Consider the following 72,089-nt stretch of genomic DNA (forward strand, 5'->3'; position numbering starts at 1 on the left):
ACTTGCAATATAAAAAGCTATAACATGATTTTTTAAACTGAGTTGCGTCAAAACTTATACAGCAGCGAACACCTACAGTGCCTTCAGCGCTTTGATAATTTCCTGCAACGATATATATTCATAGGGCAAACGAACACTAACTCCGATCCTGATAAAAAAGACAGTTCCGCTCGGCTTAGAGGACTGGGGCGGTCATGTAAAATATCGAATATAATATATATTTTGTATGAACAACTGGTAGCAAGATGAGTTGCAGATAATTGGTCAGTTACCACATTTTAACTAATTCTTTTGACCTGTTAATTCTTTCCAGCTCAATTATGAAAAAGAAAAAAAAAGAAAAAAAGATCAACAGTGTTAGATGCGCATAATATCACTTTAACATTTTACAAAATTATCATCGCGCAAACATGCTAAACTATGAACACAATGTTTTATGCAAGTTTTAGGTACATATTGGTCCTCGATCACATTTGTTCATTTTTGCTAAACTAACGTTAACATAACGCGGATACTGATTGATTTGGACGATTTTTGCTGTTGAAGTTACATAAAGAACGTTAATGAAACAATGTTTAGACGAACTTCCTAGGTAACATGTGTTGTAGATGAGGGTGGAAACAGACAGCACAATATTCTCATATAAACTATAATTAGAATAATTATAAGTGAGCTTTATTAAAGACAGATTTCTTTGAATGTATACTTTTATAACTACATGTCTTATTTCTTAAAGTTTTCGGTATGATGTAAATCTAGTAAATGATATGTGTACATTTCTATTTAAGCAATATTTAATTTAACTATGAACACAAAATAAAAATAGGACTTATTAACGTTTAAAGAAACATCATAGAACTCTAGCGCAATATTGAGGCTGGTAAAGTAATACAATATTTAAGAGTCGCATCAATCAAACCGCAGTCGATGGAGGATACCCAGGAGATATTCCATGCACATTTTTGAAATTATTGAAGGACAGTAATAATAAAATGTTGCACTGTGTTACTGCAAAAGATATATTGGCCACGCTATGGGAAAACCGGGCTTAATTCATGAACTTTAAGTTTTGTCTTGGAGTAGCCTGTGCAGTCCACACAGGCTAATCAGTTAAGACACTTTCCGCTTTAAATTTTTTTTGCTTAAAGGGAGTTTTTTTCTTGACGAAGTCATGAAGGAAAGTTTCGACCTTGACCTTGATTAGCCTGTGCGGACTGTGGTATAAATTTTTATAACAATATGTGTGAGCTCGCGCCTGGTTTGACTCTCAATGTCGAACCACCACAATGTGCGAAGACGATATCATTATAAAGCTGGCATACGAATTAAACAGGATCAGATTAAATAAGTATACACACTTCGTCAAGTCCGTTCATATATATTAGTGAACTGAAATGTCCAATGCATAGTCTGTTGTGTAGGGGACTTAACCGATACACTGAAACTATCATTGTAAATGTGCCGTCACATTGTATCAAACTATTACGTTTTAACAATATCCGGAGTGTTTATGCACATTCGACAAGGTATAAGCAATATGCGATGTTGACGCGCAAGATACTACTTTCAATTTCATTCGATGTATCCACACATAGGTTAATGAACGCAAGAATCGTTTTCTTTACTGGACTTCTATGATAAAATTTCATCAAAATAAGAAGATATTAATTAACCTAGCTTAACCTTCGATCTTAAATCTAGCCACAATTAGTATTGATTAAGTATATTTGTATGTTCGTTGTTTTTGTAGTTTTTTTGTGTAGTATTATGTCAACCAATGTCACCACCATTTATCTAGTTTATGTTGTCTATGATTTGGTTTCACTTTGGGGATGTTATTTTGGTCAACTTTCCCACAATCATTAATTAATTATAATTTCATGTCCATTTTATAATTAACCCGTTTATGCCTAGTGGACTCTCCAATCCTTCTAAATTGCATCAATTTATTTCCTAAATTAGGGATGTCTAGTATATTTATTTCTATATTTAGAATATTTCTTACAGAAATTCCTATAAGCAAACAGCGCAGACCCAGATGAGACGCCGCATCATGCAAAGGCCTTTTTTAGACGCTATGCATAAAAGGGTTAACAAAGGTTTCATCACCATGTTAAATAAGCATTTATTTACAAAACTATTGCATGTCTTATGTTCGTTGTTTGGTTATGTACTGATGTATTTGCCAATAAAGTTGACTTGACTTGCCTTAACTTAAAACAATCCACCTTGCCGATCTATTGACACGAACAACACATCTACAATATGTATGTTATACCTATGGAATGTGTTTATATTCTAGATCCATAGCATGTCCAAGTGATGAGGTACATGTAGTTGATTATAGATATCTTTGATGTGGTGTACAAAGCAGGGATGCGTTCATGGGCTGTGTGGTGTGCAAAGCAGGGATGCGTTCATGGGCTGTGGTGTACAAAGCAGGAATGCGTTCATGGGCTGTGTGGTGTACAAAGCAGGGATGCGTTCATGGGCTGTGTGGTGTGCAAAGCAGGAATGCGTTCATGGGCTGTTTCCAGAGTGGGATGTGAACGAATCTAATGATGCGCGACGATACACGCGACTGAACACGTGACATGCACCTTTGATGTATAATATGAGCCGCGTTCTGAGAAAAGTGGGCTTATAGCATGTGCGTAAAGTGTCGTCCCAGATTAGCCTGTGCAGTCCGCACATGCTAATCAGGGACGACATTTTCCGCTTTTATGGTATTTTAAGTTTCAAGGAAGTCCCTCCTTACCGAAAATCAATTTTAGGCGGAAAATGTCGTCCCTAATTAGCCTGTGCGGACTGCACAGGCTAAACTTGGATGAAACTTTACGCACCTGCATGAAGCCCAGTTATCTCAGAACAAGGCTCATGTATTTAACAGATCATAAACCATTGGCATGGACTAATCCCATTTATACTCTAGCGCACACGTATAGCTCTCTGAGGAAAAGTAACATATAAAAGGTGAATGGTCTAAGGATAAATGTGAACCCATACATCAAGCAAAAAGCAGAACACTAATAATTGCAATATGTGGTGACAGATCATTTCAATCAAGCCACGGCGAATGTAAAATCAAGAGTTTAAGGAACTTGCAATTTTGAAGTTGTTCACCTATGTATAGTGCATGATGCATGGTTTAGAATGCTTTATAGCTCACGCATTGGTAAAAGGGTCATAAGCACCCATATAAGCCATGACATGTGAAAACGGGTCTTGTTTTCCATGCGGCTAGCGTTACTCTAGGCCAGCGTGCGCATTAAGCGCAGTCTAACCAGGAGCTACCATGCCCGCGTAAAGGCTTTGTGGTGTCTTTAGAGTTCTGTGCGGACTTCCCAGGCAGATCCGAGACAACACTTTACGACTATGTGTTAAGCCCCTTAAGCGAGGCTTACTAATTTTGTAGTTAAATTAGTTAAAAGCAAGTCAGCAACGTTATCACCGCCTCTTTTTACGCCTTTCGAGAGTGCGTGTACATGCTTTTCGTGCATGCTTTAAAGGCACTTTACCTGGTTACACAAATCAAGCAAATTGATTAAAAAAAACGCCGTGTGTAATTCACTCAGAAACTATTAGAAAATAAATTCGGTCAAAAATAATGGCAAAACAAGTTGTTGCTTGTTTTACGTTTTCTATGTTCAAATGGCATAATATCATGTATAAGGCTAAATCAAACCCTGTGACATTTCGGTGAAATGCGATGGTTTGTTTACACTTTACTAAACGTGCACGCATTATAAAGTCTCATTCAAGGTCTGTAATATATCTAGGCCCATGATGTCTTGTGTATTCGTTAACGGAATGCTTTTTTGGGGCATGCTTTGACATGCACGGTTATGAAATTCAATTTAACTGTGTGTAAACTGCCTTTCTCAAACCTACTTTATGCATAATGTTTACATCAACACTTACCATTAATAATTATGATGCTATATTACTATATATCAGTATGATGCATCTAATTGATCTGCAAACTCTATATATCAGTATGATGCATCTAATTGATCTGCAAACTCTATAGTCCATTTGCAATAGTAAACCACCAGCGAGAGAGATAGAGACATGGTGCCATGGTGGGGAGGGGGCGGACTATATTTTACATTTAACATGCATATATTTTAAATGACAAATTAGCCGCGTCGTGCAAAAGCGGACAGTATTGATTAAGTATAGACGCTTTAAAGGCACGCAAGATGTCGTGGTATCATTAGCGGCAATGAGGACTACTCATCAGATAATACGGATGTAGAGGTAAATCTGGAGCTACGCCGTTGGAATATAACATAAGACCTATTATCGCACTCTCAAATGCAGAGTGTTTTCACCCCGGCTGAATGATGTAAATGTAACATTGTCTACTTTTGAGGTTATTAAATTCGACCGTCAAAAGAACTGATCAGACATACATTTATGTATTATTTTGTGACAAGGATGTTTACATCTATTTTCAGCGTAAGGCCGGGTTTCCATGCATCCGTGTCCGCGCTCCGCGTCCGTGTTCCGTGTCCGCATTCCGTATACGGACACGGAGTATCGATTCCATGCATCCGCTTATTTGTTAGCCTTTCCGTATAAAAAGCTCATACCAAACGTGGTGGTACTTGGATTAGGATGTCGTTATTAGAAGAGCACACATTTTGTATGATGACTGCAGCGTCAGTACTGCATGTTAGTAGACGGAAACGCAGACATAGGTACTGGACACGTGCCATCATAAGAAACCGTCAAACTTACGGCACATACTACCTTCTTGTAAGAGAATTAGAGCTGAACGATGAAGAGTTCAGGACCTACTTCATTACATAAATAACATAAATAACGACTTCTTATAGCGTTATATCGTGTTTGAAATATATACTGTGTCTTTTGAAAAGCGATTATAGAGCGTACAATATGCAGACGATATACATTCGCATATTACTAATCTCACTTACCTGAAACGCCATCAATTGACATTTCGTTGGCTATTCTTTTCTAGATGTTTGATGCAATGTCTTTGTCCTTGTATTCTTTCATACGTTGGTTGTATATTTCAGGGTTATCCCTAACTAAATTTATTAATTTTTCACTAATTTCTATGCTTGAATGTCGACCTTTCATGTTGACTGCCGTCCGTTTACTGAGTCCGCGTTCGTGACAAAAGGCGGACGCGGAACGCGGATACATGGAATAGCTCCAACAGTTTTCAACCTGTTCGTTTTTTCGCGGACACAGAAAGACGGACACGGAACGCGGAAGCGGAGACATGGAAACCCGGCCTTACTGGTTTCTGTTTACATTGTTTTAGTGAATGGAACATAAGTTGAGCAACCTCCGCGCAGAGATTTGACTAGAAGCAGCAGAGCTGGATCAAATCTCTGCCTTCATAATCAACCACGTGACGATAGCCTAGCCACGTGGTACAATAATGTTACCGTTGTTATTTAACTTTTTTATAGGTGAGGTGATTTATTATTTTATTATGTACCTAAATGTATACACTATTTTCAAAACATAAAAGAAAATGATACTATTTTTCAAAATATAATATTTAAACCAACAACGTAAAATCCTAATAAATCTGGTAGGGTTTTCTTGTGATGGCAGAAATTGTATGTGAGGGCAAGAAACGACACCACTGCGTGATATTGTTAGTTTAGTTGCGCATGCTGTTACTCTACATACACCATACCACATTGGTATAAAATTTGGCCGTGCTCTGTGAAAATGGGGTTTAATGTGTGTGCGTAAAGTGTCCTCAGGCTAATCAGGGACAACACTTTCCGCTTCAATGATATTTTTCGTTTACAGAAAGTCTCTTCTTAGCGAAATTCCAGTTTAGGCGGAAAGTGTCGTCCCAGATAGGTCTGTGCGGACTACACAGGCTAATCTTGGATGACACTTACCGAACTTGCATTAAACCCCTTTTCACAGAGCACGGCCCAATTATTGGCGTCGCCCTGGAGGGCGGCGACTGGTATGTAATGCAAGTGTTTATCGCTTATGGGAGAAGAAGTTTTTTTACGGATCAATGTATATATTTTTGTTTTAAGAATATCTTGCATAGTGGTGATTTGTTGTGTAAATTAGTGCAAATAAGTACTGCATTTGTGCCTATTACATTTATTACAACATTTATTGCCAATAATGCAAAGCTGATTGTTTTAATTAATAACTGATCCACAACTGATCACAGGGGAAACATTACAGGGACTGGGCAAATACGCGAAACTTTCTGGTTTTGTATAAAAACAAATGATGTTTTGTATAAAAACAAAACATAATCAAAATACATTTATTTTGTGTGTTTTTTTCTAATTTGCTTATTTAGTGGAGAATCAATGTAGTACGATATTTGACGACCTATCGGGCAAGCAAGTATATTGGATGGCGTAGTGGTACGAAAACGTACAATGCATTAGTTTATTAATAGACATATAATAACGATCGCTATACACAACTTCACCAAATAGCAGTACATAAATGAATGTCATCCGGAATAGCTCAGTTGGGAGAGCGTTAGACTGAAGTTGTTTACGCAACAGTCATCTAAAGGCCCCTCCCCGGTTCAATCCCGCGTTCCGGCATGAACGGAACAGTTCGACGGCTGACAATTTTTCAGTCAGGTTAATAAATATAATAAAGCTTTATTAAATGTAGACATTTTAAAATCCATTTTACTACAATTGGACATTTTTATTAAAATTAATGGATGCAACGTGGTGACAACGTTAACTAAAATTTCTTACATCACTTAAATATCTTATAAAAAATACACGTGTTTTTATATTAACAAATAAATGCAAACAACACATCTATTATCCATGTATTTTTTTGGTGCCTATCAAAGGCCTATTCCTAACACATATAGAGCGCGAAGCGCGACAAGTATGATTGATTGTAACAATGAGTTGTGATAAAGGAAGCAGCCGCTTATCAAGGAGAAGCTGTGTCCCAGCAACCCGTTTCCCTAGAGTCAAGCACTCCTCGGAGTTTTTTTAATAAGAACCACATATAGAGCGCGAAGCGCGACACGTTTTACTATCCAGGTGGTATGGGCCCTTTAAGCATTATCCGACCATTAAGTCCATAGTTATCTTCCTTAGAATTTGAGAAATTTTGAATTCCTTGTTCGAAGTCCAAAATTTTCATCCGATTGTTCCCAAACGTTCACAGGTTTTTTTAATCAATGAGGACCCAACCCAAACTCTATATGAGCAATATCGGACAATAAGTCCAGAATTATGTATCTTTGAATTTAAAAATGAAAGTGAAAAATTGCTTGGTTAGGTGATTATGTCAACATTTTTCATCAGATTTTTTCCAAACTTACAGTGTCTTCATATCAATGAGCATTTTACCTCATTTAAAATGAGAAACCTCGGGACAATAAGTCCAGAATTTTTTTCTATTAAATTTGACAAAATAAACAATTTCCACTTGTTTAGAAGATTTCACAACTAACGTCTGAATCTTTCACTTGTTAAATGTTTTTTATGTCAGTATTACTCGAACCCTATTGACAATGATGAATATCGGAGCAATAAATCTATTATGATCTTTTACTGAATTTCAAAGTATTGTGAAATGCAGCTTGTTTATACAATTTACAGTTTTCATTCAATTTTTTTTCAAACTTTTACAGTGTTTTCATATCAATGAGTACTCAACCCCTATCGTAAATGAGCAACGTAAGAATAAGTTCAGAATCATCTCCTCTTGAATTTGAGAAAAATATGAAATTACGCTTACAAGATGAAGCAGATTTTTTAAAACCTACACAGTTCTGTTCCATTAATGAAAACTGCACACGGATACCAGTAAAAAAAAGGAAACCAATGTAAATAAAATGAACTATGAAATATTTGGGAGTTACAACACAAATTCATAGATAATGGTTATTTGGGGGTTATAACACAACATCATAATGGTTATTTGGGGGTTATAACACAAAATCATAGATAATGGTTATACCAGTATCTTTTTCTATTTTGTTTAAAATATTCGGCCAATATATTAATATTTACAGTAGAAAATCAATCCATGTTACTTCATTGAGTGCCTTTTACACTGACATTCCCGACGCCCTTTGATGCTTTGCATCAATACTTATCTTGTATTAATGCTGTGATGCATTTGTGTGCTCTATTGTGTATGCCTTAAAAATTACGAAGCACCCATCTTGTTTAGGCGAATCATTTAAAACAGTTTATCAGGAAAAGTTATAATTTAGGGTTATTGTGTTTCAACGCTCACAAATAATGTAGAGGCTAATTTGCAAGTCAGTCTGCGTTAAGTACGCTATGAACCGTAATCCATGACTGCCTGCGTGGATAACTGCAGTAAAATTAAGCAGACGACGAATTCTAGGAGCGTCTGCTCTAATCACCGCATCTGCCTGGTTATAGTTCCCACTGGTTCACTACATAGTGTGTATGTATTCAACAGTATTTAACAGCTTGTAAGACAACGTTGGCCAGTCTAGTGTTTATCATTGAAATACGTACATATTGGCTGCTCTCAGGGAAAACGGGGCTTAGTGCATGTCAAATAAGATTAGCCTTTGCACACTGATTAGCTGTATCAATCATTTGAAAAAACAAACACATCTCGACCTGTGCTTTAAAACACACTCTTTATAAATTTGAATGGGTTGTGGTCATTTCAAACTTGCGATATAAAAAGCTATAACTAAATTTTGAAAACTGAGTTGCGTCTAAGATGATACAACAGCGAACAAATTCAGTGCATTGAGCGCTTTGATTTTAACCTTAGTGCCTCTCGTAAGCGTGTCACTCTGAAAAACGAGCCTCGATCTGGGAAAACTGGGCACAAGCTAATCATGAACGACACTTTCATCCAATAGTGGACTTTCTCGAAGAAGATACTTGCTTGAAACGAAAAATACCTTGAAAGTGGACGGTTTGTCCCTTATTTGCCTGTGCGGTCTAAGCAGGCTAATAAGTGTCGACACTTTACGCACATTCATTAAGCCCTTTTTTCACAGAGCGCGGCACATTTCGTTATAAAATGTGCATACCTTTTCCACTAGTAGGATAAAACAGGCGGCAACGACCGCAATATTATGTTTTCTCAATAAATAAACATTTAAAGCCTAAACACACACATGCCATAGGTTTATATTATTTCATTAACTTATTTTCAATATTTTAGCCCAGGTTAAAATAGTTTTAATCCTTATATGCATGTTTGTGTTTCAGTTGAATTTATTGTCGTATTCAGTTCATTCAGCACTTTGTGACTTGTTGGAGATGTGCAAAGCATCATTATATGATTTAATGGTATCTAGTGCAATGTAAAATGTAGTTATAAGGCGAATTCCTCTGAAAAAATAAAACTAGAGACCCGGTTGATATCAATAAGGTGGGACGCCGCGAAGAATCCCCAATTAGTTTTTATTGACAGTTTATGGATGTTTAAACTACCCAATGAATTCGTCATAATTGTCTGGTTCCACTAACACTATCGGTCCTTATCTGCCGTGCGAAGAGGTTTATATCCGGTCAGAAGTCTGGTAGGCGAATTAGTTGCTGAAAGATGAATCCAACATGGCGACCAAACTAGTTCAACAGTTTTACTGCTTCAAAACGAGTTATTCTGCTACGATAAACCATTGTATCCTATACATATCGCATAGAGGCTTAGTTGAAATCCGAAAGAATTGACTATAAATTGACATTTTCTATCATATGTATGCGGCGGATAGTGGCAATGTTGTTGTGTAAGTCGGTTTAAGAGTCGGTAACAAATCATCAATGCATATTTCCATCAAGTATTAATATTAACCCACACATTTTATTCCATGAACTAATGTGTCAATTTTATTTTTCGCGCAAAGGAAACATGGATCAATACTTGTGTACTCCATACATATAGTGTCACGACATACATTGTTTAGTGCATTATTAATGGCCGCTCTATTTTATCATCTTTATAATACAAACGACCTCATAATGCGCAATTTAAATTCAAAGAAAGTGGACTCAAACGTCTTTATGGCTGTTCGTTGGGAACAGTTTACTTGTAACCTACTTAACAGTAACAGTCGCCGCAAATCTCCAATACAAAGCGGACCATTGATGAAAAGGGAAACGAAAATCACTTTAACGTGTTTGATTATTGGTAAATTCATACAAATCTACGGGTCCGATAGGCCTGCATCAAAAGTACGCGAATATTACTGCAAATACATAGTCCCTATTTGTAAACCTGCTTAGCCCCGTACCTTTCCGCAAATTTAGTTAATTAATGCGGTATTAAACTCATCCTGTTGATTTTACGTCCCAGTGGACTCATTTAGTTGTTCTGATCTGACCCGAAGCTTTCTGTAAATAAATCATTCAACTCTTCAATGTGAACAATTATTCGCGTTTCAATCACGTGTTTTTGGTTGTTCTTGATAGCGACATCCATAGGAAAGTGTATCTTGTTCATTTATTAATCGTATAGTACAGTGCGTAACGAATTATCAATTCATGTTGTACACTAAAGCGTGTATATCTGATTATGGGCGCGGGCGTTACAAGGTCGCCATCTTGACTATTACCTCTGGGATGTATTATCCTAATAATATAATAATAATAGTATAGTATATAACGATCGGTATGGTTATATGCGCCCATGGGTTTTAACAATAAGATAAGCTGCTTATGTCCAATCTCCTCGATAGTATAGTGGTAAGTATCCCCGCCTGTCACGCGGGAGACCGGGGTTCGATTCCCCGTCGGGGAGCATTTATTTTATTTGGTGTCTCGCCATGATTTGTTAAGTATCAACATATAACAACTTTATAACAATGAAGGAACTTTTGGATAGCGACATCCATAGATAAGCATATCATGTTCATATATTAACCTGGGTAAGCATAACCAACGGGACACCCTGGTTCGAAACTGGGATCTGCAGTTGTATGATGCACTACTGAGCACAATCCCCATACAATAAAAACGATACGTACAGATAATATTTTATCTTATAGCGTTTACAATGTTCTTAAACATATTGTAAAACGCGGAATACATGATTAAAACATTACATGTATATTGGTTTGCGGCGTTTGTGCCCCCTTTCTTGAGGCGTTATCTATGACGTCCAGAAAGTATACACACTCTGTGTTCAATTTTCATTTAATGTGGCATTAAATTACAAACAGTTGGAAGGTTTATAAATCTGAGTGACACTCCATTATGCTGAGAGTAAAATGCCAAGGTTTAGTTTAATCTTCTGTTTAATACCACGTGATGATTATTTTGTTGGTAAACCGAGTATTGCAATTCAACAATATTGTTTAATCTTTCGAAGGTTTTTATATGTAGCGCATAAAGTAACGATTATTTATCAGAGTTAACAACAACATAATAAATAATTCGCGAGTATAATCAGTGTATGATCTATAAAATATTCCACCCCAATGTACTTGCTATAACACAATAATATAGACAATACGTCTTCGGGCACGACGTACTAGGTACCACTGATGTTTACATGTTTCGATCAAATTACTCACGATACAAGTAGGTAAGTATATTTCACAAACTTGCGCTTTAACTTAATATAACGTTTATCACTATTTGGCGTTGTGATGTCATTCACTAAAAAAGTAGTAGTAATAATAATGAATAGAGCATTGCTATATTCGTAACATGTAGTAAATCTTGTTCGCCAATTACGGCTCAGTAGTTTTTTTATCGTTAGGCATTTCTTTGCCACCATGCAAGTTCATCATTTTTTATAAAAGTTCAGAAATAAGTAAAAAGTTTAAGCGTTATCTAAATATTGCGTGATTTATTAAAAATATTTTTTTTTATCAACCATTTGTCCGACATATTGTATACTGCCTTCTGGCATTCATAATCGCGACTTACGATAGACTTAAAAGAACCAACACTTGGTATATATTTGGAAAGATAACCAGAACGCTCCCCGAGGTGGGATCAAACCCGGACCTTTCCCGGCACGCTACCTCTATACCATTTAAAAAATAACCCGTAACCAATAAAGTTATACATTCCATTAAAGAGCGAATGAAATACCTTTAAATAGATATATAATAAAATAAGGGGACACCCGGGTTCGAACCGGGGACCTCTCGATCTGCAGTCGAATGCTCTACCACTGAGCTATATCCCCATATAGACGTCTTCGATAAAAATATATTTGAATTAATGACATTTCATTAAGATCAATATCATGCTATATACAGTGAACCTTATGTTTATTTCTCAATGTCACATTAACAATGTCGCGGTAGTATTGAGGTTTAAAATCCTCACACAAGTGTGAAAACGACACTCAATCTTCGATCTTTCCAATAATTCTTGTTTACAAATACATTTTGGTTTTGGTGTATACTCTCGCTTTCTATTAACGTTTTATTTCGAGATGATTTCAATAATATTTCTATTCGCTTTACGAAAACAAGGCCATGTTACTGATCATTTACCTACTGGTAATAAACAGTAAACATCACAGTCCCTAAGTCGCATGTCGCATGTTGGAGCACCCGCATTTTACCCGCTGAATGAGCCTCGTTCTGGGAAAACTGGGCTTAATGCACATATTAGCCTTTGTAGTCCGCACAGGCTCATCAGGGACGACACTTACGCCTTTATTAGATTTTCTCATTAAATAGGCTTCCTTTAAAACAAAATAGTATAAAAGCGTGACGAGTCGTCCCTGATGCGGACTGCACAGGCTAAGTTTGGATGGCACATTAAGCATATGAATTAAGCCCACATTAAATTTTCTCAGATCAAGGCTCATATAATATCATCCGGATGAGACATCAAACGTTCAGAAAATAAGTGTCTGCAAATGGACAGACGTGCTGGCAGATAGAACAACCTGGTAAGTTCTCTAGCACTGTCCTGACACAGTTATCATTATAATGTTATAAAATTGTGTCCAGGTTAATATGTTACTGCGCTAATACAAGCATTCAACATAACTAACGTGACAATTGATATTTCGAAAAACAAACTAGTCTGTATTGTAATAGATGTGCTTTAAGAAGTGATCAAGTTTTGCCCGTAACTCCGTGACAAATCAAATTGTGTTTTGATGTATTTTCGGTTCACTGAATGTTTTACATTTTGTCAAAACAATGAGATCATTTGAAGCAATATATTATATTTTCATCAGCACTGAGTGCACATAGTTCAGCTGGCATCACTGAAAAGGGCACCGTCCTTGTTGTAATGTTGATAAAGATGGGGTAATCACGTGACAGACATAACGGTGACGTTTATGCCGAGGAAGGTATTTTTCGTCGTTTTATACCCTTTATTACCTGTATTATTTTTTTATATTCCGCTCACTTTCCAGCCATATTAGGAAGAAAGTTACTGGCTTTCATTTCATTGTTATATTCGCTCTATATCTCGACTTTACTCGGTGCGACATTTCTTAGCAGAATGGCCTAATTAGGGCTCCACTGAGAAAATTTGCGGGGAGTAAAGTCGAGATATAAAGCGAATTTAAATTCGAAATAAACGCTAATCACCTTTTCACTGATATGGTACGTCGGTATGGACGTCGCCATATTGAATATCACGTGATTATCCCCTCTTTGACATGCGGAAATGTAGTAGTTGATCGAGTCATTGAGAATGTCTACAGCTCATCAAAGTCAGTTCGGAGATGAAATACATTTCATTTACAAAGTGCTTGTTTACTAAAATGTCATTTTGCCTAAATTTGATACTTACGCAAATAATGGAATGAACTTGTATTACTTCGATTACTGAGTTTTACAATCATATTTAGATGGAGAGTTAATGGAGGTTTCAATGAGCTTTAAATGCTTTTTCTTAAAAAGTCAGTGACATGGAAAACTGACATTGGCGCGCGATTAGTATTAATGTGCTTTCTATGAATCAAATATGGTCACATACATAAATAGGTCGCGTTCTGAGAAAACTAGGCATAATGCATGTGCGTAAAGTATCGTCCCAGATTAGCCTAGCACAGGCTAATCATGGACGACACTTTCCGCTTTAATAGTATTTTTCGTTGAAAGGAAGTCCCTTTTCACCGAAAATCTAGTTTAAGCGGAAAGTGTCGTCCCTGATTTGCCTGTGCCGACTCACAGGCTAATCTGGGACGACACTTTACGCACATGAATTATGCCAAGGTTTCTCAGAACCCGACTGCTAAATAATGGCCACTTTCTCTATCATAACGATACGTCGCTGTCAGTTATTGTGTATACCTACAATGAATATATCCGTTAAATCCTCACCCCATCACATTGGATTCGTTATTAACCTTCTGCAAAATTAAATACATGTAGTACAAAGCCCGCGTTGACATTAATGGGGATTTAAATAGCGTGTAAGACTCTTTTTGTAGATCAGACGTGCCACCTCATTAACCAGAGTTAAAGAGGGTTGATGCAGGATTAAAATGATTTGTATTATTCGCAAACATCAATTGAAAAGTCGAAGTTTAAACGTTGCTTTGACACCGTTTGCGACTTAGTTGAAACGTAGTTTTGTGTCACGCTTGCATTTTTTAGTTGTTCGCGCTAGCTAGAGGAAGTTTTGAAAGTCAGTCTGCTCTAAACTACGCTAGGAACGATAACCACCGCATCTGCCTGTTTATACTTCACCACTGGTACACTGCAGACAGCGAGTGTGTGTTTGTAATCAATATAGTTTAACAGCTTGTGCGACGACATTCGCCCGACATCGGCCAGTCTAGTGTTTAACAGCTTGTAAGACGACATTGGCCAGTTTATCAGGGAAATCTGTACATATTGGCTGATGTCAGGGAAAACAGGGCTTAATGCATGCCAAATAATATTAGCCTGTGCCCCTGATTAGCCTGTGCAATGCGCACAAGCTAATCAAGGACGACAATTTCTGATTTTATGGTGTTTTTCGTTTAAAGAGAGTCTCTTGTATTGAATTAACAATTGATGGATATGCATTTAGCCCTGTTTTCCCAAAATGAAGCTTAAATTATTTTTTTTATAAATGATTTCAAAGAAAAATAAACGTGATAATAACTTCGAAGTAACCTCGCTCACAAGGCAAATAAACCAAATAGCTTTTAAATCAATTAAACATCAAATGGGTTCTAAATTTTTACCTTGTGGCATTTGAAGTAAACATCTAATATGGACCTTTTCACAGTTAGTCATTTAATGCTTAACATTGATAAATGTAAACATTGGATCTTAACAGCTCCATTATATAAAAAAAGAAATTAAAGAAACAAAAAAAACAAAAAAAAAACGTTACCCTCAATTGGGATCGAGCCACTGACCCCTAGAATAAAGGTATATCGTTTAGACCACTCGGCATCCTTGCTCATACAATGAGAGATGTATTTAATACTCTATATGTATAAGCAATCCTCGTAGTATGAAAAAATAGAACGAAAGCAACAGAACTCTCCAAATTATTAAATCGTTCAATTTTGTCAATTTACCAAAACGTGAAAAGGTCCCTTAAATATCTTCAGACTTGCAAATTGAATGAGTTCAATACATTGTCAGATCTTACATCCTGAATAACTAGCAGGTTTAGTGGTTGCCTGTTAGCCTGGGGCCAGTAGATGTAAGCCCAGGAAACTCAATATCAAAAGTTGGTTATAGTGGGGCTAAAAAGAAGGGCAACTTGCTTTTTCAAAGCTTTAACAACTCAATCCAATTAAACATAGAATACAAATTGGCGACTGTGGATCAATTAGACCAGGCAAAATGATTCGATCCCGGCTCACACACCAAAAAAAACAAGACATGATGCATTAAAATTATGTCTTGTCGGAAAAAAATGTTGCTCAATAATTTAAAGAAAATAGATAATGTATTAGATACAAAAACACAACATGTACATGTTCTAGGCTTGTTATTCTTTAGCAAGGCAACCAAAATTCTAAAGTAGGTTGCCAGTGCAGCAACAAATTGCGAAAAAAAGGAGACATATTGTTGTTATTTTGTCAAAGTTATCTCTATAACATAAATATGAGGATAAGCAGTGCACACACATCTCGACATGTGCTTTAAATTAAAATTGTTTTGAACCCATTCTTCTCAGCATCAAACAAACCATGTAATTGAGTAAAATATTTCGTAAAGCCAACCTTTTGTAATTGATTTTGCCGTTGCGTTTGTTTATTCAGTAAACATACACAGAAATTGCGTTCGTTATTTCGTAAAGCCATTTTGTTTAGTTCCAAGTATTGAATAAGAGACAATAATTCAGTCCAAGTCAATGTAAAATCAATATCTCTGGTGTTCTCTAAATTCGTAGAATAAAACCGCGCCTTAGTTTTCTTTGTATAATAATAAACCATTAAAACTAGGTTTCGTATTCATTCCCTCGTGTGAAAGCTTTTAACACAGTTCATTTAGGACAGGTCTTCTATTAATTTTTTTCCTGTCATGAATTATTGACGAAGTCCATGTAAATGAATACCGTTTAAATATTTTATCTGAGACCTTTTAAAATAAAACAAAACACTAATTACTGTTGCATAATTATTTTTTATTGACGAAGCTTTTTATGTTCGATCGTAAAAACATTCCATTAATTTGAACTGGATTTTGTCATCAGTGCGACGTCAATCCTCTGAGTATTTACGAACCATTCAGCACGTAGATTTCTTGATTTAGTTGTGTTTATTTCCCAAAACTAAAGCGGTCTAAAATGTTTTTCAACTGAATCAATAAGATATTAATTAACGCTTTTATGAAATAACAAAACATTCAAGTAATCTACAACAATCGTTAACCGCTCTATCCTTAAATACGCGGGTGGCGATCATTTCAAACATAGCAACCGCGATACATTAACATACTCACGTGACTCCCAGAAACTTTATTTAACATTTGAGAGTTGTATTGGAGTAATGTTTTCAAAATACTTATGCTTGTGGTCTATTATATGAAACGAGGATAACATGTCGACTGGTTTTTAAATGTTAATTTCAAATAAACTGACACATGAGGAGTAATGGGTAATTAGATTGAAAGTAATTTGTAATTATCAACATTTATTACTATAAACGTTTTCTTATGTGAGAAAGGACTTAATTACCAGAATGTTATAACGTTGCTTAAAATTATCGTCAGCAAAACTTAATTAAAGCACGCGGCTTATTTACTGAAACTATATCATAAAACATCAGAATGATGAGAAAAATAGGTATTGCTGCGTTTGTATATGTAACATTTCTGTGCTGTGTTAATGGGGCGAGTTTAAATGACACAAAGACTTTGTTACGGGACTTGCTTAGCAATTACAACAAAAACTTGCGACCTGTACACAATCAGAGTGAAATTGTGAACGTCACTGTTAAGCTATTGGTCAAGTCAATTCAGGAGTTCAATGAAGTCAGCGAAGTGTTCTCCGTTGTGGCTGGTTTGAGTATAAGCTGGGAGGATGAAAGTATGACATGGAACCCAGAGAATTACGGAGGCGCGTCTCAAATTATGACTTCATATGATGACGTGTGGGTGCCAGAACTTATCCTGACGTCGCCGTCAGACGACGTCGAGAGCCTTGGGGCGGCATGGAATCGCATAAGGTATTATGCCAATGGAACCGCTAGGTGGTCCCCGGTAGCATTAGTAAAGTCCACGTGCACTGTCGACGTCGAAAGCTACCCCTTTGATACACAGACGTGCACGCTCTCATATAATGCAATGGGGTACGAGCTTGGTGAAGTATTCCTACTACCGGCGACGGAAGCACGTGAAATGACGTTATTTTCAGAGCACCCTATGTGGGACCTGGTCGACACCGCAGCAAAGTCCGAATCGTTTGGGTATAGTTGGCAAGTGAGTTTTACTTTCAAACTCAAGAGAAGACCGGCATATGTCTTAGTTAATGTGGTATTACCTATTTTGTTCCTGAGCGTCCTGAATTTGTTGGTGTTTCTTTTGGTGCCGGAGTCCGGAGAGCGGGTTTCATACTGTATAACCGTTCTCCTTTCTATCGCGGTTTTCATGACCATTGTCAGCGCTATGTTACCCAGGACCTCGAAACCCGTTCCGATCGTTTCCTACAAACTTATCATAGATATGGTTATAAGTGCGGCGATTACCGTTGTGGTCATTCTTAACCTTCGTATCTACAGCAAGGATCCAGAAATTCCCGTTCCGAACTGGCTGATTGGTATTTACCGGTTTTGGACATGCGCCGTTTGTCGAAAGCGAAAAATAGAACCTGTATGGATGAGAAAGTTATTTAGGAAAACATCAAAAGCGACCAGAATACAGACGGTGAAAACTATCTCTGAAGCTGAAAATGAGAATGATATTAAGAGACAACTGTCAGAAGCAATTGATGAAGAACAGATCACGTGGAAGAAAATAAGCTACATGGTCGACGTGGTTGCTCTCTGGTTGTTTGGTCTTGCAACACTTTGCAGTTTCGCTGTTTTCCTTGCTATTGTTACAAGTCGCGGCTAGTAAACAACAGCACATTGCCCACCTGTGTTAACGTTGTTATATAATAAGTATTTAAGAAGCAGCAAATGCTTGTAATTTTTCCTCACGGAGTTTCACGGCGTCGGTAATTAATCTGGCAACATTGTTAATCACAATATTACTTTAAAAAGAGATTTTATTTTAAAATTGCACAAATTTGGCCAGTTCGAGTACAATATTTTCGGAGATCTTGAGAGATTGAGCAAGTAAGAAATAAATTATAATCGGACAGCGTTTGCATTACATAGTCTACATATGCGTTAATATCTCATAATGTTATGTACCAGTCTCTATATCCAATTTATGGGCGCTAAGTCTAACTCTTGATAAATTCTGTATGTGATTTTTTCGTATTTATCTAAATATTTTTCATTCGCGAATTTAGTCTTAAACATTCTTTAGTATGCGATTGTCGGTAGGTTATAAATTGTATCGTGCCACAGTTGAATACGTTGGTGTTTTAATCTTTGGCTTATTTCTTTAGACTAATTAAAATGATTGAATAACATGTCGTGTCGTAGTTGTTCTTATTGTTTTTGTTTTGATGTTTGAGAGTTGTATTGAAGAAATGTTTTCAAAATACGTATGCTTGTGGTCTATTATATGAATCGAGGATAAACACGTCGGCTGGTTTTTAAAAGTTAATATCAAATAAACTGACACATGAGGAGTAATGAGTAATTAGATTGATAGTAATTTGTAATTATCAACATTTATTACAGTGAACGATTTCTTATGTGAGAAAGGACTTTATTACCAGAATGTTATAACGTTGCTTCCGTTCGTGTCGGAACCCGGGATAGAACCGGGGGGGGGGGGAGCTTTAGATGACTGTTGCGTAAACAACTTCAGTCTAACGCTCTCCCAACTGAGCTATTCCGGATGACATTCACTTATGTACTGCTATTTGGTGAAGTTGTGTATAGCGATCGTTATTATATGTCTATTAATAAACTAATGCTTTGTACGTTTTCGTACCACTACGCCATCCAATAAACTTGCTTGTGCGATAGGTCGTCAAATATCGTACTACATTGATTCTCCACTAAATAAGCAAATTAGAAAAAAACACAAAATAAATATATTTTGATTATGTTTTGTTTTTATACAAAACATCATTTGTTTTTATACAAAACCAGAAAGTTTCGCGTTTTTGCCCAGTCCCTGTGATCTTTCCCCTGTGATCAGTTGTGGATCAGTTATTAATTAAAACAATTAGCTCTGCATTATTGGCAATAAATGTTGTAATAAATGTAATAGGCACAAATGCAGTGCTTATTTACACTAATTTACACAAAAAAATCACCACTATGCAAGATATTCTGAAAACAAAAATATATACATTGATCCGTAAAATAACTTCTCCTCCCATAAGCGAAAACAAATGCATTACATACTAGTCGCCGCCCTCCAGGGCGACGCCAATGAAAATACTTTTACTACGACACTTTACGTAACGTGAACCAAAACAAAGCTCTGGTTTTATCATTTTTCCCACGGGTAATTTTAATGATCCTGAAAATATGGTAAATATAGACAATGGTAATAAGGCAGTTGAGTGGCAACATTCTCTGTTTTAATTGCCTAAGTAATCGCTTGTGTCGACTGGTTGCTCTGTTTTCTGCCAGTCTACTAACCAGTTTAAAACGTAATCAGTGTCAAAGAGATGCATTATTTCTTAACATTTTATGGTTGTGTCTGTTCATTGATTAAAATTAATGGAAATTTATACATATTTGCACGTGTTTGGAGCGTGGGTGTCGATAAAAAGTTGAAGCTAATTAATGCAGTCTGGTCATATGCCAATGGCTGTACCACGCGTTTAATATGTGAACGTACAATGTGGCTCATGGGTCTACTGTTTGTTTAATGCCCTGCTTGTTCATGTATCGTGGTATCAATACCGTATGGATAATTACTCACTATGGATGATAACCCTATGGTCAAGGGTTCCTTATGGTTTAAGTCATAACGTGTACTGCTTAAAGGGGCCTTTCACGTTTGGGTAAATTGACAAAATTGAAAAAAGTTGATTCAGATTCGCAAATTTTCGTTTTATTAGCTCCACTTGCCAAAGGCCAGCGGGGCTTATGTCATGGTCCTGTGTCCGTCGTGTGTGCGTCCGTGCGTGCGTGCGTTAACTTTTTCTTTAAACATCTTCTTCTCCTAAACTACTGGTCCATTTCTGATGAAATTTCTCAGGAATGTTCATGTGGTGAAGCTCTTTCAAATTTGTTCAAATTATGCCCCTGGGGTCAAATATGACCCTGCCCCGGGGGGTCAAAAAATTGAAAATTTGCTTATATAAGGCCTATTTAGTGCAAACTTTAAAAATCTTCTTGTCCATAACCATTGGGCCTAGGGCTACCAAATTTAGTATGTAGTGACATCTTATAGTCCTCAAACAAGTTTTCTCAAATTATGCCCCTGGGGTCAAATTTGACCCTGCCCCGGGGGGTCTAAAAATTGAAAATTTGCTTATATAAGGCCTATTTTGTGCAAACTTTAAAAATCTTCTCGTCCATAACCATTGTGCCTAGGGCTACCAAATTTGCTATGTAGTGACATCTTATAGTCCTCTACAAAGTTTGTTCAAATTATCCCCCTGGGGTCAAATTTGACCCTGCCCCGGGGGGTTAAAAAATTGAAAATTTGCTTATATAAGGCCTATTTTGTGCAAACTTTAAAAATCTTCTTGTCCATAACCATTAGGCCTAGGGCTACCAAATTTGCTATGTAGTGACATCTTATAGTCTTCTACCAAGTTTGTTCAAATTATGCCCCTGGGGTCAAATTTGACCCTGCCCCGGGGGGTTAAAAAATTGAAAATTTGCTTATATAAGGCCTATTTTGTGCAAACTTTAAAAATCTTCATGTCCATAACCATTGGGCCAAGGGCTACCAAATTTGCTATGTAGTGACTTCTGATAGGCCCCTACCAAGTTTGTTCAAATTATGCCCCTGGGGTCAAATTTGACCCTGCCCCGGGGGGTCAAAACATTGAACATTTGCTTATATAAGGCCTATTTTGTGAAAACTTTAAAAATCTAACTGTCCATAACCATTGGGCCAAGGGCTACCAAATTTGGTATGTAGTGACATCTTATAGTCTTCTACCAAGTTTGTTCAAATTATGCCCCAGGGGTCAAATTTGACCCTGCCCCGGGGGGTCAAAAAATTGAAAATTTGCTTATATAAGGCCTATTTTGTGCAAACTTTAAAAATCTTCTTGTCCATAACCATTGGGCGTTGGGCTACCAAATTTAGTATGTAGTGACATCTTATAGTCCTCTACCAAGTTTGTTCAAATTATGCCCCTGGGGTCAAATTTGACCCTGCCCGGGGGGTTAAAAAATTGAAAATTTGCTTATATAAGGCCTATTTTGTGCAAACTTTAAAAATCTTCTCGTCCATAACCATTGGGCCTAGGGCTACCAAATTTGCTATGTAGTCACATCTTATAGTCCTCTACAAAGTTTGTTCAAATTATCCCCCTGGGGTCAAATTTGACCCTGCCCCGGGGGGTTAAAAAATTGAAAATTTGCTTATATAAGGCCTATTTTGTGCAAACTTTAAAAATCTTCTTGTCCATAACCATTGGGCCTAGGGCTACCAAATTTGCTATGTAGTGACATCTTATAGTCTTCTACCAAGTTTGTTCAAATTATGCCCCTGGGGTCAAATTTGACCCTGCCCCGGGGGGTTAAAAAATTGAAAATTTGCTTATATAAGGCCTATTTTGTGCAAACTTTAAAAATCTTCATGTCCATAACCATTGGGCCAAGGGCTACCAAATTTGCTATGTAGTGACTTCTGATAGGCCCCTACCAAGTTTGTTCAAATTATGCCCCTGGGGTCAAATTTGACCCTGCCCCGGGGGGTCAAAAAATTGAACATTTGCTTATATAAGGCCTATTTTGTGAAAACTTTAAAAATCTAACTGTCCATAACCATTGGGCCAAGGGCTACCAAATTTGGTATGTAGTGACATCTTATAGTCCTCTACCAAGTTTGTTCAAATTATGCCCCTGGGGTCAAATTTGACCCTGCCTCGGGGGGTCAAAAAATTGAAAATTTGCTTATATAAGGCCTATTTTGTGAAAACTTTAAAAATCTTTACGTCCATAACCATTGGGCCTAGGGCTACCAAATTTGGTATGTAGTGACATCTAATAGTCCTCTACCAAGTTTGTTCAAATTATGCCCCTGGGGTCAAATTTGACCCTGCCCTGGGGGGTCAAAAAATCGAAAATTTGCTTGTATAAGGCCAATTTTGTGCAAACTTTAAAAATCTTCTTGTCCATAACCGTATGGCATAGGGCTACCAAATTTAGTATGTAATGACATCTTATAGTCCCCTTCCAAGTTTGTTCAAATTAAGCCCCTCGGATCAAATTTGACCGTTCCCCAGGGGTCACAAAATTGAATATATGCTTATATTGGGCCCATTTTGTGCAAACTAAAAAAAATCTCTTGTCCATAACCATTGGGCCTATTTCTACCAAATTCGATAGGTAGTGACATATAATAGTTCTCTACTTAGTTTGTTCAAATTATGCCATTGGGAACAAATTTGACCTTGCCCCAGGGGTCACAAAAATTAACATATGCTTAAATAAGGCCTATTGTGTGCAAACTTTAAAAATCTTCTTGTTCTTAATTATAGAGCCTTGGGCTACTAAATTTGGTATGTAGTGATATCTAATAGTCCTCTACCAAATTTGTTCAAATTATTCCCCTGGGCTCAAATTTGACCCGGCCCCGGGGCTCACAAAACTGAACATATGACGTTTACCAGTAGAGATTACTGCGGCCGTTTGGCTGTGACCAACAACAACATCAACATCTTGAAAACATGAGATAAAACCCTGTCATTTAGTGCCATTTTAGGTCGGATGGTGACTGCTTACAAAGGCATTGAAGTAAGAACATGTGTAATGAATGTTTTTCTTACAAACTGAAAAAAGTCGGGTTTGATTTTAATATGTCGAAAGTGACAATATATCCGGATGAAAATATTTTGGATGACATGTTAATTTCATGTCTTTTGTAGTGTTTAAACCATTTTTATAATTTGTTATTGATTTTAAAAACACAACTTCCATGAACATAATTATTTCAAGAAAAGTCAATATATGATACTGCACAGTAAACTCAAACTTTGTATCCAAGAGAAGGTGTTGAAATTTATGAAGTGCAATGTTCTTAACTATCGTATATGCTGCTTTTTAATCACTAATGATTCATTGTTCCATTTGTGAATCGTGACTCATGAATTGTGGATATGATTGTCAATTGCTCAACAATCCATATATATTTCTGACCATTTTATAATTTTCTTAATATAAGTTATGAATTGATCTTAGAAGTCAAATATATTACTTAATTAAATACATTTATAAATATAAAGAAATAATCTTTAGATTATCATAATATTCTCAGGCCTGTTGGTCTTAGGGATGTGTGGGTTGATGAGCAATTTCTCCTTTTATCACAATGATTTCTACCCTACCTGATCATTTCCTTCATATTCCATTTTAATTTAATTGACGTCTGCAACCTCTTTCAAATTGGGAAAGTCCAAAATGTGTCGTTTGGTAAAGGGTTAATGCATTTTGATTACTATGGATCTTGTGAATCTGTTTCAAATCAAATGCGTAGATTTGATCTTCAGCATCTTAAAATATGTGACATAGAAAGAACGACAATATCTTTTGGAGAGATAAATGTACCTACGTTATAAGCAAAGGACCTGTCCAACAATTCCCGGGCTTTTAAGTCTGTTTAGTTAACACTGTAGTAACTTTTTCCATATATAAAAATGCTCACCCTTCCAACTTTAAACCCCCAGTGGGACTAGGGATAGAAAGAGAAAGTCAAATGCTTGAGTACATTTCAACCCATGCGCATTGCACGTTTTCTTCGCAAAGAAAAACAGTGGAGCGATACAGGGCCATCATGGCCCTCTTGTTTATGATAATTGTGAGGAAACAGTAATACTGAACATTTACCATGCTCTAAAATATCCACTATAATTTTTGTGCATGTTTTGACTATTTAAAAACCCGAATTATAAAGCGTTGCAACGCGAAACGAATTAATAGTTTGGAGAGTTTTGTTGTTGTTATATTGTGTGAAACTACAAGAATTGCTTATATAAAGAATAAAATACATCTGGCAATGTATCTGGAAGGATGGCCGAGTGGTCTAAGTAGTAGACTTTTTACTCCAGGACGCCAGGAGTCAGTGGTTCGAGCCCTGCTGGGGGTTAGCTTTTGTTTCTTTTTTTCATTTTATTCTTGATTTTTTACTGGAGCATTTTATATCCAATGTTTACATTTATCGATATAAAGCATTAAATGATAAACTTCAAATAATGCCAAAATCTATGTAAAGTCCCCTTTAAATGTCGGCTAACGTACCGAGTGGTCACTGGTACACTAAACGTATAATGTACGGTAAGATATTTGGAACCATCGTTAGGTTAGTACATGTTCGTAAGTATCATGCGGTCCTTGGTCTCGTGTGTAAAGGCTTTGTTAATTTTATGTACACATCCACTGTGGCCAATAATCACATGATTCAAGTAAATTATAGTATGTTTACCTGAGTATTTGCGAGTTTTGATAAGGGCAGCTAGTATATAGGAATTACTAGGATAGTGTTGATTATACATGTACAGATAAGATGGGTACATCAGAATGGCATCAGAATAGATTAAAATCTGCACTACCGGTATTCAATCTCTTTTCAGTCTCATTGAAATTTAACAAGAATTTAACCTTCCGGTAATGAATCTTTCATCTGATTAAGGGTGTCAAGAGTTCTGTAGCGGAAGTCATTTAAAGTGGCAATGCGGGGGAAACTATTGAAAGAGGAAACGTATTATTAACACCGAATAGTTCAAGGCCACCATTCATTCATTCATTCATTCATTCATTCAATCCTCTCTGCGGCGTCTGGTGCTTGAGGCAACGGCAAGGGAGCGCCACTTTGGTCTGTCAGCTGCTGTTGCGGGTGCTGTCTGCAGAGTGAGGCCTCTGTTCTTGAGCTCTCGCTCCACGGTTCGGCGCCACGTCTCTTTAGGTCGTCCACGGTTTCTTTTCCCCTGTGGGGTCCATCTCAGTGCCACCCTGGGTAGTGAGTCGGGTGGCATTCTGCAGACGTGGCCTAGCCATCTCCATCTCCTCAAAGCGATGGTCTCAGCGATGCTGTTTGCGCCAGCTCTTCCAAGCAGTTCCATGTTCGTCATCATGTTTGGCCGGAAGACTTTCATGATATGTCGTAGGCACTTGTTCAGGAACACTTCCAGTTTGCGCTCGATGGTAGCAGTTGTCTTCCAGCACTCAGACCCATATAGAACGACGCTCAGCACGTTGCTCTTGAAGATGCGGAGCTTGGTGTGCATGCTAAGACTTGTGGTCCTCCAGATGGGCTTCAGCATTGCGAAGGCTTGGTTGGCTATGCTGATTCTCGTCTTGATCTCCCTTGCACAGTTTCCATCTTTGGTGACCTTGCTGCCCAGGTAAATGAACTCATCCACATCTTGCAGAGGCTGGTCATTGATGGTGATTGGGTTGCCCACTCTGGTGTTCTTCCTCATGACCTGAGTCTTTCCAATGTTGACCCTGAGACCTATGGTGCTTGCTGACAGTGCCAACTGTTGTGCTTTCTGCTGGATGTCCTGGTTTCCTGCTAGCAAGTAGCCCGATATCGACGGCGTAGTCCAGGTCATCTAGCAGCGAGGTCAGCGTCCACTGTATTCCTTGCCTCCTTCCCTCTGTGGTGCGGCGCATGATCCAGTCAATTGCCATTGAAAAGAGGAGCGGCGAGAGGATACATCCTTGCTTTACCCCAGTTTCCACCTTGAATGGTTCAGTGAGCTGGTTGTTGTGGACGACTCTGCACTCAAAGTTTTCGTACAGGGACCTGATGACGTTGACAAGTTTCTGAGTGATGCCATAATGTCGCAGAATCTTCCAGAGGGAGTCTCTGTGTAGGCTGTCGAAGGCCTTCTCAAAGTCCACAAAAACCACGTAGAGGAATCCATTCAATTCATGGGTCTGCTAAAGGATCTGCCTAAGGACGAAGATGTGGTCGATGCAGGACTTGCCTTTCCTGAAGCCGGCCTGTTCTTGGCGAAGGATACCGTCCACTGCTGTTGTGATGCGTTGGAGGATGATGCGGCTGAAGATCTTACTGGTGAGAGATAGTAAAGTGATGCCTCGCCAGTTGTAACATTTCCCCAGGTCTTCTTTCTTGGGCAGTTTGACGATGGTGCCGGTCTTCCATTCGCTCGGCGCTTCTTCACTGTCCCAAATCTTTTGAAGAATCTGGCAAAGAAGCTGCGGCGTCACTATGGCTTCTGATTTCAGCATCTTAGGGCACACTCCATCGTCGCCAGGCGCCTTCCCATTCTTCAGCTTATGGATGGCTTCATTGACTTCCGTTACAGTGATGTTGCCAAGGTTGATGTAAAGGTCCTCTTCAGCTTCAGGAATGTCGGCTAGGGTCGGTGGGTCTGGGCGGTTTAGGATGGACTCGAAGTGTTTCTTCCATCTCTTCAGCTTCTCCTCTTCAACAGTGACATGAGTTCCGTCTTCAGCTCTCACATGAAGGTCATGGTGCTGGCCGTAGTCGCCCTTCAGCTTCCTGGTGTTCTGGTTCAATGTCTTCATGTCATTGTGCTCGGCTGCTGTCTCCGCCTCCTCTGCCAGCCTCTCAGTGTACCTCCTATTGTCTCTTCTGGCTGATGTCTTCACCACCTTGTCTTTCTCACTATATTCCTTTGAGATTCTTTCCTTAAGTCTTAGGGATTTGGTGTCCAACAGTTTCTTTTTGAGCTGTCTTCTTTCTTCTATACGAGACCACGTTTCTTCTGAGATCCATTCTGTCTTCTTGCTCTTTCTGAAGCCCAGAACTTCCTCTCCTGTCTCTTTCATTACTCTGTTGAAGCCTTCGATGGTCAGTGCTGCCTCATCTTCCAAAATACTAAATCTATTCCTGAGGGTTAACATAAACTCCTCTTTCACTTTTGGGTCTTTCATCTTGACGACATCGTAGCGTTGGGTCTTGATGTCTCCCGTCTTTGCTTTCCTGAGCTTCAAAGTCACCTTGGCCACCAGAAGACTATGGTCGCTGCCGATGTCTGCATGTCGCATCACACGCACGTCCTGCAGAGAGTGCCTCCACCGACCGTTGATGATGATGTGGTCGATCTGGTTCTTGGTCCTGCCGTCTGGTGATGTCCATGTTAGTTTGTGGATCTCCTTGTGCGCGAACAGGGTCCCTCCTATGACCAAGTCGTTCTGTTGACAGAAGTTGACTAGTCTCTCTCCGTTGTCGGTGATCACACCCATTCCATGTTGTCCCATAGTCCTCTCTCTGTCTTTGTTGTCGCAGCAAACCTTAGCATTGAAGTCGCCGAGCAACATCAGCACGTCGTGTTGGGGGATGTCCCCTAAAACACTTTGAAGGGCATCGTAGAATGCATCCTTGTCCTCTTCTTCCGCATCGTCTATTGGTGCGTAGCCCACAACAACAGACAGCTTGGCGTACTTAGAGTTCATCCTGACGTACAGCAGGCGCTCGTTCACAGGTTTCCACTGTAGCACGGTGTTGGCCTTGCTCTTGCTGATGATGACGGCAACTCCTTCCCGGTGGTCAGTTCTTCCTGACCAGATGATGACTTCTCCGGAACTCACCTTCTGCCTGCCAGAGCCAGTCCATCTTGCTTCTGTTACTCCTTTAGGGTTCAGGTTGTATCGGTTCAGCTCACTCACCACTTGCGCTAGCTTTCCAGTTTGGTAGAGTGTTTGCACGTTCTAACATCCAACTCTGATCCATCGATTTGGCATCAAAAGTTCCGCTATCGGGGTGGGGACGTCCTTGCGGCTTTGATCCTCATCATTCATAAGTCCATTTGTCTGGTCTGCTTCACTCCCGGCGCCGTTTGATGCTTGTTCCCTTGTTGTCGTTTCCGTAGCAAGTATTTTACGGGGTGGAGTTGCTAGCCCCACGCCCAACCCTCCTCCTTTTTCAGCGCGGGCTTGGGACCGTCCTTGGCGGAGTTTCAAGGCCACCACTCAGGATTATTATATGGGTCGTTGTGGATAGAGGAGAACACTTTTATTTATTTATTTATTTTCAAATGTTCAATGATTATTGTGGTTTTGAGCTTTTGCATTTGGTTATCAGACATAAACAGATTTAATAATGTGTTTCGCGTTAATACGCACCTTTTGTCTGCCTGTTTAGCTGTATTTGACCGAGCCTCACACAAACTGGGGAATACAATTAATAACACCTTATATAAACATGAAAATTAAATCTTTACATGAAATCACATATTATTTAAAAGTTTTAGTGCTAATTTGTAAGACTTAAAAGTAAGGTAGGGGTGGGGGCTTGGGGCTTTACCAAATGGTGTCTAATTGTATCATTTTATTGTTTAATCAAACACATATTTATTACGTCCATGGATAAAGAATTAAAGATTACTTAATGTGTGTTGAATTTAGTTACGAGGGACTCCAAAAATTGTGTGAACTTAATTAGGTAATCCACGACAGTGTTGTTTATGTAATGTGGGTTTAATTAGTTGTCATAGATTTTTATATGAGCCGCGCTCTGTGGAAAGATGGTTTAATGCGAACTGCACAGGCTAATCTAGGACGACACTTTACGCACATGCATTTAACTGCTTTTTCACAGAGTTCGGCCCATAACCGCAATAAATCCAAACGATTAATTTAGACATTTACGCGCCGAAATAAATTACGAAGCCTGACATTCATACACAAACTGGGACGATTACAGTTTCAAATAAACTGTAAGTGTTCTTCTGACGACTATAATTTCTTTTCACGTTTGTAGGCTTCCATCTACGTTTGCAGCCTCTTATGCGTCATGTGTCGTCAATCAAAAGAGCAGACAAAAGTGTGAGGACGGCGGAAGGATGATCTTACAATATAATTAACTCGTAGAGGGGCTTTCAAGTGTTCACCGGAAACGGATACTGTCAACGGCGCTCCCAGTGACTCTTCAAATACGTTAACCCGTAGTTTAGTACTTAAGAATTTTTCGTCGAAAGGGTTTTTATTTGAAGAACACGATTTTAACAATAATTATTTAAATAACCAGATTCACCCCAGAGGTAACTGTTTATTATTTATAAAAAAGAGTAGGTATGACATTATTTACGTATGTTTTAGTGATTATAAACGTTCATAGCTTATACTTATTCGCTGTGATCCAATACACTATTCGGATATGGCAGATGTTACAACATATGCCGATGAAGGCGACGATGATGACGATTCTGATCAAGATGATAACTTCATTGAAAACGATGAACACAATGAATGCTGATTATGATGGTGATGCTGATTTGATGACCATGGTGGTGGTGGTGGCGGCGGTGATGGGGATTATTATTATTATTATTATGATACTGATGACGATGATGGTGGTGTTGATTTTGTTGTTGGTGGCGATGATGATGGTGGTGGTGGTGATGATGATAATGATGATGATGATGATGATGATGATGATGATGATGATGATGATGATGATGATGATGATGATGATGGTGATGATGGTGGTTGTGGTGGGATGATGATGATGATGATGATGATGATGATGATGATGATGATGATGATGATGATGATGATGATGATGATGATGATGATGATGATTGCTAATTTAACTAATTAGGAAAGCATGCACGAGCGCGCGTGCGAACAGAATCATTATGTCAGTCTTGTGCGCGTGCAGTCTGGAAACGACAAACGTAATAAATTTGATGATTGTGGAGTGTTACCAAACGAATACAGCACCAGCAGATATCGTGAACACATATGGTTTAGTTTTAGGGAGCGTGCCGCATTGTGTTCAGCGTAGTTTTAATGGTTTAATATCCACCAGTCTCGCGACATTTTCCGAAAGGTACGCCGAGAACGCGGCTGCCATGCAAAGCAATTAGCTTTTAGCGCACATATATACATTGTGAAACGCCTTTGAAAGCGTCAAATACGAGGAACGGCAAGGGATATACGAAATTCCGGTCGAATTTGGGGACTGTCCCAATTGCGTTGTCCTACTGTAGTTATTTAGGCGGCGTCAGAAAAAAGGTAATATGACAAAAAAATTATACCTGTACTAATTGTGGTTTAATAATTGTTTAATAAAACGGACAGTCATCACCGCCAATAGTCACGGCGACCACAACAAAATGACTTTTTCACGTGTGGTCCTGAGTGATTTGTTCGTCATAATTGTCTTCTTCTTTCATGTCAATTCTGGACCTTGACAAAACTTTTGCAATCCAGATGTAGTCTAAGTAAAGGTTTGTGTATTATTAATGTATGAGGTGCTTTTGCGCCTAAGGCTGCATAATATGTTAACCCAGAGTGTGCCTCACCACGACCAACTATCTAACCAACTTGACTCAAACAAGTTGTGATGAATATTGAAAGTAAAGCTGAAATTTCCAGCTATTTGATTGTTACTGAAACCCCACCAGTCCTTTAAAGTGACCACCGACCAAACTCATATGTTTTCGGGAACGGGGATTGGACCCGGTCGTCTTTGCGAGACGCGCGTGTACGAACCACAGGACAGCCTTATTAAAGGACACGAATGTTACCTGTAAAATCGAGACTAAGGTCACATGAGTTCGAATTCTGGTCCCGATTTTGCAATAAGAACCTACAACTGGTAGATATTATAGAACACATGCGATGCGACAATCCACAATAACAATGGATGAGCGTTATGGAAAAATTGGTTTTATGCGTAGCTACAGAACAGCCTGCGCATTAGCGCAATCAGGTAAGGAACTACCCTGTCCGTTAACTAAACCTCGTGTGCCTATATAGTGCCCAGGGTAGATCCTAACCAAACTGAGCGAATAGAAAGGCGTGTCTGGAGTAACGATGGTCGCATATGGCAAAAGAACCATGTTCGCATGACGCGGCTCCTTTAAAAATGACTAGATGTATTAAAACAACAAAGCAACAGTTTAAGAAAATTTGACTTGCCGATTTAGTATCACCTTTCATCGACATTTTCGAAATATCAAGTTCTCATTATAATAAATGTTGGTGTGCTTCACGCTTATTCTGCTACATGGACTGTGTATTTTCGTTAAGGAAAACTTATACCCAGTTTAGTTTAAACGTATGTTTTTAACTCGATTGCAAAGAAAGCCTAAGGCTTATTTCTTAAGCACTCGAGTCCGTTTCCTGGTTCTAGAACCGTTACTTGGTGTATATGGAGGAAATCTAAAGAACGCTCCCACTGCGGTGATCGAACCCATGATCTCCCAATCGCTACTACATCACTGCGATTTTCTACACTACACCACTGCGATTTTCTACACTACACCACTGCGATTTTCTACACTACACCACTGCGATTTTCGACACTACACCATTGCGATTTTCTACACTAAACCACCCAGTTTCAAGCGTCAGACAGTTTAATGCTACGGAATACGAATGCCTTAGAACTTTATATTTAATATACATGTGTTTTATGTAACGATTTACTTTCAGTATCGGTAATTATCTTCATCGGAACTAATTGACGCGGGCCTGCATTGTTTTGCGACCTGGAACACGCCATTTGACTTTTAAGAGACCCGTTACTTCATAACAGTTCTAAGAAAACATCAAAATCACATAGTAAGGCGTATGATAATACAATCGTGTCTTGTTCTGAGAAAACTGGGCTTTATTCATGTGCGTAAAGTGTCGTCCCAGATTAGCCTGTGCAGTCCGCACAGGCTAATCAGGGACGACACTTTCCGCTTTTTTTAGTTTCAAGGAAGTCCCTCCTTACCGAAAATCAAGTTAAGGCGGAAAGTGTCGTCCCTGATTAGCCTGTGCGGACTGCACAGGCTAATCTGGGACGACACTTTACGCACATGAATTAAGCCCAATTTTCTCAGAACAAGACACATACAATATTTCCTAAGTCATCATACTGTATCATTCTACGTCAATTTAGTTCGATACATCTATCAACTATTCGATTAAATATATATTTTCCATAACATGAAACATTCACAAATTACTATAAAACTAACATGTACAACATGCGAATTTCCAAGGCTGAATGACAAAAACAGAACGCTGTTCAACCATATCCTCATGCTTCTACAGCGCCCCTTAGCGGAAAAGGCATACTCGAGGGAAAGCAATGGTCGTCTCATTCAATAAATTTCAAATTATTTTAAAATCAATTTAAAATTAATGTACATAATATTAATCCATGAGGTCAGTATTATGTTTTTAAAGGGATTACATCCCTCCATTAAATTAGAACTCCTTTTCTTCTATGATAATCCTGCCTTAATTTTAAATTGCTTGAACTTTCCAAAAGGGTCTTTATTAACTATAAATTTATTTGTTTAAGTATATATTTTATTTGTAAGGAAGTTATATCACACGAAAGGTAAACAACGCAAAACACGAATATATCTTTCAAAAATTATAAACATACATCTGAGGTACTATCTATATAACTGTGGAATTATGACAATAAAAGCAAACCAAAACTATATAGATACTGTACACACTGACAAATTATTCATGTTTAAGAACACACGTCATATATACATTACAACCTCAAAATGCACCATTCAAACATCAAAACTATAAGATTCTTAACAATTCAGACGAAATGAATATAAATTACGAAAACTACTGTCATTTAAATGTCGTACATGCATTACTCAATTATGCCAGTCATACCTGTCAAATTATGTTTTATTTTTAATATGTTTTTGAATCGCAAAAAACAACAAATGTATATTTGCTAATGGTTGCTACATAGTCCACATGTTATATGACAAGCTATCTTACAACTTTTTGTAATAATATATTTTTCGGTGTAAACTCTCTTAAAACAGATAATTATGACATCTGGGAAAGAATACATGTTGGGTACTATCATATTTACGGTCAAAATAGTTCACGGTAATGTCTGCGTTATAACATTCCATGATAGTCATAAACTATCACTAGTCATGAGTATATTCACCTAAACGTAGAAAAACTAAGTTCGAAACTCGTGAATAAATACCATTAGTGTTAATTATGATTCTGCATTATTTGTAATTTAGGATATCGTCATCTTTCCCTTTAATTTTAAAATTGTTTATCATTATTGAGTGAAATACATGTACATAAATTATTTATATGGAACATTATGGTTTCCATTCTAATTTTCCCAGATTTTAACATGATTTTAAAAATTGCCATTTTATATTTTCTTTGCAATTCTTTATATTTTTCGAATGTTTTTCAAAACATTTTCATTTTCTCTAGCCCATATTCTCCCAAAGGTAGATTTAAAGTTATATTTTTTAACTTCTACCAAATATAAAACATGCGATGGCAAGCGAGTTTAATGAATCATGAATGGTGTAACCAAAAAGCGAATGCTTGTATGAACATGAACATGTTGATTGATGTCATCCTGAAAAAAAACTAAGCAAGAAGTGGTTGATTAAATCAACATCCCAATGTTCTGTGGATGTTATCATACAGTGTGTTGATGGTCGATTTATAACGGATGTTGTTTTAAGGCTTTCAGTGTTGTAAAACTTACAAATTCTGGTAAGGCCCATGTAAGTGTTAGAATCTCATCACTTACTAAGACACCATAGCCCACAACACTCGTTATAATCGAAGCGACCCCATTTAGTGGACAACAATTCAAAACAGCTGTGACAAAAATAATTTGTATAAAATGAGTAAGCATTGTTCCCTTAGTACCTTAATATCAAAGTAATTAACAATAAGTTGATTGAAATGACGTCTGAAAATTGCATGCATGTAAATTTTGAGGAAGTATGTATATTTTCATACAGGTCCCTGTTATTTTCTTTTTGTAATGATATTGGAATTTTTAAATGGGGTATAGTTGGCGAATTTGAATTACTTTTTAAAATAAATGGAAAAATGAATGAGAAAACCAAGTTGTAGTTCGATATCAGTATACACGATTACAGAGATCTATTAACTAAGATGTAAAATGATCGTCACTCTGTGTCGAAGTTATATTCCGGTATCTTTAATTCAAACGTATGTGTCCAATGGTTGTTTACAAAGTGTATTGTTTTTGGATCTGAGAACTGGATACCTTAGTTCACAAGTATTTGTTATGTGCACACTTTCGTTATTGTCATGAAAAGTATCATCACTTAAGCGATCGTCTTGTCTGCGATTGATGGCTTAGTTCGGATGCCGGTTGCTGTGGGAACGGTGGGAGTTACGGGCCGGAGCTGTTTTTCCGGAACCGATGGCGTCAGCGTGGATGATACTGGTTCTTCGGGAGCGTCTGCTTTTTTATGTTGGTTGTTTATCCGGCTGGGCTGTCGCATGATGTGAACGGGTTAGCTGGCGTTGGAAGGTTGTCCTAGTTAGAAGTTAAATGTAAGACATTGTAACTCTTCATTATAGATATTTCTTTGTATAAAATCATTTTTCACACGTTCTTTGATATCTTTAAGAAAGTCTAATTCATCCAAAAAGCGTGTTTTCCACCAAGTTATTAACCGGTATTTATTATTACAGATTAACTTTTAATTCTTACTCGATATCTTCTGGATGTTTATGATATTTTGATATTCATTTCCTGTGCTAAATGGTATTCTTTTTTATTAATGAAATGTTAATTCTATTTCTGCGTTTAGCGGTAATAATTAAATATATTCCTTGCCTGTTGATTGTCGGTATTAATTCAAAACCAACGATCTAGATAGGGCAGCCCGAAGTTTATTTCTGTAAACAAGATAACAAAATATTATGATATATTAAAATAATATACATGTGAATTTTCCTGCACAGTTCATAATAGTATGTCATAAAATTTGGCATAAAATTGTTCTACAGTAATTTTCAGAAACATAAGTAACTAACAATAATAAGCATATATTGTCATACCTGTTATATTATATAGGTTTGCGGCCCAGTAAATATTAATTCTACGTAATTGTTTACATACCGAATAATCTTGTCGAGTTGACAATATTATATTATTAATTATTACAACAAAATCCAAATGCAACTCATATCAGTTCATAACTTTAAATTACCACAATTAGTAAAATAATACATACAACAAATGAATCTCCAAAATGTAAATATTTACAAGAACTATACCTGTAAACAAGATAACAAAATATTATTCGCGCACAGCTTTATATTATGTTCCTGTGTATATTTTTCTGCTGAAGCAGTGACCTGCGATCTGTTTTACCCGTTTCACCCCGACTGATATTCTTGGAACTGGGGATACGCGTTTTGCTGACCGTAACACTTTTATATTTATATGTCTTCAACCTCAACCGAAATATATGTTTTGTATCGTCCTGTTAGAAAGGATTTGCTTACGAAGTATTTTCATGTTGTAGGTTAAGACAGGTATAAAAACATGTACTATTACTTTTGTGTACTTGCCAGGTTGGTGACCATTTGCTATTCTAGTATGATTATGTTGTATGACAATTATATTGAATATAAAATAAAATTAACAATTGATGTAAATATATTCATCTATATTGAATATAAAATAAAATTAACAATTGATGTAAATATATTCATCCATGAAGTCAGTATTTTGTTTTTAAAAGGATTACACAGATATGCGCAGGTTTTATGCGCACGGAATTTATTTGCATATCGACCTCTTCCGGCAAGCGTTTGCCGTTTGAGTGAAGATTCAGATACGGCTATGTTGGACTTCAGTGAACATTGTTCATTCCGCAACCAAAGCTTGCAATGTCTGTTTAATTACATTTTACCGAGGCAGTAACTGTACAGTAGCAAAAGATAAAAATATTCAAACAGTAATAATAAATTCAAATAACATTGTGTGATTTGTCTAAAATTAAAAAGATTTTTGTAATGCACATGTATTGACATTTATTGACTTTATATGCTTCTTATTGTTGTTCCTATGTGAAATCATAACGCAGAGCAAATCTTATCAGGCTGTTGGTAAATTACGATTGTTTTAATGTATGCTCTTAAGCACTACATACTTATACCATATTTCGTATATTAAAGGATGTTATACCTGGACGTACTTCGACCAAATCTAAAAATGCACTTTGACTTGGAAATGTTCCTACACTGAATATCGACACATTAATAAACATAATACACATTTTATATAAATGATGTCGGCAAAAGAAAACCACCAGAATTCTGTAGAAAAAACACAATATCATCATGACTCGTAAACCACACATAAATAAAATGGACGTGGTTCTAACGGGCTTCTTAACCCTTTACCACTTACGTATTTTGATAACTAAGATACGTATTTTGACCACTTAGATACGTATTTTTTTGACCGCTTAGATATGTATTTTGACCACTTAGATACGTATTTTTTTGACCGCTTAGATATGTATTTTGACCACTTAGATGCATATTTGCCCACTTAGATACGTATTTTGACCACTTAGATACGTATTATGACCACTTGGATATGTATTTGACCACTAAGATACGTATTTGGACCACTTACATATGTATTTTGACCACTTAGATACGTATTTTGACCACTTAGATACGCATTTAGACCACTAACATACGTATTCCGACCACTAAGATACGTATTTGAATCACTTAGATACGTGTTTTGACCACTAAGATATGTATTTAGATCACTAAGATACGTATTGTGACCAATTACATATGTATTTTGATCACTTAGATACGTATTTTGACCACTTAGATATGTACTTTGACAAATAAGATACGCATTTTGACCACTTTGATACGTATTTTGACCACTTAAATACGTATTTTGGCCACTTAGATACATCTTTTGACCACTTGGATATGTATTTTGACCATTAAGATACGTATTTTGACCACTTACATACGTATTTTGACGTAGTTTTACGAAGTTTTAAAGGCTTCATTTCCAACCATTTGATACTGATGAGCAGCAAACAGAATTAAAACCTGAACAGACTGCATATTACTCGCAGGCTGTTCTGGTTTATGCTGTTTGCACATAGCCATTTTGCTTTTAATGGGAAAGGGTTAAATGAGCCGCGCTCTGGTTAAGTGTGGTCCCAGATTAGCATTTGCAGTCCGAACAGGCTAATCAGGGACGACACTTTCCGATTTGATGGAAGTTTAAAGGAAACTTCTTGTAAAAGAAAATCTTCTTTAGGCGTAAGTGTCTTCCCTGATTAGCCTGCGCGGAGTGCACAGGCTAATATGGCACGACACTTTACGCACATGCATTACGTTCCGTTTCCTCAGAACGAGGCTAAAATAACTTATCTTAACAAACAATGTCCTGTGGTGTGGCAGCTTGTCACTTGTTTTTAATAAGTCACGTTCTGTGAAAAGTGGTCGTAATACATGTGTGTAGAGTGTCTTCCCAGATAAGCACAGGCTAATCAGGAACGACACTTTCCATAAAGACCAAAACAGTGTCGTATCTGATTAGCCTGTGTTGACTGCATCGGCTTATCTAAAACGATAATTAACGTACAAGCATTGGACCAATTTTTCTTAAAGCGTGGCTGATGAATATATCTTGGCAGCAATGAAGGCTTAACTTTGAAGAATTCGTGAGAAACTTGTGCTGTTTTACAGTGATAAATTTACCAAAGGTTATCAAGTATGTGCGCGTTAGAAAATTTTAAAAGACTTTCGTCAATATTGATGAACGTTTTGAACAATTAGAATTTTCATGTGAACACGGCTATTATGCTGCTCTGTCTTCCGATCTGGTAAAGCACAAGACGCACGTATTACATGTGGGATATGGAACAGCACGAGACGCACATGTTACTTGTGGTACATGTGGGATAACGGGGCACAGCTGGCGCTCGTTTGTGAGCAGATCTACCAGAGAATCTCAGGTGAAAGATCTAACGGGGCCGCTTCATATAGTGTACATGCGTGTATTGCAACAGCTGTCGAAGTAAAGATATTTTTCAATTAATTGCGTTGGTATTGTTGTGTTTGGGATTTCATGCTGACTTGGCAACCAATATATCACAAAAAGTAACAAACAATAACCAATAAATTATTTTGGTACTAAAATATTATTGATTGAATAATCACACAGTTCTAAAATGTTACAATAAAAAAAAAAAATAAGAACTGAATTCCCAATGTTTGTATACTGCAAATATTTCTTAAAGTGATGACGACATGTTGTTTTTACTAAAGATGACCGGGCGTAAACAATAAATTTAATTAAATTGGGCCTTGCTTTGTGGAAAAGGGGTTTGATGCAAGTGCAGTCCACACAAGCTATTCAAGGACGACACTTTCCGCTTTTATGGTATTTTTCATTTCTTCTAAGCAAAAAATCAAGTTCACGCGGAGAGTTTCGCCCCTGATTAGCCACCACACCGGTTAATCTGGGACGACACTTTACGCACATGCATAAAACACCGTTTTCACAGAGCACGGCCCAATTTATATAAGGCAATATTTTTTCTAAATATAAGTAGAAGTTAAGTTGCGCGTTAAGTCTTATTTACTACACAAATGCACTTCTGTACATGCGGCGTCTCATCTGGGTCTACGCTGTTTGCCAAGGCCTTTTTTCTAAACGCTAGGCATAAATGGGTTAAACAGTATACATTTAGCCAAATTTATCTAAAAATGGCATAAATAAATTCATTTTAATGTACACACTAAAGGCAATGCATCTACGTATATACATAGTTACATGACTATGGTAGAATTGAATCACACAAACACACCCATGCAGATTTTAAAAAATGTATTGCACGAAAACTAACATATTGTGAAATCAAATGTAAAGGTCGGCGAATGATTTTGTCTTCTTTCATCATTGAATTATCTCGAGCAATGTCAAAAGGATATGTTCATCAGAATAGGAGAACACCTGGAAAAATACTAGTCCGATGGATTCGATATGAAATTTCGACTTTAACGACTGGCCCAGTCTACCTCCAGATTACCACTCAAGGTTCCAGACAGATTTATAACGAACTCCCGTCATCGACCCTTTGTTTAATTATCTCTCTGCGCTGGATCCCTCCCCAGAACACGTGCATGGTATCCTTTGTGTTCAAAATGAAACATGTGCACGGTGCCCTTTGTGTTCACAATAGGAGAGGAAACCATCTGAGAATACATTAACTCTTTTTTTTAAAGGCATTTGCAAACAGTTTGGATCCAGATGAGACGCCACAGAACGTGGCGTCTCGTCAGGATCCAAACTGTTTGCTATTCTGATAGTATTCTGTAAAAAAAATTGAAGAAAATGCTAATTTTAGAAATTCAACAGACGGCATTTTAGCAGACGACAAATTTCCCAGCATGCAAAGGGTTAAATGGGTCTGCTGGATGGTAGGCAATCTGATTCTTTCTATCTCCAAAACAGTGTTGACAGCTTGGTGTGTGATTCGGAGAATTCTGTTGCTGATGGTGAATGCGTGGCGATATTCAAATATGAATGCGAACTAATGAACGAGCTCGAATAATTAATGCATGAACACATCCGTGTGTTACTCGGTGCAAATTACTTTCAGATGACAAACGATTAGACTTGAATACATGCTCAGAATAGCGAAATTAACCCATTTATGCCCAGTGGACTCTCCCATCCTTGTAAATTGGATCAATTTATTTCCAAAAGTAGGGGTGTCTGGTATATTTATTTCTATATTTAGAATATTTCTTACAGAAATTTCTTTAAGCAAACAGCGCAGACCAAGATGAGACGCCGCATTATGCGGCGTCTCATCTGGGTCTCTGCTGTTTGCAATGTCCGTTTTTCAGGACGCTAGGCATGAATGGGTTAAGTGACATACTATGAGAGATATGTTCATTATCCGATTTATAAGATTATCAAATGCTTTATACGAAGAAGCATTTGTATTTCATATTTTATTCTTTAAAGTTGCGCCCCAGCAAACGATATTGTTTTGAAATAACAAGTTTGAAAACATATGGATACACTGTGGCACAAGAACCTGCAAGGCAAACGCTATAAATGGCCCCCTTTCTATCCGAGTATTAATTGCATGTGAATACAGTGTCTTCCGCGAAGGTAAATCAAGGGCGACACTTTTGGCTCTATAGTATGTTTGTTTAAAGAAAGTCTCTTCTTACCGAAAATCCAGTTTAGGCGGAAAAAGTGGTCCCATATTAGCCTGTGCGGACTGTACAGGCATTAAGCACTATTTTCCCAGAGCGAGACTCATTTATGATCATGATGAATTATTCAGATATTTGGCAGAATAAATGCATTTGTCTAGTTATAATTCTCCAGATAAATACACGTATATTATAAATCGGAACCCATTCAAACAGTCAGACAGAACGTGATGATGGTTCCAGTTTCAAATTATTACGTCTTTTATTTTCGTCATAAATTAGATACGGAACTTACCGGAGCATGTTTCGGAAACATTACAGGAAAATTCGGCCAATTTGACACTAAATAACTACGAGCAATTAGCTTCAATATTGGCATGTAATTAGAGCGCCTGTGAACGCTCACGCTGGACAGGCTGACACGTGATTAAGATTGTATGGTAAGGTTTCAGGCGCTGACAGTGCTCCCAACTAACTAGTGACAAGAAAAATATGGTATCCGTTCAGGTATTATCAGCAGCTGTTTTGAGCAAACAATCTTTGCATGTACTGTAGAGATCTTTTCATTTCAGCCGAGCTCTGTGAAAACACGCTTTATGCATATGCGTAATGAATAGCCCCAGACTAGCCTGTGCATTACGCACATTCTAATAAGGGACGATAATTTCCGTTTAACTTGACTTTCGCTATGGAGAGACTTTCTTAAAACTGGACTGCACAGGCTTATGTTGGACGACACTTTACGCACATGCATAAAACCCCTTTTCACAGAGCAAGGCTCAACTGTTAATTGGGGCTAGTTTTACCTTACTGACGATACCTTATCTCATAATTAGAACACCGTCCATCTTAATAAGGACTGACTATCACCACGTCGTGCGAAAATGCATTTAAAAGAGTATCATCAAAAGGGCCAAAAGGGCAATTTCAGGCGTAAATTGTACCAAAAGCAAAATCAATCGCCTACAGCGAACACCCGAATAACGTCTTATTATTCAAGTGGAATGACGAGCATGACATTTTAAATTCCACTATTGTGCAGTAGTTTTACACCGTAAAATGTTTATTTCAAAACAAGATGTACTCTTAAATATCTCCATTTTAGTTCATACCAAGTGAGTAAAATTATGTATTGGAGCCGTGCTCTATGAAAACCCGGGCTTAATGCATGTGCCTAAAGTGTCGTCCCAGATTAGCAGGTGCAGTCTGAATTTCGCCCATCAAAACACATTTTATCTTTCAGACTAAATACTTAATTTAAATGGGCCACCTTACCCTCCCTACTGTACATATTCAGCCAATGATTAACACACCTTCCGTTACATATATCACGGATGTGTTCCAAAGGTGAGAAAGGAGATAATTTACGGAAATTCTTCGTATAGAATTTCCATTGCGCTACATCTCTCACGGATGCGTTCGAAACGTCAGAAAAACGGACAATTGACGGAAATGCTTCGTATAGAATTTCCGATCGCATTTACCAATTTGAGTACGTCATAACCCTTGTACCTGGGGAATAATCACATTTAGGTCACAATTAAGCTGTTTGCCTCTTTAAAGCGGGTATATACGATTTGTATATGTGCTGAATTGTAAAATATTGATACAAATATGTTATAATAACACACAATATGCAAGACAAATGATACATTTAAGACGAATTTCATAAAATACAGCAAATACAAATTAGCGCCCCGAGCCGATTGTGACGAAGATAATTCGTAATTATTTTCCTACAATAATCGATGCATTCGTCTTTTTAGTAAGTGTTCGTGTGTCGTATGAATCGATATCGCTGCAGGAATTTCAAATGAACCGTTAAACTAAATTTAGATTCACATCGTACATGCATGATATACATGCTGGCGAATTCGGCTGTACAGCCTTTTTCGATTTCAGAATTAAATATCTGGCTTATTTAGCATTTTTCGACACATGTTCTTCTTAACTTTTATTTTAGTTTATATTGAAATATATGTGTAATAAGTTTTTTACACATTTTATATTAATTAATAAATATTTGACAAGATCGTATATACCCGCTTTAACATAATGTCAGCGACTTATTGTAATTCCGCCAGATTTAATACTGATTTTGTTAAGCGTTATACGTCCTGTTTCTTTTTGTAACACAATGAAACGCAGTTCATTATTGGCAGTTCTTGAGTTTTTGCGAGACCAAATCTGATAGTAAATCGACCACATTTTTCTCCAGGATAAGGTTTAAAAGAAGGCGACCTCAGTCAACCGTGTTTTATTTCATCATGACTTGAATGATGATAATAATTGTTCAAGCTATCTTATTATACACTATGTACATAATGAAATCTTTGAGTACGACCCGTCCACGTGCCAGTACGATGTAGGTCGCTTCGGCGTCACGTCTATGCGGCGTAGCAGTGCGCTGAGGGATATTTATTTTTTTTACGATGTTTAGTACCGCTTTGCATTATTATTTTGAATTTTAATCGCGGTCAAGAATGAGAAATATTTAACAGACATAATAATAAAGTAAAACATAACGTTCTTGTAATAGAGTTGCTTCGGACGCGGATACCTCGTCTCCCTGACAGGCAGGTATACTAACGGTAAACCAATATACTATCGCGGCGTCATGGATAAAACTTTTAAATCCTGTTGGTTTGCATCAATTATTTGAGAGCTCTATTAAACGCACATTTTGATTAACTTAAGGCCATTGGCAAAGAAATAGCGATTCTATATAGTTTTTTAATCAATATGCGTCATAAATGTGAGACAGTTTTTTGTTCTGATTATTTGAACTGTTTTCATAACTTTTTGTTCATAATCAACTGGCTGATTAAGACAACGGATATAATGAATTGAGTAGCGCTCTGAGAAAAGGGGGTTTAATGCATATGCGGAAATTGACGTCCCAGAATAGCCTGTACAGTCCGCTCAAATTGGATTTTGCTAGGATGAGTGGAATTTGCACGGGCTAATCTGGGGCGACACTTCCCGCATATGCATTAAACCCCATTTTCTCACACCGCGTCTCAATGGAATAATTCGTTGCGTTGAAAAAGTATGCTAATGCGACTTAACCACGTCAGCTGTTTTGTTACGAACCAACGACTACTAGAATGGAAAATATCAGAGATGTGCAACAGATTGGACCATGGGATGTGACATTTGGTCCGATAGTAAATAGTATTGCTTGATATGGTATGTATACGAGACTGGACCATGGGTTTCGACACCTGGAGGGATAGGAAATAGGATTGCTTGATATTGTACGAAAACGGTCTCACCCCTATATGGGGATATAGCTCAGTGGTAGAGCATTCGACTGCAGATCGAGAGGTCCCCGGTTCGAACCCGGGTGTCCCCTTATTTTACTGTTCATACGTTATAAAATCACTATATATTTTCATTTTATAAGAACGTTCGTACCTTGTTTGCAGGTTCAAATAGTTCCCACCTCAGATAATTCATATTTAGAAAAAGTCGTAAAAATGATGACTATGCAAAAACGTTGAAAGACACATCAAACTTTTATAAAAAGTACGAGAACACGCTGACTTAAGTCTGTAAGTCGAAACCATTATGACCTGGACATGATGTCGGTAGATGAAAGTGATAAAATACAGGTTTTACGTTATTACATAAAGAAGCATATTATATGAGACTCGTTCTCCGAAAACTGGGCTTAATGCATGTGTGTAAAGTGTCGTCTCATATTAGCATATGCAGTCCATAGAGGCTGATTCACAATTGCTTCTCAAAGGACATTTAACTACAGAATGCGCCAAGTTTACGATCTACAATATATGTATTTCTATAGCAGTATGATTAAAATAATAAAATTGACATAATTTCGACTTTAAAGGATGCTAATTTCTTATTTAAAACAACCTCCACAAATGTTGTTAAGTTATAAGAGACGTAAGTACAATACCGATGAATAATCGTATAGTATTTATATGGTTATAATTAAGATATTGAATTACATCACATCATATTATCATTATATATTATGTTCACCTGAACACTACACTTACAATTGAAATGGATATTTAATTGAAATAGAATAATCGCAAAACAGATAAAGATACTGTATACAATGTCCAAAGACATGAACTGATCCAACGAAAATATGAAACTTGTACAAGTAGCAATTGTCCATCACTTTGTGTGTTGTCGGAAACGCAATATCGCGCGAATCTATTTGTATAAGAAAATCTGTTATTACTTTATGAAAACAGAAATACATTTGTTTTGGTGTTTGCTCTACGTATATCGTTATTCGATGGCATTAACTGATGGCCACTGTAGTAATAATGTTTTGTCACACCTTGTTAGGAAGGCGACGGACAAGATATTTGAATATTTGTGTGAAAGATAGAACTACCTGAATACAGTAGTTGATTATATGGGGATATAGCTCAGTGGTAGAGCATTCGACTGCAGATCGAGAGGTCCCCGGTTCGAACCCGGGTGTCCCCTATCTTTTTGCTAATTAACCGTAATATATACAATTTTATTTAGCGAGGTTTGACAACTTTCGAGATGCCACGCCTTATCTAGTTGTGCATTTTTTCGGGATGAGTACTTTAACTGTATACGATTAAAATAATTTGACGTCATGATACTCCATTTACTATATAAAGTAATGTGTCAGAAACTACAGATACATTTCGAGCCACGTCCTCTACAATACACTATACGTTCTCGTTTTTCACATGCAAACCTATTAAACAAAGGTGCACTATTGTAAAGGTAGTTCACGCTGTATATGGGAGAATACCTCGGTGCACTCGCTAAAATAAACAACACGTGCATATGCATACCTAGTGTCCTAAGTACCCAGTAAAGCCAAAGTAATTACTTTACGCGGTTCTTAGCCTTTGGTCGAGATACACAATCATTCATGCGCTGAGCGTTAGAACTATCAAGTATAGTTTGTATTCAGTGTTTTGATTAAAAGCTATAAAAATACCCCAGCATTTGCTGCATGCAACAATTCATAACTAACATCCGATCACAAGCACATGAAATCGCAATCTTCATGAACAAATACAAGACAAACGTTACATCAGCGGAGTGACAGAAGGCTCCACCAGAGAAAGATTATTTTTTGTTTCAGCGAGATGAGGACATAATTCCGTCTCGAAACCATCATATCTAGAGACAAGTCCAACGGTACTTTAAAATAGAAAGTTTATTTTTACTAAATCTGAGTTAAATAGCATATTAAACTATAAATCAATTAAGCTGATAATTGCCTGCGAAGAAACAAGTAAGAAAGTAAAATATATATGAATGGAAAAGCTGGTTAAGTTTGCGACTTTGAGTGCGTGGTCGAGGCAATGTGGTTCGCTTTTACGGCTTTTATACGATTTTTACACGCTGTGCTAGGAATACAACCCACCTCCAATGAACGGAAAATATACATTAGTGAGCAGAAAGGGTTTATTTACACAATGAATGGGATCAAAGATCAGAGAGCCCTTAACGCGTCCGCGGAGACGTAAAATCAACAGGATTATACTAATATCCGGATTGATTAACTTTATTGCCCGTAACGGTACGGAGCTTAGACGGTTTACAAACATGCCTTGTTTATTTGCAGGAATGTCCGCGGACTTTTGATGCCGGCATATCGGACCTGCAGATCTGTGTGTATTAACCTATACTCAAACACATAAAAGGGTTTATGTTTTCCGCCTTCTTCGATGTCACGCTTTGTACTGGATGAGTTTGTAGATTGTTGGCGGCAACTGTTCTGGGGGCCGTTTCATCAATAATTACGTATTTTTATACGATCGTAAATAATGTATCGATATTAATGTAGTCGTTTACGATTTTACATAAACTCCGTTTCATCAACGAATTCGTAAATGCAACATACATAAAATACGACTACTTAAATATACGTATTTTGTAACCGAAAAAAGTAGTGACACAGTCTGAAAAATTGCATGACGTAATTTTCGCGCGTTCTGTCAGCTAAGGCAAACATCGCACAAAAACATACTCCTATAAATATGAGGTCGATTTACGTCTAATTATTTGGACTAACAAAAACAATGCTAGTTGTGAATCAAAACAAAAACAAACACTGGAAAACGACGTGTAGACCGGTGTGGAAGGCTACCGATTGCTGTTTGGCCGACACTCTCCTTCTGTTACTAAACGCAAAAAGAAGTTATTTTGGATGGAGACGGTTGAAATGTGAGTTGAGAACTTGTTGGTCATGAATGAAGACAGCTGAAATAATTCGCGTTCAGGATAAATCTGAACGCGAATTATTTCAGCCAAGTGTCTGCCAAAGCAAAAATCATCAAAAGACTCTAAGGCGGCAATTGATATTGACAAGAATGAAGATTATTGTTTGCTTATTTTCTTTATCCATGAATAAAAATGTATTGGTAAGATTAATTGTTTTGTTCTTTCTATGCAGAAATGTGACTGTGGTGTAGATCAATTAACAGTTAAATAATATAATTTAATAGAGACCAATCGGAATTCAGGCTGACAATAACAAGACATCATGGATTGAAAGTTTGTCATGTCAGCATTTTTGTGTTCAATTATCAAATATTTTATTTCAATAAGGTATTAGATTCACATGACACAACATGTTTAGTAATTACAAATGTCATATCATTGAGAATGCTATTTGTTTGTCTATTATATAGAGGATATTTGTTGGATTCGGTGGATTATCGTTTTTAATTCACGAGTGATCATAGACAATGATATTTTCACAAGTGGCGCAGCCACGAGTGAAAATATATATTTTCTATGATCACGAGTGAATTAAAATCAATATTCCACCGAATCCAACAAATTTTCTTTTTATTTTGTGCTTTTTTCGCAGTTTATATACATTGTTAAAGAGTTTTACTTAAGAATGTCGTTGGGATTATGTTGTCATTTTGTCAAATAAATGACGTCATTTCACAGTTAACAATGAAAATTATCGATAATTCTCACTGATAATTTTCATTGTTTGAAACAGTGAAATTATCCGTTTTAATCCACCGATATTTGTCTATAAACAACCGGAAAGCATTAAATAAATATCATTGTCCACAATAATTTTATTATAGTGTTGATTCACAAGATGTAAATAATCAACATTGATTTATATTGCTTTCTCTGCAAAACTGTGTTACATGTAAAGATCACAAATGCAGTTTTCATTTCTTTGTTTTTCCAGAAAACAAAATGTTATTACTGGCTGAAGGACCAAAATTGAATGGACAGAGAACACGGTTGTCAAAACTCGAACAGAAGTTGTGTCACTCAGCTACATTAAAACATAAAACTGAAGGCAGAAGCAACAAATAGTAATTGTTTTTTATGTCCCCCACTATAGTAGTGGGGGACATATTGTTTTTTCCCTGTCTGTTGGTCTGTTGGTCTGTCTGTTGGTCTGTCTGTTTGCGCCAACTTTAACATTTTGCAATAACTTTTGCTATATTGAAGAAAGCAACTTCATATTTGGCAAGCATGTGTATCTCATCAAGCTGCACATTTTGAGTGGTGAAAGGTCAAGGTCAAGGTCATCCTTCAAGGTCAAAGGTCAAATATATGTGGCCAAAATCGCTCATTTTATGAATACTTTTGCAATATTGAAGATAGCAACTTGATATTTGGCATGCATGTGTATCTCATGGAGCTGCACATTTTGAGTGGTGAAAGGTCAAGGTCAAGGTCATCCTTTAAGGTCAGAGGTCAAATATATGTGGCCCAAATCGCTTATTTTATAAATACTTTTGCAATATTGAAGATAGCAACTTGATATTTGGCATACATGTGCATCTCGTGGAGCTGCACATTTTGAGTGGTGAAAGGTCAAGGTCAAGGTCATGCTTCAAGGTCAGAGGTCAAATATATGTAGCCCAAATCGCTTATTTTTTGAATACTTTTGCAATATTGAAGATAGCAACTTGATATTTGGCATGCATGTGTATCTCATGGAGCTGCACATTTTGAGTGGTGAAAGGTCAAGGTCATCCTTCACAAGGTCAAGGTCATCCTACAAGGTCAAACATCATATAGGGGGACATTGTGTTTCACAAACACATCTTGTTTTTCTATAGATTATAGTAAAGCTGACTGCTAATTATTTCCTACAATGAAAATGTAACAATTTATGTTTTCAATTTAAAGCTGGGCTGTTTTCGGAGAAAACCCAAGGTATTGTCATAGCCAGCGTGTCGTGTCGTCCGCGTCATGCTCAAACCGTAACATTTTGTCAATGTATTGAACTTTGGCCATAAAATCAAAGTGCTTCCACCTATAACTTTGAAACTTCATATGCAGCTCCACCTTGACGAGTTCTACACGCCTCACTCATATTTGGGTCACTAGGTCAAAGGTGAAGGTCACTGTGACCTTAAATTAATTCTGACAAGCTTTTATTCGTTAAAAAATGCACCCGTAGCCGAGCGTTCACACCTGTTATGCGGTGCTCTTGTTTTTCATTGTACTCTGTTTTATGGGGATAAAGTATTGCTGCATTTTTTCATTTAACTTTATTACCGGTAACCTATTTACCAGGGTATGAACTTGTGTGTTAAGGTATTTTTTATTTAATTCTTTCGACTTCAATGTACTTAAAAAAGAAATTGGAATGTAGAGCATTAGTGTCACACACAAATGTTGAGTTTAAATTCAGAAAGCTAGGTTAATTTTGCAATACAAAAACTAACTTTCAGAAACAAAACCAGGTCATGTAGGCATGCTAACTTATTATGACCATAGTGTCATATGTTGTGTATTTAATATTTAGTTCTGTTAAATGTATAAACTAGTAAATTTATCTGCTTGCAGCAACATGTGAAGAATGAAGCAACAGCGTAATAAAACTCGGGAGGAGATGTTGATGGCATCAAGGGAAAGATATGCCATTCAGAGGGACATAAGCAATAATCATGAGGAACTGATTTCTCTTAAAAAAAAATGAAATTCTAAATTGCTCAATTGTTTCTGGAACTTTTAATTGATTTTACATGTGATGGTGTTCAGTGAGTCTATGAAACTTATTATTACACATACTATCATGTAAGATATAAATTGTCATATGAATTATAATACCATGCCCAGTTAATATATTGTACTTCCTGATTAATAATAAATATTTGTGAATGTTCTTTGTGTTTTATTCATTGAAAACTAGTGTCATAGCAACTGTTATCAAATACCATAAACATTATTATCATAAACATTTCAATAAAAATACAAAAAAAATGCACAGGTAAACAACATTTTTTAACGGTAGATGACTAAATAATTGAACAGAGAATCATAAAGGGGTAAAGTTTAGTAAATACATTCGGAAACAATCTAATATACTGGAAAACTTCTATTTTTTATGACAATAATATCCATATTTATAGACAGCACACTAATTATAATAAAGTACCGATACATTTACAAGCCCACTTTTTATGCCCCCCTTCAAAGAAGAGGGTGTATATTGTTTTGCTTGGTCGGTCTGTCCACCAGATGGTTTCCGGATGATAGATAACTCAAGAAAGCTTAGGCCTAGGATCATGAAACTTCATAGGTAGATTAATCATGACTGGCAGATGACCCCTATTGATTGTCAGGTCACTAGGTCAAAGGTCAAGGTCACAGTGAGTCGAAACAGTAAAATGATTTCCAGATGATGAATTAAGAATGCTTACGCCTAGGATCATGAAACTTCATAGGTACATTGATCATGACTTGCAGATGACCCCTATTGATTTTCAGGTCACTAGGTCAAATGTCAAGGTCACGGTGACTCAAAATAGTAAAATGGTTTCCGGATGGTAACTCAAGAATGCTAACAGCTAGGATTATGAAACTTCATAGGTACATTGATCATGTCTGGCAGATGACTCCTATTGATTTTCAGGTCACTAGGTCAAAGGTCAAGTTCACAGTGACAAAAAACGTATTCACACAATGACTGCCACTACAACTGACAGCCCAAATGGGGGGGCATGCATGTTTTACGAACAGCCCTTGTTTTAATGTGGCTTTGAGAATGTTAATTACAGAGAACACCTTTTAGAGCGAAAGTCAGTGGGTAAAATATCACTTGAATAATTGTTAATGGGGAAAAGTACCTTGAGTATATGATCTTTTCTGGAGCTCAGATAACTGTTCAATATTCAAGGGACCTTTTCTAGTTTTGGTAAATTGACTAAATTAAAAAAATAAGTTTAAGATTCGCAAACTTTTGTTGTAGTTATGATATTTGTGAGGAAACAGTAATACTGAAAATTTACCATACTCTTAAATATCCATTATATGCATCTTTTGACGATTTAAAAACTTGAAAATTTTAAAGCGTTGCAACTATCTGCTGCAACACTCGACGATTGAATAATTTGTAGAGTTCTGTTGTTGTCGTTATATTTTGTGACACGATGAGGATTGCTTATATAAAGTGTAAAATACATCACTCATTGTATCAACATGGACGGACAAGTGGTCTTAGTGCGAGGCTTTTTCTTTAGGAAAAGTTCCCTTTAAAATAAATATTAAATCAAGCACTTGGTAATACCTAACACATAACTTTTTTTATTGGTCCTCAGAACATTGGCATTTTTTTCTTTCACAAACCTATAACCTTGAAGTAAATATTAGACAAATTATGCATACATAATTATAAAACATGCAAACATCAGCTGTTGTAACTAGTGTGTCTAGACGACCAGGAATACCAATCCTTCCAAATCAGCTATGACACAACTTTACGCCATTTGGTTGAGTAGTGTAGCTCTGCCTATTCAGAGAAGACTCAAGCCATCTATCACTTTATAACATTTATAACTATAAATTTTTAATATATTTTATGAAACAGTTCGATCAGCTGCTGCCTCTTATCACATGCTGCTCGATGTACTGGTGTGTTGTTCATAACTTCCGGTTCCATCACGTTTCCAACCAATTCCTCTATCAGTGGAACGTTTGAATCCAAACACAGGTTATGCAGGGGCATGTATACAGTTGATATTTCACAGCACTTATTGGACTTGAAAGGCCAACATCCACCAGTGGCATGCAGATATCTAAACAAATATCAAAAGTATTTCTTTAACATAGACATTTGTCTAAGTGACTAAATTGTCCTGATACCATTGACATTAATTTAATTTCAATATAAATTATATTATATAGCCTACACAACACTTTATTTGTGCCTGTATTCACTATTAATGTACAATATCATTTAAATGCACTAGTAAACAATATTTCATACATAGAGTCTGAGGATAAGCAAAATGAATTTTTAAGATTTAAAATAAAATGAATAAATCAACAGTTTATTTAAACGGACATTTTTTTATGAAACATCATATTCACACATGCAAACAACCCTCAGTTATTATAAATGTTAATTTACATATAAATTCTAAAATTTGATAATTAAAGTTGTACGTTATCAAGCTTTAGAAGTTACGTTTGATTTAAGACACTGTGAGGCACAAGAAAGAGATTGGCACTAATACTTCATTTAAATACTGTGTGGTAAGTTGATCTCGCACTAATAAGACTAATATTTCACAACCTAAATAATATGTTACCAATCTCGTGATTTCAACACTCCAAATGCCCTTCTACATAGATGGTCATTGTAGGCCTGTTCCACAGCATGGGAGGGATGAGGTTAAGGGGTCATCAGGTTAGTCCTTAACGGATACCCACTATCTCCCAGAAAATGACCCTCATCATTGGTGCTCAGATATTGCTGTAAAATGAAATATTTTATTGGGCAGTTGCTTTGTCTTTGATAAAACAGCAGTCCACAGTTAATATTGTTAGATTAAGGTAGGAAAGCATCTCAATAAGTTTCACAAAACTAGCTTAAGTATTATCAAATCACTATATTTTAGTTACCTAGATGAAATAATGTAACTTAAGACAATATTTAAAGATAATACTGATAGCTGTATTGGCTAACACATAAAAGAACAAAAGGTTGATCACACAGTGCTAATGGTGCTTATTGTGGTAGTTAATGATTTTTGCGCATGTACGTAACTAATTATTATTAGATGTCAAAGATGATAAGCATTACGCTTATTTCAACCTCTTATGGTATTTATCTGCTTTTATGCCAAATTTAATGATAAGGTAATGAATCATAATACTGTATTTACATTTACCTCATGCTGGCGTCAGCAACAGCCTGCACATTAATGGCATGGAATCCTCAGTAAACATCTCCCTTGGCAATATGCAATATGCCAAAATCTATAAAAAAAAATAAAAGTTATTCATTAACATGAAAGTGCTCATCATTTCATGTTCACATTACCAACACAAAAGGGAGGATTGCAGAAAAGGAGTAAATAAATAAAAAAGCCCCATCAATATGCACGAAATAAATTTTTTGGATGGGGGGTGCATATTTATAGCACCTGCAGAAGTGAATTTGACAAATAAATAAATTGCAATCAAATGAAAACAATATAGAAATAATTAAGGTAATTGTTCTGCAATTATTAAAGACATAAGGTACAATCTACTTTACTCACGCTCGATTGGTTATTCACAGCTTGGGTACTACTTACATGTACCCCTGCTATCATTAAGCATACTTGCATGTACCTCGGGTAAGGTTAATATACTTAAACGTACCCGGTCCTTATTAGGCTGTATCCGAGTTGTATTCCTGCCCAAAATTCGATGTGGTACAGTGCACTACAGATAAATGTAAAGCCATATTGTTTATCTAAATAAAACTTACCTTTTGAAAAAACTGCATCAATATTCTTTTTGAGTATAAATTTCTATGATATAAAGACTATTTGAGAAAAAAAAGGACATTAATGTGAACATTATTAAAAAAAATAAAGCCTACAACAACCCATTTAGCATTAAATTTCCGGCTATGTTAAAGTATATTAACTGTAACAGGGTTAGCTCTACATGTAAGTATACTTAAAGAGTACCCGGGGTACAGGTAAGTAGTATCCGAGCTGACAATGACCAATCAAACAACATTGTAATCAAATGAGAACAATATAGAAACAATTAAGGTGATTTTTCTACAATTATTAAATACATAAGTTACCATTACTCAAGCATCTAGTTAACTCACCAATTCAATAAACTTGTTTAAAAATAGCAAACACAAACAATATCATGATGTCATATTCATTTTCATGATCACGATGTTATAATCAACAATTTCGAGGTAAAGTAAAGAGAAACAAATTGTACGTTAAACAGAAAACTGGCAGTCCCAAGGTCAAACAACAGTATAGAAAACTCAGAAATCAGGTTAAAAATAAAATAAATCAGGCCCACAACAGTTACCTTGAATACGTACTCGAAGCGCAGTCCGGTGATCCAGACACCCCCCATATAGGTCAAAATTTCTCCCGTAAGAAGCTCTTCTCCACAATCAAAAATGCTAAACAGGATACCCAAGGTATCGCTCCTCGACTGGAAAATGATAATCTCATCACTGATAGCAAGGGTCAAGGCAAACTCCCTCAATCGCCAATTTCAGTCCGTCTTTACCCCAATGAATCCTCTAAAATTAGGTCAACTCTGTTTAATGAAAGCCCAAACCCTGTTTAGCAACACCCCTAAGACAAAATACCCCAAAATGCCTGAAATCTCCATAAGTGTAAGTGGTGTCCAAAAGCTTCTGTCCAACTTGCAGACTGGCAAAGCTTGCGGCCCTGACAATATCAAGCCTATTGTCCTAAAAAATCTAAGCGTACAAATTGCCCCCTTGGTTACCAGAATCTTTCAAAAATCTCTAGACACAGGCACTGTCCCCTCCGACTGGATCAAGGCGAACGTCACCAACCTTTTCAAAAAAGGCGACAAAAGTAACCCCGCTAACTATAGGCCGATTTCACTGACATGTGTTCTTTGCAAAGTCATGGAACATATCGTCGCCTCAAACATCACCAAACACTTCCAGGTCAACAACATTCTTTTCCATCTCCAGCATGGCTTTAGGTCAAAACTGTCATGCGAGACACAGCTCATAGGACTTGTAGAGGACTTATCCAGGAACCTTATTCATGGTCAACAAACAGATCTAATACTCCTGGATTTCTCGAAAGCGTTCGACAAGGTCAATCACACGAAGTTACTCTACAAACTGCACCAACACGGCATCCAAGATAGCACATTACAATGGGTCAAATCTGTCCTTATAGGTCGACTTCAGTCTGTCTTGGTAAATGGTGACAATTCAGACGAGGTTACAGTCACATCAGGTGTCCCCCAGGGCTCTGTTCTCGGCCCTCTCCTCTTCTTGCTCTACATAAACGATCTGCCAGAAAACATAGTGTCACAGGTCCGGTTATTTGCTGATGACACTGCTGTCTATATCACGGTCAACAATCCCACTGAACAAAATACCCTGCAAGAAGATCTAGATCGGCTACAAAAATGGGAACACTCTTGGGATATGGAATTTAATCCTTCCAAGTGTACGGTTATGAACATCACCAGGTCAAAACGTCCCTATAAATCCACTTACACACTCCACGGTCATACCCTTGAAACAGTTAGTGATGATGCTAAATACTTGGGTGTTAGCATCACAACTGACCTCAGCTGGAATAAACACATTAACCAGGTTACTGCAACAGCCAGTCAAACACTAAACTTCCTCAAACGCAACATTCCCATAAAACATCCACGCATTAGAGAATTTGCCTTCAAAACCCTGGTCCGCCCACAACTTGAGTATAGTAGCTCAGTGTGGAGCCCACACACACAACACAACATAAACAAGATCGAGATGGTCCAACGCAGGGCCGCTCGATGGGTTACAAATGATTACTCATATCACAACAGTGTCACACACATGCTAGACAAATTAGGGTGGCGTTCACTTGAGAACAGAAGGTATGACTCCCGGCTACTGATGTTCTATAAAATTGTCCATGGACTGGTTGCTGTACCAATGCCTCCCTACGTCACTCCTCCGACCCGGCTCACTAGACATTTGCACCCTCTTTCATTCAGACAAATCCCCACTCCAAGCAACTACTATAAATTCTCCTTCTATCCAGCCACTATTGTCCTATGGAACTCTCTACCAGCCAATATTGCACATTCACCTACCCTGGACCAGTTTAGGCTGGGGGTGACCAAACTAGACCACAGTTTCTAAGCAGGCTGGCTGTTTTTAACCTTTTATCTGTATATTCCTTCTTTTAACTAACACTATCACCTTTGTCTCACAAATAAATTATGTATTACTTTTTATCTCCTATACACTTCTGCCTTAATTTCCTAGCACTGACACGCGCCTGCTTGTAATGCTAATTGTTGGTGACTAGCAGTATATATAGATAGATAGAAGTATTGTTCAATCATAACATTTAGAAGTAGAACAACTATAAGTTCAACATTAGCGGGTGGGGTAAATCAGTCTGCACTTAAAGTCATCGATAAGTTCACGTCGACACAAAATAGAATGAGTTTAACATAAAGTCATTTGTAAAGAAACACAACAATAAATGCTTAAACTAATACCGGTAATCATCGAATGCTTTTATTAAGAAAAGATACAACAATTACTTATTCTTCAACCATTTTGCAAAATCCGAGTTGTCAAATGCTAAGTAAACAAAGGGCAACTACTCTAAAGTTTTTGGGTTAAATGCTACTTATTTGCTATGTGAAAATAAATACAATTTTATAATTATACTTGTTTAAATCAATGATTTCTTCGCCTTATTTACATACCTAAGCGACGGAATGAAAGGGATGAGCTCGCCGGCAAGTTGGTGCTATGTCTTCCCCGATCAAAACTAACAATCGCTCTATTCCGCCCTTACTTAGACGATATATAAAACCAATGTTCTCATCTCTTAGGTTTTCGAGAACAATTCTCTCCCTAAAAAGCCTTGGCATTGGTAATTTTTCGTCTCCTGTCATCGTGGATGACAAAAACGACCGCCATTACGTTAATTTACGGGTGCCCTTACCCAGTCGTATATTATGTATGAAATTTATGTAATTTTAATTTACGATTTGCTTGATGAAACGCGATTTCATTGAAACATCGTAATTTATGTAAATCGTAATTTACAACTAGTCGTAAATCGTTGATGAAACGGCTCCCTGGTACGCATAGTGCTTACTTTGTACGTCGCTTTTCAGTATGTTGCGTCACACGAACAAACATATAGACGTTATGTTGTCTTTGCTTGCCTACTTTTATTGAAATAAAACCGCAAAAGCCCTTATTTGTTTAAAGTTAAAGATTACAAAATATTACAACAAATACTTTAGATAGTTAACGTTAAAAAATCATGTCCGACCACTTTTTAATATGGAAAAAACAATGTAATAGTAATTTTCTTGACGCGGAAAAATTGGACAGGGATAATTAGTTCCTGAAATAAAAATGCCTTGACTACATAAATCCGTAATTTGTTCAGTCTCGATATCATCAATAAGCGTCCGCCAAACTGTAATTGTTTTGAAATATTTACTTTGCATTTGGAATAAATATGATTGATGCCCTTGCATTTCGACAGTAAATACATGTGTTTGCTTTTTGTTATAAAACATGTGTAGCCTTAAAGTTAACATTTGATCGACATTCCAAATGCATGTTATCTAAACTATTAAATTATTTCAAATTATACAGTTTGAAAATGCTCAAATCTGGATAAGTGATTTTGCCTATGTAGATCATTTTTTGTTTTGATGCTGGTCTCACGTCAAAACGAATAAATGAAGGTAACACACACATAATATTACACCGTAAACATAGGCGAATAACGATGCAACATCACCACGTGTCTTATTTTGACTCTAAAAGTTATCCGAATTACCACATCCCATTAAAAGGGACCTTTTCATAGATTTGGGCATGTATTGAAGTTTGTCATAAAATGCTTTGAACTGATAAATGTAAACATTGGATCTAAAAAGCTCCAGAAACAAAAACAAGAATAAAATTTAAGAAAGAAAAAACTAAACCTCAACAGGGCTCGAACCACTGTTCCCTGGTGTTAAAGTTCCTTTACTTAGACCACTCGATCATCCGTGCTCATACAATCAGTGATGTAAGCAATCCTCGTAGTGTCACAATATATAACGGCAACAACAGACCTCTCTACATTATTCAATCGTTTCATGTTGCAACGAAAATGTGTTAATCTGAAACATTTTTTTATTTTGTAAATGTACCTAAACATGAAAAGGCCCCTTTAATATGTAGGTAAAACACGCTGAACCGTTTTAATTACCAATGATTGTTTGATTCAAATGATGAGCATTGCTACGTTGTGTTATTTTGAAATGATTCAACATGCGTCACCTTTGTTTGTACCTACTTATTATGTTGTTTTCTAATCTTGCCCATTATGGATTAAGTCTATTACAACAATTTCCAATTAATGCCGAGCTGAACTTAGCATGCACGTGTTTGATATGAGATGCACTTGTTTGTGAGTAGTTTTACCCTTTTACCACTTAGATACGTTTTTAACCCATTTATGCCTAGTGGACTCTCCCATCCTTCTAAATTGGATCAATTTATTTTCAAAATTAGGGATGTCTAGTATATTTATTTCTATATTTAGAACAATTCTTACAGAACTTGCTTTAAGCAAACAGCGTAGACCCAGATGAGACGCCGCATCATGCGGCGTCTCATCTGGGTTTATGCTGTTTGCAATGTCCTTTTTTCAGGACGCTAGGCATGAATGGGGCATTTGTAGTCCCTTTGAAAATTAAATTTAATTAAAAACATTTCTTCATAGATTCAAATTTATGGCTTCATTTGCAACCCTTAGATACTGATGGGCAGCAAAGAGTAACTCGCAGTCAGATCTTTTTTTTGCTGTGAGCAAAAGCCATTTTCACTCTGCTTCTTCTAGGGGAAAGGGTAAGTAAATCGTGTTGGGACATGCATTTAACTGAATATTGTCTATGATTTGGCCGACGTGTTTGAATAATCTTTCAGCGGCTAATAAGGTTACCAGACTTCTGACCGGATATAAACCTCTTCGCGCGACAGATAAGGGCCGATAGTGTTAATGGAACCAGACAATTATGACGATTTCATTGGGTAGTTTAAAGATCCATAAATTGTTCATAAAAACTAATTGGGGTGTCTTGCCAGCGTCCCAACTATAGGATATCTTCCTCGTTTCTGTCTTTATTGCTCCAGAAGAATTCGCCCCATCTCGACACGTTTATTAATACGTATTACGAAAAACTACATAAATTATTATGATGCTTTGAACAAGCCCACAAGTCACCGAGTGCCGAAAAATCTAAATACCGCTTTAAATTCTACGAAAAAGCAACAAAAGAATTCGTATATAATAATTGAAATAATTCTGTCGGGATACACATATATTGAAACTACTGTCTTTCAATACTATACTAAACGGCGGGTGTGTTTGGGGCTTAAAAGTAAGGGGCTAATACTATTCGTTGACTGCATTATTACCGGTACATGCGTTTGCATCCATATAGTAATTAGACAAATGAAATTCCGCACAATTCAATAAGAAGGATGCTTCTTTTTGACGATGCGAACAGCATCGTCCAAGGTATCATAACCATCAAAATTCACAATGGCGACCTATGTAAAAGACAGAGCCAGTCCGATTGAGATAACTCGATTTTTCAGTTACTTTCCTTTTGCATTCGCCACTGCGTAAGAGATTGCTCGTCATTGATAACATTCTCCTAGCAGAGTTGTCGTTCGTGTTTCAACATTCAACAATGGCCGCTACCATGAGAGTCTCGATTCAAAACTTTCTTACTGCAGAATTGGCTTGTTTCGCTATTTAGAAGCTGTCATTTAGGATATATGAATTATTTATTCACTAAATCTCCGCTTATGACAACAATAGTTGAAATTCGAAGGATATATACTCGATGTGAATGAAGGACTTTCTGGATCGTAACAGCTTGACACGGCAAAACTGGCATACTGGTATTTTTAGTTATCAATATATGTCACATTGTACTTTATAAATTGTATTCGAGCAATTTGCGACTTATTGAATGACTATGATACCCGATATCAACATTTCATCGGGGATTTGCAGATCACCAAGCTGTCCTGAAATTCAACATTGATTTCAAACTCTTTACTGGTTTATATACTCTTTCTTAGTGCTAGTACTTTTTATCATTTTAAAGTTAAATGAACTGTGTCACAGTAAAAGAGACATTAAGGAGATTGTGGCCAGTTTGGCTCTAGATCAGCCTGCAGTCGCTTGAAAGCTGTTTGCTTAAAAGCGTTTTTCTGACAATAACAAATAATTTAATTAGATACTGATTTGACTGCGCTTTTCCTGTGACCTGGCTCAAATAATAGAATTGTCATTAATCAAATTATTTATTTTGAACATTAATCAATTGTTTTTCTTGTCCCTCGGGATCAATGACTCCAGCACTTTCCTGTTGAGAATTGAATACTGCTAAAGGCGATGCTAGGGGGCGTGAGAGATGTTGCACCTTCCAGTATCGCTCGATTGTTCATTGTCGGCTCGGGTACTACGTACATGTACCCCGGGTACTCTTAAGTATACTTACATGTATCCCGGGTACGGTAAATATACTTAAATGTACCCGGGAAATTCAACCCCTAAATCAGTCGTTTTCGACTATTTTTTTGTAATAATTATATATACACATCAGGGCATAACACTAACTTTTTTTCAACTAGCCCCTTCGGGCTAGTAAATGCAGAACCTACAAGCCCTGACCAATCTTTCATGTGCCCTGACCCAAGTATTATAAAAACCTTTATATTTATCATTCAACTTGTATTTTCTTGTGCTTGGAGATGCGCAATTATGATTAAATCATTCTTATTAGCTTGCCTTACTCATGCTATTGAATTCAATATTCATCTATTTAAGACATCTACCGGGGTATTTGTAATCTTCACGCCATTTCTGGAGAAATTTTCTTGTTTTTTTTATTTCCTCATACTTTCTCTTACTTTCCTCCTTCCCTTTTCTTTTCGTATCCGAGGAACCCCCATCCCCACCCGTAAAGCCAAACTTAAACAACGACATGAACGTTAAAACCTTTTTTACATAGATTGCCGGGTTACCGTCTTACAAGGAATGGTAAGTGAATCTTAGCAAAATAACGTGTTACGGTAGTTGTAACAATTGTACAGGGTTAAATCTCTACTAAAAGTCCGGGATCGACCATTAATATTAGTTTTGCTAATTGAATTGCGTAAAAAATATTGTCAAAACACTTCTAATCTAAATAAAGTCACTATCTTACTCTAAATGGATTTATTAATCGTCTAAAGGATGGAATAACTTTTCCATAATGACAACAAATTAAAATTATTTAAAATTGATAAATAACTATTAATTTTATAGTTACTTTGTGTTAATGTCGAATTTTATACCTTCATCATTCCGGACGATCCTGGGCGATCCCGGCTTTGAGTTTCAAACGTATTTTCATTGAGAAAACACGTCACTTCGAGGAAACCAATCAATAACCGTGTCTAGCGGCATTCCGTTTAAAAATAGGTACTGACGTGTTTTACCAGGAAAACCGCCGGGATTTTCTGAAGTATCGGCCTCTTTTTGATTGCAATCAGGGGGTTCCGAATCTATTTCGAGATACGATCCGTTTGTTGTCTCCAAACTCACTCTGGGATTTAATTGTCATCTGATCGTACTGTATTAAGACTTTTGCATCTTTAAAAAGCTTATTTAAAACGCAGTTTATTGATATAGAACATATAATCCCGCCCAAAATACACACGACCGGTCGGGCATGTTCCTGGGACATTGGCTAGCCCGAACCAAGGTACAGGCAGTGAATGTCGTTCGGACGTGCCTTAGTGTTAAGCCCTGCATATTTATGTCAATTTTCTGTAGAATGGCCTCTATATTATCGGAACACATACTCAAAAAGCATGTTGATGTAGAGTTTTTTGAAGAGAAGTGTGTTTAAGATAATCGGTTGCGCGTTTTACGACATCAGATTTTGGGCGCGAATACAACTCGGGTACAGTCTAATATGGACCGAGTACAATTACGTTTATTTACCGTACCTGGGGTACATGTAAGTATACTTAGAGTACCCAGGGTACATGTAAGTATACTTAAGAGTACCCGGGGTACATGTAAGTAGTACTAGAGCCGACAATGACCAATCGAGCTCCATTATCCCTCATGAACCGACTCAAAAAACCGAGTCGGCAATATTGGACTTAATTTTTGGTTTGGTTGCTCTCGAGGGATCGAAAATTTCAGAATCTTCCTAAAAGCCCTACGGGTTTGATCCCCAGAAGCGACATTGAAAACTAGCATACTTTGTTATCTAAAAGGCTGCTAAACCTGATATACAATGATAATGTGTATTTTCTCTCACATGATGTTCATCAGTCATATTATATAAAAACTTACAGCAGAAGTAAACAACTGGACAATAATTAATGAAAGCATCTTTCATTTGTCGTTGACACTTTGATTTTGACATGGCCTAGATTTAAATATGTGACTGGACTTTACCAGCACTCTTGTAACAGAGCTAAAGTTTTAATGTACCATTGAAGATCACCTAAATCCAGATTTGCTATTATAGACGTGTGGAAAGTTTTAAGGGTGTGACAAGTAAGCAAAAATTGGTCATTACCCAGAGGCCACAACTGATCTATGACTGTATTAAAACAAGAAAAATCAGTGCCTGATTTAGATTTCCTTAGATAGTTCAATAAAAACTAATTTCATAAGCCTGGTAACAGTTTAATGGTAATGCTACCAATGTGTCACACCAGGGCCTTGAATTTGAAATCTAGGACATGCATGGTCATTTCTTCATGAAATCAGGACACAAAATTGTATTTTAAGTCCTTAATTGACCTAGCTATAGTTCTCAGATTATTATAAGCTCAATAAGTATATTTATATCATTATTTATGCTTTGTGTATTGTAAACATATACACAATCATGCAGTTACATGATAGCAATGAATAATATCAAAGCTACCCATACTATAAAGGTAATTGACAAAGCCTATGGTCAAAATGTGAACACATTGAGTGTAATCGCCCTCTCGTGCCAGCAAAAACAACACGTTGACAGGTTGTCATTTTTGACAGTTCTACTTTCACTTTCATTTTGTGATATCAAACTATTAACAATTATGTGGCTGAGAAAAATATCGCCATTGCTTTTTATGCCCCCGGTAGGGTGGCCTATATCAGTTGAACTGTCAGTCAGTCAGTCAGTGTGTCAGTCTGTCCGTCCGTCCGAAAACTTTAATGGCCATAACTTTTTTTAATATTGAACATAGCAACTTGATATTTGGCATACATGTGCATCTCATGGAGCTGCACATTTTCAGTTGTGAAAGGTGAAGGTGAAGGTCATCCTTCAAGGTCAAATGTCAAATATAAAGCGTCTGTCTGTCTGTCTGTCCAAAAACTTTAACATTGGCCATAACTTTTTCAATATTGGCGTGCATGCGTATCTCATAGAGCTGCACATATTGATTAGGTGAAAGGTCAAGGTCATCCTTCAAGGTCAAGGTCAACGGTCAAATTTTGCAATATTGAAGATAGCAACTCCATATTCGGCATTCATGTGTATTTCATGGAGCTGCACATTTTGAGTGGTGAAAGGTCCAGGTCATCCTTCAGGTAACATATATGGCTTCAAAGCTGCGCAGCAGGGGGCATTGTGTTTCACAAACACAGCTCTTGTTTAATATATTTTCTGCACATTTCTTGAAAAAACTTACATCAATACACGATTTTCATTCGTTAATTCAATAATTCCTGACAGACTTGTGTACATATTTCGCTTTCATTTTGACGCGCGTAGGTAGGACCGCATTACCGCTTCCGAAATGTGTATTCATACTATTGCCTTCGAGGAACTTATCTGATGTTTGACGGAAAGGGCCGAAAATGTGCGAGTGTGGGTCAAGTTCCCCACAGGTACTACTTTCCCGTTCCCCCAATTTTGTTTCCGTACCTAACATTTTTCGTACCCAATTTTTTTTCGTACCCAATTTTTTTTTCATCCCCAATATTTTGTTCGTACCCACATTTTTTTCGGTCCCAATTTTTTTGTTCCCAAATATTTTTTCGTACCCAAATTTGTTTTCATACCCAAATTTTTTTCGCAAAATTTTTTAACCAATTTTTTTTTCGGACCAACATACACAATTGTGGTGATTGTGGTGATGTAGATAAACTTAACTTGATGCTTTTATATCCATCCTCTCAAAAGCATCGTCACACCAGTACTGTCAGTACTTTGATTTACACTTCTACGGCATTGCATGTCATAGATACTATTGATGTTTCAACTTTAAATGTGTATTTATATTTTAAAGTCAACGAGAGAAACAACGAGAGCAGCTTAGTCCATAAACCTAACCGCCACCGTTGTATGTAACTTCGTAAAGGTCACATGATCAGAAAAGGGGTCAGCATGAAGAGAGGAGTGCTTTTTATTTATATTGAACACATTGTCAAATAGAAGATTGTAGAGCTGACAAAATGCCCCGAATAACGTGCCTTTAATTATTTTATAATCACTTAACAGTTATACAAAACATTTCTTATTACAACATTATAACACAATGTCTGACAAATGCAACACAATGTTTAATAAAGGGGCATTTTGAGGGAAGAACGAGAAAATTAAATTTTAGCGTATTTGCTATAACTGTTTAACTTTATATTAAAAATGACGCTGGAGTTGTATGGCCAAACAAGGCATATATTGACAGAACAAGCTGTATTATACGCATTTATTACAATCGTTCCACTTCAGTATTGAACTGGTGATGGGTTTCATTTAAATGAAGAAATAATGTTTATATGATACATAATTAAATCTTACACCAGCAACATATCACATGAAGTTTGTGGTAATATTTGAAAGGGACCATTTCACAGATTTTGGCATGTTTTAAATTTTGTCAATATATGTTATAAATTGATCAATGTAAGCATGGCAACTAAAGATCTCTAGTTTAAAACAAAAATAAAAATTAAAGAAAGAAAAAAAGTAATCCACCTGCGCTCGAACCACTGACCCTTGCAGTAAAAGTTTAGCTCCTAACCCATCGGCCATCAGACTGACATATATTTTATATAAGCAATCCTCGTTATGTCACAAAGTATAACGAAAACAACTGAACTCTACAAATTATTAAATCGTTTCGTGATATAACGCTTTATAATTTTCAGGTTTTGAAATCATCAAAAATGCATATAATAGATATTTTACAGCATGGTTAGTGTTCAGTATTACTGTTTTCCTTGCGAAAAATATAACAAAAACGAACATTTCCAAATGTGTTTTTTTCTATTTGGTCACTTTATCAAAACTTGAAGAGGTCCCTTTAATTTGTTGTTCTCACGTTTAAGTGCGTACAAGTCCCAAATAATTGCACTTAACACATTATCAGAGTAAAGTACAAAGATAATCTATTTATGCTTGTATTTTATGAAATGCAAAGTCCTTTATATGTTATTGTTGTTTTTAACACTTTAATCAACTGAATCAACGTTTAAATGCCATTTATTTCGCTCGCAAACCACAAATTGCATCATGTATACGTATAACCATATAGGGTGGTGGGACAAAGTACGCAGCGTGTATGTTCTCGTGACAAAGTGTTTTAAGTTTTTTATGTAGTTTGATGTTAAAGCAGTATTTAGACGAACGTTGAACACATTCATGGAACACATGCTTGTGACAAGCATATGACTGGTTGAAGGAACATTTTAACGTGTCCTTATTTGAACACTTCTCTGGTATCTAGTAAATGAGTGTTTATTTAGTTGTTGTTTTTAACTTCCTTCGGTTTTTCGAGAATTCTTCCTAAACAAGTAAACAATCATATAATAGCATGTTATCCTTAATAAAGAACATGTAGACCCTCGATAACACTTGTGCAGCTGTGCTGACTATTTTTCCACAAGTATGTCTAGCGCACTTGCGTAATGCTATTTCAGTCTATGTACTTTGAAACATAATATTTAAATCAAGAACGAGTAAATGATTTATTAGAGGAACTATGTCTACAAAGTTTTTGCTTCATGCAGGCAACAGGCAATTAACTTACATTTGGGTCAACAATCAGGGAGACAGTGCGATTTGTCACATGATAAAGGCGGTTTTGATACGGTTTTATGTTTTGAGATTAATATCTTTTTTTTTTGACAAACCAATTAAATGTTCAAATATTTATACATACAATATAAGATAAATAGACACGCTTCATGACATACTTAGACATAATTTCACGACTGATTTAGGTCAGACGTCTATAATCCGTCAGCTGTCTACATATATACGATCCGATGGTCTTTGGTCCCAGGGCCATTATACGGATAGGGCCGATTATAGACGTCCGGTCCAGGTCTGCCGTGTGTAAGCATTTATATTACATATCATCATGTTTTGTTCCTTGTATGTATTACAAAACCAGCTTTCCGTACTTTCATGCCTCTAATGAGGTATTACGTTTGACGTCATTTTTGTCACGAAACTAACCAGTTTAAGCTAGACTCTCTAGATATTAGGGACCGCAATGAGGACGTGGTTGTTTATTTAACACTATTAAACGTTATAATATGTATAATATATTACATAGTATTGTTAATAATCGAGCGAGTATCTGATTTCTGATTAAAATAAAAACTAATTACTCCAAAAAGTCGATCGATTTTGTAACTCGTGTGTTTGGTCAGAATGGTTTTCATTCGATACAAATGTCTCCGAAAATAGTTTGGTTTTAAAATAAATAAAGATAACGGGATAGAAGAACAGAAACTGGCAGCGAATACCATTATATTATTTGTAGATGCATTAGATTACAATTCTCATTTTGGTAGGCGTGTCGTTTACTAAATTAAGTTTTTTGATGAGTCCTGTGTTCTACCAAGAATTAACAATTATGGTATCAAATTAAAGGGATGTAAGATGTAATATAGCAAACAATGAAACTCCAAACTCGATCAGGAGACAAAAGTGTGATCGTATTTACAACAGAACACCAACTATAAACATCAGATGATTAAAACTGGGACCACCGCCTTTCAAAGGTTTCAAAGGTCAATCCAGAGCGGTTTGAGGGCTAGCCGAACCTCGTCCTAAACATCAGAATAATCACAAACAAAACACGTCTTAAATCATCATTAGATTTTTTGTATAACTTCTTTGAATGAAATGAAAAATGAATGTCAAAACGTGGCGCGTTAACATTGATGTATACAGTAGCTTTTAGAAGGCGGTTAACTCAGCGATAAAATTAGTCTGCATTACGATGCATGTCGTAACCTGTTTTTTTAAATCCCAAAAACATTCAGTGTGTCATCGGCTTGATGAGTTACAGATGCTGGACGTGACCTCACCTTTAAAAAGCGCGCGAATTGTGTTCTAAATGTAAACAAACCATCGTAGTACGCTGTAATTGTGAAGTGTTTTTACTCATGGGGTTCGAGTTAACCTTTCATGTACGTAATTTGAATAAAGCGAACGTAAACAAGATTGTTTTGCAATGGTTTCTGACCAAATTACGCACTGCGTTAACGTGTACTGGCTGTTAGGGGAATTTTGCATAAATATGATATCGTAGGTTGTTCTATATATTTGCGTAATAAGTTTTTATTATAGGTTAAATAAAACTTAAATGTGATGTTGGCTATTGGGTATGAATACAATCTAGGTCACAAACAAACAGACTAGTGATTACGAAATATACTAAATAGCCTACAATATAATAACTATGTTAGTCTCGCTCTGGTAAAACGGGCTTTGAAGCACGTGCGTAATGTGTCGCCACATATTAGCCTGTGCAGTACGCAAAAGCTTATCAGGGACGACACTTCCGCTTTTATTGTATTTTTTGTTTAAAAGAAATCTCTTCTAAACAAACATCCAGTTAGGCGACAATTGTTTCCCTCATTAGCCTGTAAGGACAACACATCCTAATCTGGGACGCCACTTTGCACTTTGCCGCTAATTTGATAAATCAGTGTAAAACAATAAACAAGAGCCTCCAAGGAATGTATGAAAGGTTTCATAAACACACATAGTTGATAAGGAGTGAAAAAGGCGGGAGATGACGTTGCTAACTCGCCTTAGCTAATAACACTTCTAATGGCTGAGTAGAACCCATCACTCTGCGTCGTTATGGTATTTTCCCTGGATGTTTCACAAAAGCTTGAATCCATTTTCCAGGACACGTGGGTGCAACTTTATATTAGGTCAAATTTGCATACTTGTGTCATTATTCTGATGCACAGATACAGGCACTTTCTCTTGTATGATATTTTTTCGTTTCAAGAAAGTCTCTTCTTAGCAAAAATCCAGTTTGGGACGACACTTAACGCCCATGCATTAAACACCCTTTTCATAGAACATGGCCCATATTATAAATATTTGAGATGCGCAATGCTTTACTCTCTAAAAATCAAATTGATCTACTAGCAGTCATGTTTCATGTTTTCAGATAAGGACACCCATGTTGGTATTCTTTTCTCAACATTTGTGCAGAGAAAGCATTGGTGTTCACTAAAAAATCACTGTGTGATATGTGTAAATATAATAGATCACCACGGGAAACTTGTGCGAAGTCGGGATACAATGAATTAAAAAGCAGCCGGAAAAAGTTGAAAAAGCAATAAACTTTCATTCGTGGACAGTTTAAAACGACATTATACCTATCGTGATAGTCACTTAAGCAGTATAAAACTATATTTAAATACACTATCCGAGTCTGTTTTACATTGTTTACGACTTGTTAACACGTCAATAGTATCGATTTCCATAAAATAAATAAGCACTTTATTTATGAACCCGTACAAGCACTTACATTTTGAAATTTGCAAGCGTATGAATCATAGAAAATTTATAGAAAGTGATGTAACGTCTTGAAAACGCCAACATAAATGATCTATATGCACGACTAAATCACGCCATTTTTTGGGATGTGATGCAATCATCTGAGTATATTATATTCATCGCATGTTGAAATTCAATCTACGATATGCAAAAAAAGAAATGAACCAAGAATGTTATCCGCGTACGTGAACTTGTAATGTCTGCGTTTTTTTAAACCCAGTTACGCCTAGTGGACAATCCCATCCTTCTAAATTGGATCAATTTATTTCCAAAATTAGGGATGTCTAGTATATTTATTTCTATATTTAAAATATTTCTTACAGAAATTCCTTTCAGCGCAGACCCTGATGAGACGCCGCATCATGCTAGGTATAAATGGGTTAAAGTACAAACATCATCTCATCGGAATTCCGCTCCATCGTTCTAGAACACTGAGTCTTAAATATTTTAATTACTTTCTCCGCCACAATCTTACACACAATGTCTATATAAATTAATCATGAAAACTGTTCTACACGTGAACCTATTTTTATTCGTTTGAAATACATATATTGTTCTATATATTCATAATGTATGATTTGCCTCTAAAATAAAACGCTTCGAGTAGATTTAAATCATATTTACATACCGGTTATTCCGAAAGGAAACTAATTATGACAAAATATATTAAGTATATACTGTTCTCTTTAATAAAAATACAATATCCTTACGATGAAAGAACAGAATATTGCGTTGTTTATGTCCACTTTCAAATATAAAAGTAAGGTGCTCCGTTAAAACCTGTTATTTTCTGTACATTTTCTTATATTATTTCCCACGTAAATATGTTCTTAACTTATTAATGACAAAATAAGTTTGGACCGCCGTCTAAAATAGTGTATGTCGGGTTCCTGAAAAAATCTTTAACGCCTTGTATTTTCTTATATTTTGTCTACTCTATTCATTTTTCTACCGGAAGCGGAAACTGCGCCTGTGGTAATATTTGCTTAGCTATCGATATCTCGATACAATGCTATCATTAAATGTCAAATATGTGAATAAGGTACTTTCAAATAATTGTGGCTGTCGAGATTATAAATATATAAACACTTCCGGTTATGTAACATGGCACTTAAAAACACATCTTTCGGACAATTAGTGTGCATTCGATTAGCATAATTTACCACCATTGACGTTTTGCAGAAGAACTTGAAAAAGTAGACGCATTACAAACTATCCGTACTTTGTTCCACGCCTTGGCGCCTTCACATTTATTAATTGGTTCATTTTACCAAAAGAATAATTAACAATAATATAATATGTAGATACAATAAAGTTCGAAATAGAGGCAACCCAAGTCCGAATGTTCAGAATGCAGTTTCGTCTAAAAAGAACGCGTGACGTTTTAGATTCATAACACACACTACTAAATTGATCAATGCGTGAGAACACTATTGTATAAGTTAAATAAATGACAATTATTATAAGAGCCGCGCTCTGGGGAAACGGGTCTTAATGCATGTGCGTGAGGTGTCGTTCCAAACTAGCCTGTGAAGTCCGCACAGTCTTATAAAGGATATTATAAAGTCTTTGTATGTTTCGTGGTCGCGGTAGTGGACAGGCTCGCTCCTGACTAGACTGGGCGTATGCGCATGTTATTATGGAGCTACGCTAAATGTTTATGTCATAAAACCCATTTTTGCAGGACGCGGCTCATACTCTAAGTATTGACTAATATGTACTTGACAATAATGGCTTGGGTTATGTCTGTATTTATTATGTTGTTTTCTAATCTTGCCCATTATGGATTAAGTCTATTACAACAATTGTCAATTAATGCCGAGCTGAACTTATCATGCACGTGTTTGATATGAGATGCACTTGTTTGTGAGTAGTTTTACCCTTTACCACTGAGATACGTTTTTAAGCATTTGTAGTCTGTTAGAAAGGTAAATTTAATTAAAAACCTTTATTCATAGATTCAAATTGATGGCTTCATTTCCAACCCTTAGATACTGATGGGCAGCAAAGAGTAACTCGAAGTCTGATCGGGTTTTTTGCTGGTTGCAAAAGCCATTTTCACTTTGCTTCTTCTAGGGGAAAGGGTTATTAAATCGTTTTGGGACATGCATCTAACTGAAAATTGTCTATGATTTTGCCGATGTGTTTGAACAATCTTTCAGCGGCTAATAAGGTTACCAGACTTCTGACCGGATATAAACCTCTTCGCGCGACAGATAAGGGCCGCTAATGTTAATGTTAATAGACAATTATGACGATTTTATCGGGTAGTTTAAACATCAATAAACTGTTCATAAAAACTAATTGGGGTGTCTTGCCAGCGTTCCAACTAATGCAAATATTCCTTGTTTCTAGTTTTATTGCTCCAAAAGAATTCGCAACATCTCGACACGTTAATTACTACGTTTTACGATCCACTACATATTATGATGCTCTGAACAAGTCCACAAGTCACCAAGTGCCGAAACATCTAAAATCGGCTATACATTCTACTAAAAACGCAACCGATTCGTATATTTTTTTATTTGTGAGCTCACAAATAATGCAGACGCAATTTTGCAAATCAGTATACCATAGCTACGCTAGGAACCGTAACCCGTGACTGCCTGTGTGGATAATTCCAGTAAAATTTAGCAGACGACAGAATGCTAAAAGCGTCTGCTTTAACCACCGCATCTGCCTGTTCTCTCTGGTACAGTACACAGTGTGTATTTAACAGCATGTAAGACAACGTTGGCCAGTCTAGTGTTTATCATTGAAATCTGTACATAGTGGCTGCTTTCAGGGAAAACGGGGCTTAATGCATGTCAAATAGGATTAGCCTGTGCACACTGATTAGCTGTATCAATGATTTGAAAAAAAAACAGCACATCTCGACCTGTTTTTTAAGACACACTCTTTATAAATTTAAATGTGTTGTGGTCATTTCAAACTTGCGATATAAAAAGCTATAATATATAATATATTTCGAAAACTGAGTTGCGTCTAAGATTATACAACAGCGAACAAATTCAGTGCCTTTAGCGCTTTGATTAAAATAATGCTTTCAGGACACACACATATTGAAAGGACTTTCTAACAATTCTATACTATGACGGCGTGTGTGTTTGGGGTTTAAAAGTAAGGGGCTAATACTTTTCGTTGACTGCATTTTAACCGGTACATGCGTCTGCATCCATGTAGTTATTAGACATATGAAGCTGAAATTCCGCACAATTCCATAAGACCGATGCTGCTTTATGATTGTTCTGTAATTACGTCATTGCATGTCATAGATACTATTGATGTTTCAACTTTAAAATTGTATTTATATTATAAAGTCAACGAAAGAAACAACGAGAGCAGCTTAGTCCATAAACCTAACCGCCACCGTTGTATGTAACTTCGTAAAGGTCACATGATCAGAAAAAGGGGTCAGCATGAAGAGAGGAGTGCTTTTTATTTATATTGAACAAACTGTCAAATAGAAGATTGTAGAGCTGACAAAATGCCCCGAATCTCATACCTTTAATTATTTTATAATTACTTTACAGTTATAAAAACATTTCTTATTAAAATAGTATAACACAATGTCTGACAAATGCAACACAATGTTTAATAAAGGGGCATTTTTAGGGTAGAACGAGAACATTAAATTTAAGCGTATTCGTTTTAACTGTTTAACTTTAAAATTAAAATGACGCTGGGGTTGTATG

The 72,089-nt window shown here is 36.7% G+C and overlaps 1 protein-coding gene, 2 long non-coding RNA genes and 4 other non-coding genes across 7 annotated transcripts; 5 read left to right on the plus strand and 2 right to left on the minus strand.

Annotated features, from left to right (window-relative positions):
- The first annotated feature begins 10,668 nt into the window (after positions 1–10,668).
- On the plus strand, positions 10,669–10,740 carry Trnad-guc (transfer RNA aspartic acid (anticodon GUC)). The gene has a single exon. It is a non-coding gene; the product is annotated as a tRNA-Asp (tRNA).
- A 1,326-nt stretch (positions 10,741–12,066) lies between these two features.
- Trnac-gca (transfer RNA cysteine (anticodon GCA)) lies at positions 12,067–12,138 on the minus strand. The gene has a single exon. It is a non-coding gene; the product is annotated as a tRNA-Cys (tRNA).
- A 4,889-nt stretch (positions 12,139–17,027) lies between these two features.
- Positions 17,028–18,601, plus strand: LOC127849808 (acetylcholine receptor subunit alpha-like). Its single transcript, XM_052382561.1, has one exon. The coding sequence runs from the start codon at positions 17,144–17,146 to the stop codon at positions 18,425–18,427; it is 1,284 nt and encodes a 427-aa protein (XP_052238521.1). The 5' UTR covers positions 17,028–17,143; the 3' UTR covers positions 18,428–18,601.
- Positions 18,602–43,846: 25,245 nt separating this feature from the next.
- On the plus strand, positions 43,847–43,918 carry Trnac-gca (transfer RNA cysteine (anticodon GCA)). The gene has a single exon. It is a non-coding gene; the product is annotated as a tRNA-Cys (tRNA).
- A 1,043-nt stretch (positions 43,919–44,961) lies between these two features.
- Positions 44,962–45,033, plus strand: Trnac-gca (transfer RNA cysteine (anticodon GCA)). Its single transcript has one exon. It is a non-coding gene; the product is annotated as a tRNA-Cys (tRNA).
- A 1,504-nt stretch (positions 45,034–46,537) lies between these two features.
- LOC127851681 (uncharacterized) lies at positions 46,538–49,690 on the plus strand. The gene is made up of 3 exons (XR_008035882.1): positions 46,538–46,761; positions 47,753–47,882; positions 49,372–49,690. It is a non-coding gene; the product is annotated as an uncharacterized LOC127851681 (long non-coding RNA).
- A 2,471-nt stretch (positions 49,691–52,161) lies between these two features.
- LOC127851309 (uncharacterized) lies at positions 52,162–56,259 on the minus strand. The gene is made up of 3 exons (XR_008035727.1): positions 56,047–56,259; positions 52,701–52,788; positions 52,162–52,282 (listed from the first exon to the last, which is right to left on the minus strand). It is a non-coding gene; the product is annotated as an uncharacterized LOC127851309 (long non-coding RNA).
- Positions 56,260–72,089: the final 15,830 nt, after the last annotated feature.

This window comes from Dreissena polymorpha, chromosome 11 (assembly GCF_020536995.1).
Source record: "Dreissena polymorpha isolate Duluth1 chromosome 11, UMN_Dpol_1.0, whole genome shotgun sequence".
Classification (NCBI taxonomy): domain Eukaryota; kingdom Metazoa; phylum Mollusca; class Bivalvia; order Myida; family Dreissenidae; genus Dreissena; species Dreissena polymorpha.

Excerpts from the sequence above, each read along its gene's own strand:
- LOC127849808 (XM_052382561.1), top strand. The coding sequence starts at position 17,144 with ATGATGAGAAAAATAGGTATTGCTGCGTTTGTATATGTAACATTTCTG.